This window comes from Bidens hawaiensis, unplaced genomic scaffold (assembly GCF_021521415.1).
Source record: "Bidens hawaiensis isolate Kalapana, Puna unplaced genomic scaffold, B.hawaiensis_p1.1 tig00030200_1, whole genome shotgun sequence".
NCBI classification, from domain to species: Eukaryota; Viridiplantae; Streptophyta; class Magnoliopsida; order Asterales; family Asteraceae; genus Bidens; species Bidens hawaiensis.
In genome coordinates this window covers 2,425-74,513 of record NW_027505172.1, presented here as the reverse complement: position 1 = coordinate 74,513, position 72,089 = coordinate 2,425, and the positions used below count along the sequence as shown (strand labels likewise).

The 72,089-nt window shown below is 37.7% G+C and overlaps 1 pseudogene across 1 annotated transcript; it reads right to left on the bottom strand.

Annotated features, from left to right (window-relative positions):
* Nucleotides 1-35,896: 35,896 nt before the first annotated feature.
* Nucleotides 35,897-44,089, bottom strand: LOC143611219 (DNA polymerase delta catalytic subunit-like; annotated as a pseudogene). The gene is made up of 30 exons (XR_013149734.1): nucleotides 44,015-44,089; nucleotides 43,918-43,972; nucleotides 42,842-42,952; nucleotides 42,564-42,670; nucleotides 42,265-42,430; nucleotides 41,910-42,105; nucleotides 41,662-41,797; nucleotides 41,424-41,561; nucleotides 41,244-41,321; nucleotides 41,029-41,120; nucleotides 40,820-40,886; nucleotides 40,668-40,739; nucleotides 40,499-40,585; nucleotides 40,289-40,408; nucleotides 40,107-40,208; nucleotides 39,926-39,992; nucleotides 39,673-39,768; nucleotides 39,527-39,592; nucleotides 39,268-39,324; nucleotides 39,065-39,152; nucleotides 38,867-38,943; nucleotides 38,679-38,792; nucleotides 38,462-38,576; nucleotides 38,202-38,374; nucleotides 37,741-37,811; nucleotides 37,162-37,236; nucleotides 37,005-37,094; nucleotides 36,710-36,931; nucleotides 36,547-36,634; nucleotides 35,897-36,077 (listed from the first exon to the last, which is right to left on the bottom strand). The product of XR_013149734.1 is annotated as a DNA polymerase delta catalytic subunit-like (transcript).
* Nucleotides 44,090-72,089: the final 28,000 nt, after the last annotated feature.

The window sequence follows — 72,089 nt, the reverse complement described above, 5'->3', positions numbered from 1 at the left end:
GATGATTATTCGAGATACTCGTGGGTCTTATTTATGAGTTGGAAAGATCAAACGCCTGTTTTGGTACAAAATATTATCACTAAAATCGAATCACTTTACAAACAAAAGGTGAGGAGAATTCAAAGTGATAATGGAACCGAATTCAAAAACACTATATTGGATTTTTTTTGTGTTCAAAAGGGAATTCACCGTGAATATAGTGCACCGTATGTACCTCAACAAAACGGGGTTTCAGAACGTAAGAATAGAACCTTGATTGAAGCTGCGAGAACTATGCTCGCTGATTCTAAGCTTCCTGTCCAATTCTGGAATGAGGCGGTGAACACAGCTTGTTACACGCTTAATCGGCTTTTGACTGTTAAATGACTTAAAAACACGAGTTATGAGCTCTTGAATAATCGAAAGCCTAACTTAAAGTACCTGGAACCCTTTGGGTGTCCTTGTACAATTTTGAAGAAGGATGCGGGTAAATTTGAAGAAAAAGCTATCGAAGGTTATTTTTTGGGGTATGCATCTCCAAAGAAAAGGGTATATAACTTTACATCTGGTTGTGTTGAGGAATGGTTCCATGTGGACTGTCAACGGTACACTACTCCTTCTCAAGGGAAAGGTCCCGACTGGATGTTTGACTACGATAGTTTATTCAATACATTTACTCCATCAATCGATCATCAAGATGAAGATTTAGTCAGGGCTTATTTTGAAGAACATTTGGAAATTCCTAGATTTATTAGTTCCAATGATGTTGAAGCTCCATTTTTTGCTCCAACTGAAGAACATGATCATGAATCTCCTGCTCATTATGATACTGCTTCGTCTTTATCTGATGATAATGCAATTGTGAACGATGATAATGGTTCATCTCCTGAATTGGGTGAAAATTATACTAACTTATTTGAAAACGTTGTTGTTTCTGAAAATCTTACTCTCATGATTCATAATTATCATCCACAAGAGAATATCATTGGAGATCTTGATGTAGGGGTTCAGACACGACATCAAATTGCCTCTACAAGTGACAATAATGCTCTTTGTGTTCATGCTGACTTACACGCATCTGAAATTGCAACTGTTGCTAAGTTTACTTGCTTTCTATCCCAAGTTGAGCCTACAACTCCTCGTGTGGCTCTGCAAGATCCTTCTTGGATAGAAGCCATGCAAGAAGAATTACAGCAGTTTGCACGCTTAGGTGTTTCAGATTTAATCGACAAACCTGCTAGAGTCAAGAAAGCAATTCCGACAAAGTGGGTATATAAGTGTAAGAAAGATGACCGTGGGGTAATTTTGAGAAACAAAGCACGTTTGGTGGTGCAAGGCTTTCATCAGCAAGAGGGCATTGATTACACTGAGGTTTATGCTCCAGTTGCAAGATTAGAATCAATTCGAATCTTCCTGGCATATGCTGCTTATAAGAATATCAAAGTGTATCAAATGGATGTTAAAAGTGCTTTTCTCAACGGTGAACTACATGAGGAAGTGTTTGTTCTACAGCCTCCAGGTTTTGAAGATCATGATTATCCTGACCGTGTTTATCGTTTAAACAAGGCATTATATGGTCTCCATCAAGCCCCGAGAGCTTGGTATGGCACGCTCGCCGACCATCTGACGGATAATGGCTTCAAACGTGGAACTGTTGACTGCACTTTATTTCATAAAACTGTTGGTGATGATCTTCTCCTAGTTCAGATATATGTCGATGACATTATTTTTGGGTCTACAAACGATTCATTGTGTAAGGAGTTTGAGAAGTCTATGCAAACCAAGTTCAAAATAAGCTCGATGGGAGAGATGAATTTCTTTTTAGGGTTGCAGGTTCATCAGTCTGAGAAAGGAATATTCATTCATCAGACAAAGTATGTGAAGGATGTCTTGTGCCGATTCAAGATTACTGCCGGAAAAATCCCTTCTACTCCTCTCCCCGTGGGTCACAAGTTATCACCGGATGAATTGGAGGATACCGTTGATCCTACCCTCTATCGTGCCATGATTGGTTCTTTAATGTATTTAACCGCTTCTCGTTCTGATATTATGTTTGATGTTTGTCTTTGTGCTAGGTATCAAGCAAGTCCACGAGTGACTCACCTAACTGCGGTCAAGAGAATTCTTCAGTATCTGAGGGGAAATCCAGACATTGGGTTGTGGTACCCTAAGGATGATACTTTCGATCTTACCGCTTATTCAGACTCGGACTATGGAGGTTGCGAGATCAATTTCAAGTCAACCACGGCAGGATGTCAATTTTTAGGAAACCGGCTTGTTTCCTGGCAGTGTAAGAAGCAGACAACGGTCTCCACTTCAACCGCCGAAGCTGAATATGTTGCAGCCTCGAGTTGCTGTTCCCAGGTTCTGTGGATTCAACAACATCTTCGGGACTACGGTTTGAAATTTCTTACTACTCCCATTCTGATTGATAATTCTGCTGCCATCAGTATCACAAAGAATCCCATACAACATTCAAAAACAAAACATATCGAAATTCGGTATCATTTTATACGGGATTGCTTTGAGAAGAAATTAATTGACCTTGAGAAAGTACACACTGATTTTCAGAAAGCCGATCTATTTACCAAAGCTTTTGATAAAACACGTTTTAAATTTATGCTTGGTTTAAATGGATTGAAGACCCTAGCTGATATCCTTACACAAGGATAATTATCTTTATTTATTTTTAGTTTGTTCTATTTTCAATTTTCTTTTGTTTTTAGCTTTTAGGGGGTAAATTCTAGAAAATACAAAAAATATTGTGCTTTGAGTTTGTAAAGAGAAAAATCAAAAATATTGTTATTTCCTGTTTTCATTTTCTTTAATATTTGAAAAACCAAAAACATTTTAAAATTAGAAATTTTCAAAAAGATTGTGATTTCTGTTTTGTACAGATAAATTCTGAAAAAGACAAAAAGAATGTAAATTTTCTTGTTTTCTTAAAAATCTGAAAAGACAAAAAGATTGTGTTTTTAGTTTGTAAAGAGAAAAACCAAAAAGATTTTTGCTTATGATCGCTGAATATTATGTCATTTGCTTCTATTTCAAACAACATATACTTGTATATGTTTGGTCCTGATAATTTCTTGAAATCTTCGGGTTAGCCGTTTATCTGACAAATGGAAAGTATTTGGGGCGTTCGTTAAGCTTTATATTTACTTTTAGCTGAGAATTTAGTCAGTTATTTAAGGTTGTGAAGCGTGCTTACATGTTTTGGTCCCGTTCTCTACTTGTAGATGAATAGGATAGCCATTAATTTATGAACTTAAACTAACTGGGGCAATTTAAATCATTTTGTTTTATGCTCCTCAAAATTTTGAGTTTTTGAAGCAAAAAGAGAAAATGATAGTACATTGATTATTTGACCCAAAGTCCAGAAAGAAATAAGCTTAAAAGACTGTGTGCTTAATCATTGGTGCATTGATAGGTCTTAAACAAGTTGTTAGAGTAAAGTAAGTGATATAAACTTAAAAAAAAAGCCAAATTAAAAGAGGTGTTAGTCTCTAGAAAAGTTTCGGTGAAGATGGCAGAAATGTAATAACCAGTCATACTCAAGCCTTATAATTGTTGATCACCCAAAAATATAATAAAGCAAATAACAAGCGTTAGGATTCTGGACACTGTGAGTCTTTATGCGGCTTAATCATCTGGGTATTCATTAGTATGAATATTTCACTCGCTTTCTAGAGCAAACCCAAAGTTATTAAACTTGATCACCGCTGTAATTTGTACAATCTAAATTACTGACTTGATCAAAATCCGCTGTTAGTCATACAATTGTTCCTCCCTTGCGTGCGTCTTAATACCAATAAGAAACGGACCCCAGGGGATACAATGTATGTAAGCCGACAGATTGACTCGTGCATACTCACTCACAGTAAAGGAAACTTGATGCATTGCTCAAATATTCAAAAATTTTAAAATTTTGATCAACATTATAATGGTTTAAGTCAAGTTGGGGTAATTTGGCAAAAATCAAATTAAGCTTGAACCGAGATTAGGGGCTGATAGTTTCTGATATTTTGTGCGCTAATTGAACCATAAATCAATCATATCACAAAAATGCTCGAAGGTTTGTTATAAGATTTAAGTGGACAACAATATCAATGACCGACTTAACGCCAGTCATAATATCGCTGAAATATAAAACTGTGATGAAAGGGCATTTTAGTCAATAGGATTCTCTGCTCAAACTCAATAAAAACACAAAAATATGTACTGCTTTTGATAAATCATGGAAAAAACAAAAAGATTGTCTATTTTTTATGTTCGGATATTCTTTTGTAAATACATTCTTTAATTTCTTACAAAATACCAAATTTTTTTCTTTTCTTTTCTTCTTTTTCTTTTTACATATTATTTAATAAATTTAAGTTATGTATTTAGTTATCGGGATAAAACGGTTCTCAGTAATTCGTTTAAATTAAAATTTTATTTAATTTATCATTTAATTCATTTAATTTAATTTAAAAAAATTAAATAAAGATTTCAATTCGTTAAAAATCTAATTCATTATTTATGGATAACGAACTAGGTGATTCTTTAGCGAACTAGCTTCTAGTTCGCTCACCTAATTCGCTTCCGCACTCTGTAACGAATCATCCCTTCGTTATACATATTTAACAAATCATGCCACGAATCATGTCTTGATTCGCTATATTAAGGTAACGAATCATGTATTGATTCGCTAATTTAAGGTAACGAACTGAGTTAGCAAATGAGCTAATTCGTTTATTTAAATCCATATGAATCGCTTGATTCGTACAACTTGTACCTCGGGTAGCGTGTGCTATATAAGACAGAAAAGTTGAACAATCCTTCATTGTTCTTCTTTTCCTTCACACTAAAGATACCCTATTCAAATTTTTCTGAAAATCCCGACTTCCAGAATTTGATATTTCAAAGTTATCTTGGTGTTTCTCAGGTACAGATGGTCATGGCGATATGATTTTCGTCAAAAATGGCTATGATTTGATAGATAAATTATGGAATTTTAGTGGTTTAAGGGTTTCCGAGTTTATAAACCCTATTTATGTATAATTTGTGTTGATGAACTTGATTAATTAGGTGTCACTGATATCGGAATGTATTTCCGATACCCTTGGTGGACTTTAATTGACATTTGATTATTGTTTGCCGGGTTGATTATGTTTTCATGGTGTCTGTGTTGCCTTTGCTTCGGTTAACCTTAGTCGAGCTGGGTTTTGAGCCTCAATCTCATCACCATAAGCTTACGTGTGTGTTTCCGAGCTCAATATGCTCTTTATCTTGATGATGCTACGATAGTTATGGCATAAGTGTTTCTGGGTTTACACTGTTGACTTTTGATGTTCATCTTGATTTTGACTTTGACCATGCGAGTCAAAGAACAAGTCTAATTTTATTTGACCATTCGTTAGCCTTAGCGATTTAGGACTGTTTAGTGTCAAATTCGTTAAGGTCATACACGAACTAGCTAAGAGAATAATGTATTACATGAAACAGATGCGGATTCGTTTAAAGTATAACGAACTGGATCTTTAGTTCGTCATGATTGAATAGTAATTCGCTATGACTAGTTCGTTAGCTATTTTACTTGATAGCGATTCGCCTGATTCGTTACTCAATTGTAAAGAATTAGTGGGATATTTAACGAATTACATTTGATATTAATTATTAAATTTTAAAATTCACTTAATTTAATTAAAGTATTTAAACCGTCTAAACGCGTAAATAAATTAAATACACCTATCTGTTGACAATGAATATACACCATCTATAAATAATTTGATATATTTTACGTCTTCTCATATTCGTTTTTACTTATACAGTAAACATGGCTGATCAAGAACAACATAATCAACCACCACCAGAACAACCTCCACAAGATCAACCACCACAACAAGAACAACACAACGATGTTATTCTCCTCCCATTTGACAAGAAACACAATATCTGCGCTTACGAGAATCAAGATGTTACATATGTCGATGTGTTTGGGGATATGTTGGCTTTCTTATGACGTTCAATGATACACTATGCTATAACCGCGAGACCTAAAGTGTATCTGAGTATTATCAAACAATTTTGGAATACAGCTGATTATGTTGATGAAGATAAACACATTCGAGCCACAATCAATCAAACCCCGATTACGATTGATGTTGAAGTTGTTCTCCGCGTACTTCATTTTGATGATAACGACAACAACCCGAGTGAATTTGACAGGCCGCTGGTCAGAGGTTTATTCACACGCTTACATTATGGGGGTGATGTTCATAAATCTATGTTGAATAAGAACGGGTTATGTCCACCATACAAGTATCTTCTACATGTTCTACTTCATTGTATGAGTGGCCGTCGTGGTGGGTTTGACGAGTGTAGACTTAGCTTGCAGTCGGCATTTTTTGCTTTGATTCTGAACAAGCCGTTTAATTATTCAGAATTAGTCATTGACCATTTGAAAGTACAGGTGCAGCAAACACTTCAGTCGAAGAAGTTCTTGATGTATCCTCGCTTTCTACAGCTGATTATTCAAGACTTAATTCCAAATTTGGCTATTTATCAGACGTTGGTAACGATGTACTTCATATGGAACACATGACAGCTGAAACTGTGCATCGTATGTTAACCTATAGAAAGGAGAAGCCACAAGCTAAACGGATGATTGGGCACATAATCAATCCGAATTATGTATGTCCTTCTAATGAGCGCTGGATCTATGACGATTCGGATTCCCAGCGTGAAGGGGGAGAAGGTGGGAACAATGATGGTGGAGATGATGGTGGAAATGATGATGGGAATGATGGTAATGGTGGAGCTGGTAATACTGCATTTCAAGAACAACAGGAGGCAGTTAATGTTGCTTTCGCTGCCACCATTACAGCTCAACAAGAGAGAAAACGGAAAGGGAAAGCGGTGGCAACTGATGAACCATCAAAGAAGAGACGTGTTCCAGAGGGAGCTGGAGTAATTATTGGTGTTCCACCACCACGTCAATCAACGCCTCAACGCTCGGCAGTGCCGCCTACTACTAGCACTCTGATGCTTACATTGTCGACGACGTTGGTATCCCATGAAAGGCTTGGTTTAATCCCTCAAACGGCGTTATTTAAAATACCAAGCCCTCCTGCTACAGTGTCTACTATCCCCCAACACCATACTTGAGGCCTCCTCTTCCTCCTCCTCCACCAAGTGACGTTTCGTTTATCAGAATCACTCAACCTCAAGGTCCAATCCAACCAGTTCATCCATCTCTGTATAACATGCCATCAAACCGTTAGACTGAGATGCTGCTGAATCTTCTACATCTTTATGAAAATCAAATGGCAGCTGACCGTCCGAATCAAGAACGACTCATGGAGAATCAGAGACGGATGATGAGTTATATTTCCTTTTGTCAGAAGGAGACTAAGTCGTTGCGTACGATTGTTGAGTCTCAGGGGGTGAAATTAAAGGAACAAGAGGATTTAATCCTTCAACTGACATGCAAAGAGGATGCCCTAAAGAAAATCAAAGATGATGATAAAGACCCTGACGAGTCTGATGCAGAAGGTGAGCCTAAACAATCGCATGGTTCATCTTCTGGTGCTGGTACTAGTAGTGGTGAAGACTCGGGCAAACTATTTATCGTATATCAAGATCCAACTGCCGCCAAACCAATTGAGATGATTGCGGCTGATACGGTGATATTTATGGATGGATCGGGGACGATCGGGAGTGTAGTGAATAGAGATGAGATAGAGATTGGGGAGTTCGTGGAGAGAGCTCTGACACGGGAGCAGATTTCTATACTGCTTGGGTTGAATGACAATCAGTTAAACGCCTTAGAGACTGAGCCCGATGTTGAAGTAATGAATGAGGAAGGTTTGGAAGATGATCCATCGATTCAGATGAATACGGATTTTATTTATGAGGATGAGGACGTAGAGATGGAAGATGTGACTGCTGAGGAGTACCCGAACTTGTATCAACACACAAATGTTGATCAAGGTGCTCCGGTATTTCATGAAGAGGTAATCAAAGAAGCAGAGGACTTTCTTGCAGAGAAGTCCAAAGTAAAGGGTTTTTATACTGGGAAACCGTTTGATCCGTCTGTTGAAGAGATTATAAGCTGGTTCAGGTTTAAATATGCGGGTAAGATTATTAAGGCACATCAGATTGTTGATCAAGAACGCAAAGATACAGCTGAAGCTTGGATCAAAGCAAATCAAGTGACTACCTTCAAGACCGTTTCTAAGGTACATGGTGATATTGTCTCATGGCTTTATGATTCTGACCTTAAGGTATGTATAATCAAGTGGGAGAAGGGGATCCAGTATTACGAGATGATAAGGGACGTTCTAACATTACCGTGGTGGGATGTCCGAACCCTTGAGAGACGTCCATTTATCAATCATGGGGGTCACCAGACAGTTGAGTTGTTTCACCAACACTTACTGTTCGAGGTCAATCATGGCTTCAAGTTCTTCAAGCCCCAGGTCCCAAGACGAAAGCGTATCGACGAGATTGATCCGAGGACGGGCTAGAGGAAACTGATCTTAAAGGTGAAGCCTCCAAAGATAATGAAGCAGGTTCCTGTGAAGACGATGCCTCAAGATATGCATCTCTCCTTCAACCGCTGGTACTATGATAATCGTACCGGCGAGGCCGTCATTGTTCTGGGTAGAGGACTGAAGACAGAGCTCATCAAGATAATCGACCCTATGTGGTTGATTAATTTATCAGAGACTGACAATGACGTGCTCTACAGGAAGCAGATTTTGTTCGAGCGCCAAGAAGACTATGATCTGGCTATGCAATTCCAACGAGTTGTTCGTGTGTGTCATGAGCATGGAATTCGTAGTTGCAGAGACTGGCAGTCCAAGCGCTTCAAATAATTTAAAGATAAAGAGCTCAAGACGAGGGGGTGTCTGTTAGTGCACGGTTGTACGTCTTGAGTCTTTGTAATTATCGTTAACGTTTTGTTTATTATTTAATGTAATAATTAAGTTTATTATTATCTAGTTCGTTAAGTTAAGTCTAGTTCGCTAGGGATGTTAGCGAACTAAGACATTAAATGTATTCCCTCCTGATTCGTTAGGGGATGTTAACGAATCAGGGGGTGTTTCGTTAACTTAATGTATGTTATGAAGGAGAGTCTGGTTCGCTAGGGGATGTTAGCGAACCAAATCTTCTTCTATATATAGTGAACATTGTTCACCATTTTATTTAATTATTGAGAGTTAATTATCGAATCTCTGTAAAATTGTTCTGGATAGTTGCAGAGACTCGATGGAAGCTGTTCTAACGAATGGAGTTGATTGTCTTACATTGGTAGAGAAATCCTTCTATCGAAACTTCAGAAAAGATGAAGGATAAACCTGTATACATAGAAGAATTGATGTGAATCGATTCCATATTGAAGAAAGAATCAAATATTCATTGATCAAAGCATTCACGCATAATCTGATAGATCTTTTGAAGTACTGATTAATCGGACGAGAATAAAGATAGAGTCCCGTTCTACATGTCAATACCGGCAACAATGAAATTTATAGTAAGAGGAAAAGATCTTCAACCTAACCTTATACGAATTACGATTATACATATACTGATAATATATAAACACATAACACCTAATCTATAGTAATTATGAGCTAGATCTATATATAAACGTATTAATTGATTAGAATCAGATCTGAGATCTGTTATTGTTATTGATACGAATTCGGGTTCCAACAGCAGTCTCGACGCTTAGAGTTTTATTTAATTTAGTTAATGGTTCATTTAATAGACTACATAAACTATAATCTATAAAACTTAAATTCGCACCCGAATCAAATAAAACTCTAGCATAGGTGTCGTTGACTAGAAACGTACCAGTGATGGTTTCCGGCAAGTCTGTGGCCTTCTTTGTGTCGAGCACGAAGACTCGAGCGTTTCCATTTTTGTTTTGGCCACTTCCACCAGCACCACCAGCAGCAGGCTTGTTCTTTGGGCACTCGAAACTCAAATGGCCCATCTCCTTGCAATTAAAGCAAGTCATCTTCTTTTTCCAACAATTAGCGGCATCATGTCCCGTACGATTACAGGACTCACAGACTTTAGGAGACGGGGAAAAATTGCATCGGCCCTTAAGGTATCTCCTACATGTCTTGCATGGCGTTGAGTTGTTTCGGTTTACACCCTTGCCTCTAAAGTTGGAACTTCCTCCAGTCTTTCCTTGAGCAGTCGTCGGTACCACCTTCTTGTCCTCTTCTTTATTGCGGACTAAGTCGCCCATCAAATCACCGGCTAACTCTATTGCAGAGTCAGCGGTTTGAGGCATGTGAGACCTTACCATGTCGCGGATTTCCCGTGGCAGTCCCCAAATATATCGTATTACTTTGCTGGACTCAGGGTTAACCAGCTGGGGAACAAGGCACAGTACTCAAGGAATTTGGTATTGTACTCTCGAAGGTTTGTCCCTACCACCTTATGATTAAGGAACTTGGTTTGGATCTGATCAGTCTCATGCATGGGACAAAACTTCGCCATCACCATGGCTTTAAACTCATCCCAACTCAGACTATACATCTTGTCTCTTCCCTTGCTCATCAACAGAGCATTCCACCATTCGTGTGCTTCCCCTTTGAACATAGGAGCGGAGTATTGAATTTTCTCCTCCTCATAACACTTGCTTGTGATGACAATAGTCTCTATCTCCTCGAGCCATCTCACGGTTGTGATGGCCCCTTTGTCACCATGGAACTCTTTTGGTCCATAGTATTTAAAATCTTTAAACGTACACCCACTAACTTTCAATTTCTTAAACTCTCGTCTAACTCCATCATCGGCGTTAGACTCATGTACACTCTCCTCGTCATGAGAGGGTTTTGGATGGGATTTTACAGATTTTCGAGAGGGATGAACAGAAGGATTAACAGATCGGGAATGTTTGGTTTGTCTAGATTGAGATTTAAACGCAGATTCTTCCCTAACAACATCTTTAATCATCTTTTGAATTTTGTTCATGTATTTTTCAGGAATTTCTTCGTCTCACTCGTTCATATTCTCGGGGTCTTTCCCCTTATCTTTTATCTCTCTCTCTTTTCGAGCGTTCTCATTATTGTTACTTTGTTCAGACATTTTCTTTCTTTTCAATTTAAGTCTGAAATTTTAACAACATTTCTTATATTAAACACACGTTTTATTTCATATATACATATCACAAAAGGATATGTATATTTTATATTACACATACTTATATATATCGTTCCAACGATATATATAATTTGTCCTATCATTACTTAAGAACGTTTCAAACGTTCTTTATTTATACACATATTGCATACAGGACTATTTTACACACATAGTCTTCACATGGCTACCATCTTCAGTCCTTCATGTACTTCTTCACAATTTTCGTTAGTTTGTTGCATTTGTGAAGAAGCTTCTTTCCCATGCTCTTTTTCTTCTTCCCTTCCTCGTCTACCTTCTTCCTCCAGTCATCAGTTTCATGTAGAGCGCGATCCAAATGCTCTTCATAAGACTGTGGAATTACGTCAGGGTATCCATACTGTGGTGGCGGGTCACGGTAACCCAGCGTCACCATCTCGAAACGATTTCTTGGTTCAGGATACGGGACGTAATCCGAATTGGATGAAAGGTAGAGATAGGTCTTGGCGACTTGGTTCTGCTCACGGATCTCATCGACTTGCTCGTCGGAATTCTTCCTTGAAATGGTGGGAAGCTTGACGAAGCTTGGTTCCTTAGTTTCTCAATGTGTTTAACATACGGGTTAACAGAACCATAGCTTAGTTGGTGGGAAGTGAGTGATCCTTCCATTGAGCTTGACATCTCGTTGGGATTTTCAGGATGCTCTTCTTCCGTTTCTTCCTCAATCTCTTCTTCAGGGTCCTCCTCTTCTTCGGGGTCTTCTGTGACACTCGTCAATTTCAGGTTAACTCCGTTAATCCAAACTCCGTCAATTCAAACTTAATATCACTAGAACTATAACGCACATCTCATTACATTTAAACTAGGGTTTTAAATGACGCTTGACAATCACTACACATGTAGTCTTTTGGGATTGCACCGAAACGCACACGAGTCGACTCAAACCATTGGTGAACAAACGACAAACATCAAAACAATAAATATTTGATAATAATGTGTTAAGTTATATGCTACTTGATATTTATACATAGAACACAAAATTCAAGAGTCAAGAGTTATTATTTACACTAGAAATTTAATAACTTGAAGTAGAGGGACCATTGTGTAACATTATTAATATTAAATAATAACAAAACCCTAAACCCCTACCCCCTCCCCATAACCGATCGCCACCCCCCCCCCCCTCCCTCTCCTATGGCAGCCGTGAGCACACATACACATACATACAACCTTGTTTCAAGTTTTGTTGAAGAATTAAGGTGCTAGGAAGGTAATTAACAACTACTCTATGCATTCTAGGTGTTTAATTTTAATATTGAATGGTTTAATCAAAACCTTAATTCTCGAAAATTGATGATTAAGATGAGTTAGGGTTTGATTATATGTTTGATGATGATTTGCTAGTGAATTGATAACTAGTTGTGTTACAATTGCTTGTTAATTTATTTTTCTTTGATTTTAAACTTTCAAGTAAAACCCTAACTATGTGTGTAACGTGAAATTTATATGCATGGTTGGTAAATCTTGTGTCTAGAGTGTTATATGCATGGGTTATGGTTCATAGATTGTTGTTATGTTGAGTTTTGATGTAAACTGGTACTGGACAGATTGTTGTATTGATGTTTAGACAACTATAACTGGATGTTAATTTGGTAATTGGTCGAAATTATTAACACTACAGTGTACTAGGTTGGGTCTAGTTTCTAAAGAGTCCAAATTTGTAATTTTTGGATGTGTAAAAGTTAACTTTTATTATTTTACAAAACTATAGTGCAAGTCTGAATTGTGGGGTCTGCTGTTAGGCTGTTTTGAAATTAACATATCTCATAAACTACAAGACCAAATGGGTTGTTTCCACTTCTGGAAGTTAACATTTTGAGTTAATAATCTAACCCAATTGGTCTTGCATTGATTGGAATTACCATTTAATGGAATAACAAATAACATTCTGTTGCGCATGATTTTAACTTCTGTGAGTTTACTGTAATGTTTTGATCATTGTGAGAAAACTATGTGGAATAAAAATACAATAAAAATAGTTCTGGAAACCTAACTCATGTGTGCTTTTGTGACGATTTTTGGTGAATTAATTGATATGTTATGATCTATTGAATAGAGTAATCTTTCAAGTAGAAATCTGTCTTGATAAAACTAGCTGCTGAACTATGTGAAAATACATGAAACGTGTTTGTTGATCGATATTTGCTATGTTTTTGACTAAATTACCCTTGTGGGGAATAATTACTGGTAATTTACAATGTGAGTACTTGATACTTATGTAGTTGTTTACACATGTAACGTGTCACCAATGTGTTTGGCGAGTCACACATAATTTACAAACGAAACAAGAAACGTATCTCATGCATAGGTATTATGTGCCGAGTCTAGAGACTCAATAATAGTTCCAATACTTAGAAAATCCCATTCTTGTTTTAGAGCGCTAGTGAGGATTTTCTGTGACGCGCATCTCTCGGTTCACTTGTTTTTGAATTCTTCGCAAACAGTGAGTTTCACGTCCCCTTTTTACTCTTTTTAAAAGCTTTTATTTGGGGGAGATAACATACTCCAATGCTGTAGATTTTGTTTAGTTTTTATATATCACTTGTAAGGCTAAGTGGCAAACAAACCAACCAAAGTCCTTCATAACATCGAACCGGTTAATATTTGGATAATAGCGAGTCACTGTTGAGTAGTACTACTGGGTTTGACAAACCCCACCCAACTCTAAACTCGACTGTAGGTCGAGTGGGTGTAATCTTGGCTAACACATTACCATGGTCGTGGTTGACATGGTGGCAAGGAAATTGATAAACATTCAGCTTCGGTATCGAACACTTAGTAATACTTGTTGATAGGTTAGCTACCTATTGATATATAAATTGACTTAACACTATCTGGTAACGCAAACGCAAAACGCAAACGCAAACGCAAACACGTAAACGCAAACATTTTCTTTATTTATATATGTGAAATCACCAACCCTGTGTTGACACTTTTAGTATGTTATTCTCAGGTAGCCGAGGCGGGCACGCGGTTTAGGACATGCATTCGCTAAACACCATTGTTTTAAAAACTGCTTTTAATTTTTGTCTTGACAACTTGTGTTTTTAAGTCGTCCTGTGTGGCGCAACTGTTTTGGTTTACGATTTATGCTTCCGCATTTTTACTTAAGATTTGATGTCTTGGTTGTTTGAAAACTTTATTTTTGGTGTTGGATTATAACTAATGATTCCGATCCTGTTAGTTCACACTCTCTGACGGTAAAACTCCGTTAATGGATTTTGAGGGTGTGACAGATTGGTATCAGAGCCATTGGTTATAGCGAACTAGAATTGCATGCATACTAAACTATAACCGCAACGACCCATTAGTTATAATTTTTTCGCACTTCATATATATATATATTATATTTAGTCTTTCGTTATCTTTATCTTTTTACCTCATTCACTCATACGCGCGCATACACGACTTATCCTGTAGGGATGTCGACGCCATCATCATCATCACCCGACCATGTGACTCATGCCCCTGGAAAGGAACCGCAACTACCTAACTCATCACCGCCTCGAGTAGTCCCGGAATTAGCCGCCCCTGCACCGAAGAGGTATCGCCTATCTGGAGACATGTACGAAGACACCTTTAATTGGGATTGGTACCCGAGTCTGATCAGGCGTATGGTCTACCGTGAGAAAGTTCCCCCATTACCTCACCCGGGCCGTCCTGGATACCCCAACACCCTACCTCCCAAAACCGAACCAGTAGAGCGTGTTCTCGCAGCTGTCGTTTCCTGTTTAGAGCGTGAAGTGGGCTTTATGCGCTCGATGAAAGCGAACGTTTCCGGATTGATAAGAGATGGAACCGAGACTAGGGAGGAAATTTCCCGCCTGACTGAAGCTATGAGAGAAGTTCAGGATGCTAACGATCAACAAATGAAGATAATGAGAAAAATGCAAGCAGAGATGATAGATTTGCACGAGCAACTTCTTGTGGCGAGATCCCAGACAGTGAAAGCTCTAGCTCGTTGTGATATCTTAGAGACGCAAATTGCCCAGAATGCAGCAGAACCTGAGGAAGAACCTGAGGAAGAACCCGAGGAAGATCCCGAGGAGGAACCCGAAGAGAAACCGGAGGAAGAGCCGGCTGAGGAGGAGGCACACTCAGAGGTGTCCTCAGACGATGACATCTAAGAATGATAACACCTAGATGGAGGGGTTGCCTCCATCCAAACTTATATTTTTCTATGATTTTAAGGATTGGTTGTAAATACTTTGTAGCGGATACAATGGTTTTAATCATGAATTATTATTTGGATTATTATATGGTTGTGATGTGATGTTTTGTTTCTTTTATTTATCTTTCTTACCTACCTTTTATTACATGTATGGTGTGTTGCATATGAAACCGAGAATTCATGTCTAACATTTTATGCTGTGATTCTAGGAGATGGATGGAAGAAACGCTGGTCACGGTCGCGGTAACATTAACCTAACCGCAGCAGAACTCCAAACCCTATTGAATGACCATGCGGCGGCAGCTCTAGCTGCACATGTTCATAATCAAGCCGGAGGTCCAGCCGGAGCCTGTACTTTCAAGAACTACCTGGATTACAAGCCCAATTCGTTTAAGGGCACTGAGGGAGCCATAGGTTTCCTGCGTTGGGCTGAGAAGGCAGAGTCAGCTTTCGAGATGTGTAACTGTCCACCCGCCAGCAGGGTTAAGTTCGCTGCTGGAACACTGGAGGATTCTGCCCTCACTTGGTGGAACTCCAATGTGCAAATTCTTGGGTTGGGTTTGGCAAACGCTATGAACCATTGTGCTTCCACCGCTGTAGAATTTGTTTAGTTTTTATATATCACTTGTAAGGCTAAGTGGCAAACAAACCAACCAAAGTCCTTCATAACATCGAACCGGTTAATATTTGGATAATAGCGAGTCACTGTTGATGTGACACCCGGTAATTTCCCAATCCCATAAACCAAGTAATCAACCTAATTATTAGGTGACTGTGAATATTATGCGCGCCATGTTATGATCAGCGCGGGGCATATGTTATATGCGCCATGCGCGGATGCGATGCGCGCCATGTTATGATCAGCGCGGGGCATATGTTATATGCGCCATACGCGGATGCGATGCGCGCCATGTTATGATCAGCGCGGGGCATATGTTATATGCGCCATGCGCGGATGCGATGCATGTTATGATCAGCGCGGGGCATATGTTATATGCGCCATGCGCGGATGCGATGCATGTTATGATCAGCGAGGGCATATGTTATATGCGCCACGCGCACAGGTTTTTGTTGTGTTTTCATGACAACTTAATTTTATGTCGTTTCTGTCTAATGGGTTGCATACCTCTTCAATGATTAATAAGTAAAACTATGTTCAAACAATATCCTAATTTCCTAATTAAGACCCAAATCATTTATGCGCGCGCGGAAAAGGGAACTAACCTCCCCGCATGGCGGGAACATTGAGAGCTAGTTTGTTTGAAACTCCAAGATGGAATTGACTTCAACATAACTGATCACTATGTTGAAATACCAAGACCTCATGGAGAATCTACAAATGAAACTCAACGTCCCTGACTACGAGAAGGTTACGCATCTACCCGCATCAAATAAAAAGGAGTTATGTGCGACACCTGCGGGAAGAATCCTCGCGGGACACCTTAAGACTAAACCCTTTACGCATGAACGTCTGCACAGAAACCAACCACCTTTTCGCTTAAATCCTAAAGTTCACCCTGTTAATAAACTCTGAGAACGCTGGTTCCAGCAGAGCCAGATGGACTCGCCGGATTTCTTATAAGGGCGCCTGCGCAGTGATACGCGCAGGATTCGTTACAAGGACGCTTGCGCGAAGACCAACTGGAGCCGCCGGACCCACAACGTTCAAAGAAATGGCCTTCACGCAGAAGGCTATACGCGCAAGGCTACACGCACAAAACACTTAGTCTATTCTTCAGAAGAAAGGGGATTACCCCCGCCCAGAAAGAACCAGTTGCGTGTTTCAGAGATTTTTACCTTTTGACTGCACACTGACAACAGTACCAGGAAAAGTATACTGTAACACGAAATGTCAGCTGTCAGCCGCACCTACTCTCACCAACCACAGTCCTACATGTACTGTCAAATCCATCAGAATCTTTATAACCACTCCCTAGGACCATCACCCCCATCCCTAAAATAAATAATAATAAACCCCATACCTTGTCATCATTACACCCAATATGATAAGATTTCAATCCCCTAAATCAAGGGATTGTGTTCCCTTGAATTTGCCTATAAATAAGTATCAATTCTTGAATAAAAATATCACACAAACACACTTCAAACTCCTCTCTTAAACCTGTAATTCTGCACTAACCATCTCCCAAGCATCCGTTTCCAGTTCCATCGCTAGGTAAGCCGAAACTTTAGTCTTGAGATTTACTTTTCTGACCAGCCCTTATATTCTTCGATTACTTGGTCTTAATACACATATTTCTTGTTATTTAAACATATTCTAGACTTCCAATTTCGAGGCTAACATCAGGAAACCCGAATCTCGTTTAATCTCTCTAAACCATCACTTAACAAGAATCACAGGTGAGTCTCACAGCCCCTATTTTCACTGTTTTTAAACTGTTTTCGAGGCGAGGGACACGTGTTTAAATTATGTTTTATCATGGTATATTTACAAGCAATGCAAACGATTATCTGTTCATGGTGTTTATCTTGGTTTTCAATGTGAGTGCGCAAGATTTAGAAAGTGATCACTTCGTCGATGGAACTCTAAGGGTAGGGACTACTGTGTTTGATCAACCCGCTCGTAGGGGTCGCACCTCTTTGCATAGACGAGTGCCTAGTATGGTCATGGGGTAGTACTACTGGTTGTAAAACCCGCTCGTAGGGGTCGCACCTCTTTGCATGGACGAGCGCCTAGTTTTCCGAGCACAACGTCCGCGCGTAACCCGCGGGATGGTATTGTTTTAGCTCGTAGTGGCAGCGCCACTTTGCATGGACGAGCACGGTTTTCAGAAATGTCCGCGCGTAACCCGCGGGACGGCTTTATTAAGCATATGTTTTAATGATGTTATCAGAAATATGTTTCAATATGGTTTACCAAGGATATGATGCAATACGATTTATCAAGTCACCAAAACTTGTGAACTCACTCAGTTTATACTGATTCAAATGTTTTTACGTGTCTTTCAGGTGATAATTAGTAGCGCAAGGAGTCACACATAGAGCACTTCATGCAGAACATCTATAAAAATGGTTTTTGGAAGATTTTAGTTCTATCCCTTCCACACGCGTGGTTGTTCCCGCCGTGTAAGGGGATATGGCGCGGAAATCTTCAACGTTTTTCATATGTGGATGTTTTTATATGTAATTCTAAACAATGTAATGTATTTTGTACTAGACATTTCATGCGCAATGGAAAATTTATTTGAATGTTTGCAATGACCCGTGCTTGATTATCAATTCCCACTCGCGCGCACCCGGCTGTTTCCGCCGTTTAGGGCCGGGTGTGACAGTTGAGTAGTACTACTGGGTTTGACAAACCCCACCCAACTCTAAACTCGATTGTAGGTCGAGTGGGTGTAATCTTGGCTAACACATTACCATGGTCGTGGTTGACGCTGGTCACGGTCGCGGTAACATTAACCTAACCGCAGCAGAACTCCAAACCCTATTGAATGACCATGCGGCGGCAGCTCTAGCTGCACATGTTCAGAATCAAGCCGGAGGTCCAGCCGGAGCCTGTACTTTCAAGAACTACCTGGATTACAAGCCCAATTCGTTTAAGGGCACTGAGGGAGCCATAGGTTTCCTGCGTTGGGCTGTGAAGGCAGAGTCAGCTTTCGAGATGTGTAACTGTCCACCCGCCAGCAGGGTTAAGTTCGCTGCTGGAACACTGGAGGATTCTGCCCTCACTTGGTGGAACTCCAATGTGCAAATTCTTGGGTTGGGTTTGGCAAACGCTATGAACTGGGAAGAGTTCAAGAATATGATTCGAGAAGAGTACTGTCCTAGAGAGGAAATAGCGAAGTTGGAATCGGAATTTTGGGCGCTGAATATGGTGGGTTTCGAGATTGAAGCCTACACCACCCGTTCCCATGAGCTAGCAGTAATGTGTCCGCGGATGGTTGACCCGCCGAGCAAGAGAATCGAGATGTATATCGATGGGTTGGTACCACAAATTCAGGGTATGGTGACGTCTTCCAAACCGGCTACAATTCAACAAGTGATCCGATTGGCCCACAAACTAACAGACCAGGCAGTGACACAAGGTACGTTAACACCTAGAGGTTCCACCTCTAAAACCCGAGACAACTCAATCACTGACAACAACAACAACAACCCGAGTAATGAAAAGAGGAAATTTGACAACACCAGGTCCTCATCATCGAACCCCCCACAGCAACAACACTACCGTAAGCCCGAACTCGCTCGGGGCTTCAATAATCAGGGTTCCAACAATAACAACAACAATGGCGGGCAGGGTTCGAATGGCTATGCTGGAAAGTACCCGAAATGCAACAAGTGCAACTATCACCATGCTGGCTCATGCGACCGTATCAAGTGTCTGAGATGCGGTAAAATGGGTCATCAGGCCAAGGACTGTAGGGGAGACCTAGCGGCAAAGGGTGCTCCTAAACAGCCTACGGCGACTATAGGGTGCTTTGAGTGTGGTCAAGAGGGTCACTTCAGGAAGGATTGTTCCAAACTAAAGCAGAATGAGAACAATGGAGGCAGCAACAGTGGCGGTAGCAGTGGTAAAGGTAGAGCTTTCGTCATTGGGTCGGGCCAGGCCCGCAACGATCCGAATGTGGTTACCGGTAAGTTTCCCGTGAACGACTATTTTGCTTCTGTTTTGTTTGACACTGGAGCTGATAGGAGTTTTATATCGAAAGCCTTTAGTAAAATCTTAGACTTAACTCCAACCTCGTTAGATGCTAAGTTTCATGTTGAATTAGCCGAAGGTAAGTCTATAGAAACAACTCATGTACTAGCGGGATGTAAGTTGAAACTGTCGGGTCATACTTTCGATATCGACCTCATACCCTTTAAACTTGGTAGTTTCGATGTCGTTGTCGGCATGGACTGGCTATCCGAGAACCGAGCTGAGATTATATGTCACGACAAGATAGTCCACATTACTACCTCTTCCGGTGAAATCATCTCGATACAGGGCGAGAAGAGCGGCATGACTACAAGCGTCATCACCCTTATGAAGGCGCAGAAATATTTACGAAAGGGTCATCCAGCAATTTTAGCCATATTGTCGAGAAATCCGCGGAGGAGAAGCGAATCGAAGACATACCGATTGTGCGAGATTTTCCGGAAGTCTTCCCGGAGGATTTACCTAGACTCCCACCTATTCGACAAGTCGAGTTTCAAATTGAACTGACCCCCGGTGCAGCACCCATAGCACGAGTCCCGTATCGGCTCGCACTGGCGGAGCTTCAAGCGTTGTCCACTCAATTACAAGATTTGTTGGATAAAGGTTTTATCCGACCTAGCTCATCACCATGGGGAGCCCCTGTCTTATTTGTCCGAAAGAAGGACGGGACTTTCCGCATGTGCATCGACTACCGAGAGCTGAACAAGGTGACGATCAAGAACCATTATCCCTTACCCCGAATTGATGACCTCTTCGACCAGCTGCAAGGATCGAGTTACTACTCGAAGATCGATCTGAGATCTGGTTACCATCAATTAAGAGTGCGTGAAGAAGACATTTCAAAGACGGCTTTCAGAACTCGGTACGGTCACTACGAGTTTTCAGTTATGCCTTTTGGCTTAACCAACGCACCAGCCGTATTCATGGATCTCATGAACAAAGTATGCAAGGCGTACCTCGACAAGTTTGTGATTGTTTTCATTGATGATATCCTTGTCTACTCCAAGAACAAGGCTGACCATGAAGAACACCTGAGGTTGATCCTAGAATTGCTAAAGAAGGAACAACTTTACGCTAAACTCTCGAAATGCGAATTTTGGCTTCGCGAGGTTCACTTCTTAGGACATGTGATCAATGAGAATGGCATCCATGTCGATCCCGGCAAGGTAGAGGCCATCAAAAACTTGGAAGCACCTAAGACTCCGACTGAGGTGCGACAATTCCTAGGACTGGCTGGCTACTACCGACGTTTCATTGAGGGATTTTCCAAGATTGCTCAACCACTCACCGCATTGACACACAAGGGTACTAAGTACAATTGGGGTGACGCGCAAGAATCCGCCTTCCAACTGTTAAAAACCAAACTCTATAGCGCCCCTATCCTAGCCCTTCCCGAGGGAACAGAAAATTTTGAGGTGCATTGTGACGCATCGATACAGGGTCTCGGTTGCATGTTGATGCAACTCGAGAAGGTTATAGCGTATGCCTCTCGACAACTACGGATTCACGAGAAGAACTACACGACCCATGACCTGGAACTCGGAGCTGTGGTGTTTGCTCTTAAGATATGGAGGCATTACTTGTACGGTACCAAGTTTACCATTTACACTGACCACAAGAGTCTCCAACATATCTACGATCAGAAGGAGCTGAACATGCGACAGCGTCGTTGGGTTGAACTGCTTAAGGATTATGATTGTGCCATCAAGTACCACCCTGGCAAGGCCAATGTAGTGACCGATGCCCTCAGTAGAAAAGAAAACGACAAACCTAGACGAGTGCGAGCATTACAACTCACGATTCACGCCAACTTACCTGATCAGATTCGTGATGCTCAACTCGAAGCCTTGAAAGACGATAAACTCCCATCAGAACTCATGCAAGGCATGAACAAGCAACTTGAAACCAAATCGGACGGGGTCCGATATTTCGAAAACGGATTTGGGTCCCTCGATACGGAGAGTTGAGAACCCTAGTAATGGACGAAGCACACAAGTCCCGATATTCCATCCACCCTGGCTCAGATAAAATGTACCACGACCTAAAGGCACTTTACTGGTGGCTAAACATGAAAGCCGACATTGCCATCTACGTGAGCAAATGCTTGACTTGTGCAAGAGTCAAAAAAGAATATCAGAAACCATCTGGTCTGCTACAGCAACCGGAACTTCCAACGTGGAAATGGGAACACATTTCCATGGATTTCATCACGGGATTACCCAAAACACCGACGGGATGCGATACCATCTGGGTGATCGTTGACCGGTTGACTAAGTCTGCACACTTCTTAGCAATCAAGGAATCGGACAAAATGGAAAGACTGACTCGCATCTATGTGAAAGAAGTAGTGTCTAGACACGGAGTGCCTGTCTCAATCATATCTGATCGAGATTCCCGTTTCACTTCGCACTTCTGGAAGTCACTACAGAGTGCACTAGGCACCCGCCTTGATATGAGCACAGCATACCATCCTCAGACGGATGGGCAAAGTGAGCGCACCATTCAGACCTTGGAAGACATGTTGCGTGCATGCGTGTTGGATTTCGGAAAAAGTTGGGAACCTCACTTGCCTTTGGTAGAGTTTTCCTATAATAACAGCTACCACGCAAGCATTAAAGCAGCGCCATTTGAAGCGTTGTACGGACGAAAGTGTCGATCACCTCTCTGCTGGGCAGAGGTGGGTGATAGCCAAATCACTGGTCCAGAATTAGTACTTGAAACCTCTGAAAAGATTGTTCAAATCCGAAACCGCATGGCAGCAGCACGAGATCGCCAAAAGAGTTACGCCGACAAGCGCCGAAAGCCTCTTGAATTTCAAGTGAACGACCAAGTATTTACTCAAAGTCTCACCTTGGAAAGCGAAACAAACTCAATCCACGATACGTTGGCCCTTACCGGATAACTGAGCGCATTGGTCCGGTAGCGTACCGACTGGATTTACCAACGGAACTCAGTAGCGTACACGATGTATTCCATGTATCCAATTTGAAGAAATGCCTTTCCGATGAAACCCAAGCAGTTCCTTTGGATGAGTTGCAAGTTGATGAACAGATACGCTTCATCGAAGAAGCAGTCGAAGTTTTGGATTGTGAAACCAAAACACTCAAGCACAGCAAAATTCCAATCGTTAAGGTTCGTTGGAACTCGAGACGTGGACCAGAGTTCACGTGGGAACACGAGGACCAAATGATGAAAAAGTATCCTCACCTTTATGAACGGTTGACCAAACACCAAAAACCGCGAAAGCCGTCAAACCGTCAGAGATCACCAGAGGTATTAATTAAATTTCGAGACGAAATTTCTTTCTACTAGGGGATGATATGACAAAACTGAAAATTTTTCTTGCTTTTTCAGACACCCATCGCGACTTGACTCAAATTTTCGGGACGAAAATTCTTTCAACATGGGAATGATGTGACACTCGTCAATTTCAGGTTAACTTCGTTAATCCAAACTCCGTCAATTCAAACTTAAGATCACTAGAACTATAACGGACATCTCATTACATTTAAACTAGGGTTTTAAATGACGCTTGACAATCACTACACATGTAGTCTTTTGGGATTGCACCGAAACGCACACGAGTCGACTCAAACCATTGGTGAACAAACGACAAACATCAAAACAATAAATATTTGATAATAATGTGTTAAGTTATATGCTACTTGATATTTATACATAGAACACAAAATTCAAGAGTCAAGAGTTATTATTTACACTAGAAATTTAATAAATAGAAGTAGAGGGACCATTGTGTAACATTATTAATATTAAATAATAACAAAACCCTAAACCCCTACCCCCTCCCCATAACCGATCCCCCCCCCCCCTCTCTCCTTTGGCAGCCGTGAGCACACACACACATACATACAACCTTGTTTCAAGTTTTGTTGAAGAATTAAGGTGCTAGGAAGGTAATTAACAACTACTCTATGCATTCTAGGTGTTTAATTTTAATATTGAATGGGTTAATCAAAACCCTAATTCTCGAAAATTGATGATTAAGATGAGTTAGGGTTTGATTGTATGTTTGATGATGATTTGCTAGTGAATTGATAACTAGTTGTGTTACAATTGCTTGTTAATTTCTTGTTCTTTGATTTTAAACTTTCAAGTAAAACCCTAACTATGTGTGTAACGTGAAATTTATATGCATGGTTGGTAAATCTTGTGTCTAGAGTGTTATACGCATGGGTTATGGTTCATAGATTGTTGTTATGTTGAGTTTTGATGTAAACTGGTACTGGACAGATTGTTGTATTGATGTTTAGACGACTGTAACTGGATGTTAATGTGGTAATTGGTCGGAATTATTAACACTAAAGTGTACTAGGTCGGGTCTAGTTTCTAAAGAGTCCAAATTTGTAATCTTTGGACCTGTAAAAGTTAACTTTTATTATTTTACAAAACTGTAGTGCAAGTCTGAATTGTGGGGTCTGCTGTTAGACTGTTTTGAAATTAACATATCTCATAAACTACAAAACCAAATGGGTTGGTTCTACTTCTGGAAGTTAAAATTTTGAGTTAGGAACCTAACCCAATTGGTCTTGCATTAATTGGAATTACCATTTAACGGGAATAACAAATAACATTCTGTTGCGCATGATTTTGACTGCTGTGAGTTTACTGTAATGTTTTGATCATTGTGAGAAAACTATGTGGAATAAAAATACAATAAAAATAGTTCTGGAAACCTAACTCATATGTGCTTTTGTGACGATTTTTTGTGAATTAATTGATATGTTATGATCTATTGAATAGAGTAATCTTCCAAGTAGAAATCTGTCATGATAAAACTAGCTGCTGAACTATGTGAAAATACATGAAACCTGTTTGTTGATTGATATTTGCTATGTTTTTGACTAAATTGCCCTTGTGGGGAATAATTACTAGTAATTTACGATGTGAGTACTTGATACTTACGTAGTTGTTTACACATGTAACGTGTCACCAATGTGTTTGTCGAGTCACACATAATTCACAAACGAAACACGAAACGTATCTCATGCATAGGTATTATGTGCCGAGTCTAGAGACTCAATAATAGTTCCAATACTTAAATCTCATTCTTGTTTTAGAGCGATAGTGAGGATTTTCTGTGACGCGCATCTCTCGGTTGACTTGTTTTTGAATTCTTCGCAAACAGTGAGTTTCACGTCCCCTTTTTACTCTTTTTAAACGCTTTTATTTGGGGGAGATAACATACTCCAAAGCTGTAGATTTTGTTTAGTTTTTATATATCACTTGTAAGGCTAAGTGGCAAACAAACCAACCAAAGTCCTTCATAACATCGAACCGGTTAATATTTGGATAATAGCGAGTCACTGTTGAGTAGTACTACTGGGTTTGACAAACCCCACCCAACTCTAAACTCGACTGTAGGTCGAGTAGGTGTAATCTTGTCTAACACATTACCATGGTCGTGGTTGAAATGGTGGCAAGGAAATTGATAAACAGTCAGCTTTGGTATCGAACACTTAGTAATACTTGTTGATAGGTTAGCTACCTATTGATATATAAATTGACTTAACACTATCTGGTAACGCAAACGCAAACACGTAAACGCAAACATTTTCTTTATTTATATATGTGAACTCACCAACCCTGTGTTGATACTTTTAGTATGTTATTCTCAGGTAGCCGAGGCGGGCGCGCGGTTTAGGACATGCATTCGCTAAACAACATTGTTTTAAAAAATGCTTTTAATTTTTGTCTTGACAACTTGTGTTTTTAAGTCGTCCTGTGTGGCGCAACTGTTTTGGTTTACAATTTACGCTTCCGCATTTTTACTTAAGATTTGATGTCTTGGTTGTTTGAAAACTTTATTTTTGGTGTTGGATTATAACTAATGATTCGGATCCTGTTAGTTCACACTCTCTGACGGTAAAACTCCATTAATGAATTTTGAGGGTGTGACATCTTCCTCCTCATCAGGGTCCTCCTCTTCCTCAGGTTCATCTTCTTCCGGCTCATCTTCCTCCTTGGGTTGTGTAGTCTCAATGTTCATTGAGGGCATCTGGAAAGTCTCAGAAGGCATCATAATTCTCATCTTGGGTCTACGAGACGGACCTTCATTATTGGTTGGTTGAAGGTTGACTTTATTGAGAATGGAGCTTTCGGCATGCCACTCTTGTTGTTCAGAGAGATATTTCATCCACTCGGAGGATGGTTGAGAGTTCGGTACGTATCCGGCTGGATAGCATTGTGGTATCTCCTAGGGTTTGTAAGTTGGGATCTCTGTTGGATGGTACGTCGGTATTTTGAAGGGATTATACATCGGTATTGTCGGTGTATGGTAGCTTGAGTGTCTTGGTGGCTCAATTCCTTGCTTTGGTGGACTATCGGGAACATCTATCGGACAGTGTCTACTTCCGGGATAGTATAGAGGTTTGGACAAGTCTTGTTCCACGTCTTGGTTAAAGTACGCCTAATAGTAACCATCGCTCATATTGTCTTCGGGGTATGGGGCTATTCCGGCCTCCTTTGCCTTATGTACAAAGTTCTCGATGTGAGTTTTAAATGACATCTACATTTTATGGGTGGTTTATATTGTGGAGTGGGAAAGAAAGTTTACCAGCCTATCTTATCCCTAAAACACATAAACAATTATTTCTTATACTTGGATAGAAGCTTGGGTATTGTTTTATGATACCCAATTCGCTAAGATCGATGGCTCTGATACCAACCTGTCACACCCCCATCTTAGGCCTAGGAGCGCGACCCAACAGTTGGTATCGTAATTGTAAATAAATCAGAGTTGCGTTAGTTTGCGGAAGACTTACAAATCTTTAAGGATCGAAAATGTAACTTATATATATATATAAAAGACAGGATTATAAAATACCCGTTTAAATTAACAAAAAGGTTAATTGTTTATGTTTTACAAAACCATCACCATATATTAAAGTTCTAACAAAAGATCCGAGCCATCGGATTCATATATAGCACTTCGACTCATCCAAGCGCTAATCCTGTTCACCTGCAAAATATAAGAAAATACGTCAGCAACGAATGCTGGTGACCAAGCTGACGCAAAATAACTTCTTTTACTTTATTACCCCTCGAGACTACGCATGTCTCGGCCCAACGTGGCTTAGGAATAACAAAGTTAAATAACACATTATAAACTAGAGCTTCTACACTAGGTCACCTCACAAACACCGCAGCATTCGACTTAGTTAAGTACCCGTATATATACACAACGGTCGTACTCCCTGCAGGAGAGCGTCCGACGACCAGGGGTGGTGCGATCATGCCCATACATCGCATAGTACCACCTATGTAAGGATCCAGACATATGTATACCACAGCCTGAGGGCTAGGTTCATACCCATAGTTATAATGGTTTTAGGAACACATAGTTCCTTGTAAACAATTTCATATAACAAGTTGACTCATTTTGAAAACAAGTTTAAAAGTTTGGGGGCGTATTCACCTTGTCTCTTTAGGATCGGCTTCACTCACCGTCCAAGGGTCTTTTCCTTTCTTTATCTCGCACCTATTGTACGAGTATAAATATTTGTTAGTCGGATACACGATCCGGCTTAAGACCTTTAGTCTTATATCTCAATCCTCGATTGAATCTTTAGTTCAATTCTTATTTACTTGAAAACCTCTAGTTTAAAAGTAAATTATAAACCTTTACTTTGTATAGAAACCTGACGTTTCTTCTTCTTCAAGAAATGTAATCACTTTCTTTTATTATTTAAGAATACTCTTTATTCATTAAATAATATATTCATAACAAAAAATATATACATATATACTTACACACATATATATATGTAATCATAATATTCACTAATCATTCTTTCATTCATTTCTTTGTTATGTTTTCTTTCTTTTATCGAGGTATCGAGTATAACCTCGACTTAAGGCTTAAGCCTTGAATATAATATTAAATTATATTGAATTCATCATTACGCCTAACCTTAGTGGCGTATAGAAATCCTAGGGACTTGAGAAGCACTCCGACGCCGCTTTACTTTTTTCAACACGCAAATCGAGGAATCGCTAAATCTTCAACACTTGTTAGCACGAACTTCGAGAACAAACACCATCTTGGTTGTATGTGGGTGGAGGGTGGCACGGACCTTCAAGGAAACGTTTGACACGGAATTCGAGGAATCGGGGCACGCTTATCAATGAAATCGTTTATATGTTTTGTCGGGATTTTAGAGAGAGACTAGAGAGAAGTGAGAGCTGTGTTGGATGAGTGAAAATGAGCAGCCCTTGGCTGCTATTTATAGATGATATTTTGGACCCCATCGCGGTACGCGATGGGTCCCTGAGCAGGCCTATCGCGTACCGTGATATAGGCCTGATGACGCAGAGGGTAGGTTTTCCACGTGTCAACACGTGGCAGGAACCGTTCCACGTGGCGGCAGCGTTGCCACGTGGTGACACGTGGCGGCACATGGTGCCACCATGTGCCACGTGGCACACGTGTCACAATTTTTCAGACACCCCATCGCGGTGGGAGTCTCTTCTGACTCATCGCGTAGCGCGATGGGTCAGGAAAATCAAATTTTCATTTCTAACCCTCAAGTTTGGATTTTGGCAATTTTAGTCCCTAGACTTTGGAAAGTTGATACTTTGAACTCGAAATTTTCACATTGTTACATTAACTTATGTTAAGGAGTATACTCTATGGCCTAATGGTAAACTAGGAAACAAACTACTCAAGTTCAAGACACATATAAAGCAACATTTAACATTTATTATTTTCATTTTTGTTACTCCTTCTTTTCTATGAATAGATTTTCTTTTTGGTTTCTTCTTTTTAGTTTTTTTAAAATATATTATTTGTGTTTTTTCTATTTAAAATTTTTACTATAAATAAGAGTTTTGGTGTCAAAGTACCTCAGTGGGTCGCTTTAGGCATTTTTTTTGTTATGAATTTGTTCATGTTCGTAAAGAATGTGACGGAAACAGATAAAATTCGTGTTTTGCTCCAGTACTGTAACGATCATAACCAAAATCGATCGAATGCATACTTTTTTTAGTTTCAGTATTGTAACGAACATGGCGGAAATTGACCGAATTTGCGTAGACTCGTTGCATCAACGCTCGGGTTCGACAACGGTCGGATTTTACCAACACTCGAGTTTTACCAACCAACTCTACCTCATTGGTCCACCTAATTTTGTTGAATTATTTGGTTTTAGTTCTAGTATAATAACGCATGTAATCGAAACCGACCGAATTCGCGTCAACTTACCGCCTCAATGCTTATGTCACACCCCGACCAAAGGCGGCGAAACATGCCGGGGTGCAACAGATTGCCCAAGAATATAAGACACTATTAAAGTGACAATATTTAAACAACTCATTAATTTCATTCAATCACCAAAAGTAATGCATCTTGTTCATACAAAATAACACCTAATATAAGATTTTAATTGTGCATTCTTCTAATAACCTAAACGGTCTCAAATAAGATAGCATCTTCAAACTCCAATCAACCAATAATCAAACATGTAACAATGCATAAAATAATATTTGTCAACACGTATGTTGGTGAGCGATTTCATAGTTTTGAGTATATATAATATGAGGCAAAATCCACAAACGAATATGAGACTATAAATAAAAGCATCAATTGTGGTATATAAATCATAAGTAAATGAGGATCCTTTCTAATCGGTAACAACCGACATACTCAGATAATGAGGCCCTATTCTACTAGCTCAAGGCTTAAGTAGTTAGGAGTGCGTATGATCATATTATTGAGGCTCAACAACAATATAAAATAAATACTCGTGCACGTAAAGCATATGAAACATATAACACGCAATAGAGCAAGTATTCTAAGTATCATACAACATAGAGTTTGTGGTTTGAGGATAGAGTATTATAAATCATTATTGTTTTGAATAGGTATGCATGTTACCCCCAAAGTATAAAAATGACAACGGGGGATGAAATGTACTCACATGAAATAAGTAACTTGAATGATTAGTTTGCGATAAAACAGAAAGGTAAGTTCAACGAGCAAGACCTAGATTAAAAAGGGTCTTGAGTTAGTAGATGGACTTAAAAGCTTAAAAGTAAAATAAAATGACTAGTAAGATAATTAATTAAGGTTTGAAGGCTAATACGTAAATACATAAGTAATTAAAGTAATGGTTTTTGAAAAGTAAATTTACTCGAAGTCGAGTCTCGGTATTCTATTCACTTTTTTTACTTAACCTTTGTTAAGTAAATATTTGGGTAAGGTTTCAATATTGCAATACCCTTTGTTAAATAGATACCAAAACGAGATTTTACGAGTGCTCGGATTTGTCTGTTCGAGTCTTGATAATTGGTCAAGCTCGAAGCCGAGATTCTAAAGTAATAAATGTTATGAGATAACTCAATGAAATCAAAGAAACTTAACCAAGTGTGTAGTTCTATTAAGAAGAACCTCGACGTCCGTTAAGCGAGTGTTTGGTTTTGTCGGTCCAAACTTGTTATAAGATCAAGTTGGATCCAACATACCGAGTCTTTTGAGAAAATAATTAAAATTAGTTTATAATATAGTTTTAGAGAAAAATACGAGATATGGTGGCCCAAAACACAACTAGTGTGTCTTAAGCGAGTGAACTTGGTTTAGTTCGGTCTTGGTTCGGTCCTTGACTCGGAATAAGACCGAGGATGGTTACCACATACCCAATACCATAGAACTTATTAAAAGGAACTTAGAAATTATAATGCAAAAATCTTACATGCAACATATTAATAAATCATTTTAAATATAAAACATTTAAACGAGAGTTCGGTCTTGGTTCGGTCCTTGACTCGGAATAAGACCGAGGATGGTTGCCACATACACAATACCATGGAAATTATTAAAGTAAACTTAGAATTGATAACACGCAAGTCTTACATACAATGTGTTAACAATAAAGTATTTAAACAAAAGTTCGGTTTTGGTTCGGCTCTTGACTCGGGATGAAACTGAGGATGGTTGTCACATACCAATTACCATAGAACTCATTAAAATGATCTGAAAACTAAAATAAATAGAACTAAACATTAACATTAATAATAAGCTTAAACAAAATTTAAAGTGTTAACAAGGACTATAATAGCCCTCCATGAAGCTTTGCCTAACAATACACCTAAATCGACCATGGCCGGAGAAGGGAAACCCAAGGAAACAAGGGGAGTATGTTTTAAACAAGCTATAATAGCAAGCTTTAATTAGCAAGAATTAGTTCAAAACAAATATTAGTATTAGTTTGACCTTGAGAAGTCAAACTATCAAGAATTTGGAGAAAAAATACTTATATCTAGATTGGGGAGAGTTTGAGGTCGCGCAAACCCAAATGGGATGCATTGGTCTTGTTTATATAGAGAAAGAGTGAAGGGTTGGCCATAATGTTGCTTTCAAGAGTTACATGCTTTTGTTATTTGACAATGTTAGTCCCTTAAGTTTGTTTTAACTCGTGTTTAGCCAAAAAGGGTGTTTTAACGTACCGAAAGAGATGATTGCTTGATCCGACAATTGTGTAACATAAACGAACATAAAACCCAATATTTTATTAATACCGAAAGATCCGAAAGACCAAAACGGGTCGGGTTTCCGATACAAAAACAGATACAAGTTAAACCGAAAATGGCGAATGTCACAGCTTAGGACCGACAATGTTTGGATTTACCACCACCTGGGTTTTACAAACCTATCCCGGCACAACGCGCCAGATAAAACTCTAGTTTTTAATAAAATATCAATAGAAATACCAAAAAAAAGAAAGAAAAGAAAAACATAACAAAACAAAACAAAACAAAAGTGATTACATTTTAAACTCTGGCTTTTAATGAAATATCAATATAAATACAAATAAGAAGGGAAAGTGACTACCTTCACATTAGTCAAAGAAATATAGGTGGGAAATAAAAATCTATAATAATTAAGAATGTGTAAAGAATTTTTAAGTTTACACGTGTGTGATATATATATTATCAAATCGAAGGATCTAATACAGATTTGTATCATTTAAAAATTTATAGATAGAGAATGGAATACGATCACATACTTTTTTAGGGGATGGTGACCAATGGCACTAAAAATAATTTCGTAAGAGATATAAAGAAAAAAGAAAAAAAGAAGTATAACTTTCTCTTTCTAAAAGAGGAAAGAAAAACTTTCAAATAGGAAAAAGATAAAGAATAGTTTTTTATATTCATAATTATATTTGCTTTTTACCAAAATTACACGGCCACAATCTAAGGGAAAAAATTATATGCATTTATAAGTCCTAAAATCTGCATGATAATAAAACACATTTGTCAATAGAAAATGGCAATTTCACTTTGTCAAATAGATAAAAAAAAGAATTATTATTTTCCCTAAAAATGGGTATGAGTTAAAAACAAGTTTAAAGAGTTTTAAACCATGTAAAAGTTAAGTTTAAAATTATAGCCACATTAATGCTTGAATTTCATAGGATTTTTCGAGTATGCCTTTCACAGTCATTATATAATAAAAATAAGAGAAATCTGTTATTTGACTCCCTGGAAAATAACGTCGCGAGATGGGTTAACCACTGAAAAAGATTTTGCGAACTTTGACTCCCTGTGTTACTCCGGCGGGTTCTTCTGACTCCTGCCGTCAGTTGACTGTTTGTATTTTAGTAATAATACCAGTATATTAAGGGTATTTTAATAATCTTCTTTTCATATATAGTAGTAGCAGTAGTAGCAGTAGTAGCAGTAGTACTAGTAGTACTAGTAGTAGTAGTACTAGTAGTAGTAGTAGTACTAGCAGCAACATCGTAACCTTCATCATCATCAACTCTCATCTTCATCATCATCAACCTCAAATCCTCAAACCCACCACCAAGTAATCCCTCTTAATCTCATCATCTTCATCATCAGCTTCATAACAATTAATCAAATCGACCCTAGATTTCATCACTCAAACTCTCAAATCTCTCAAATCCCACCACCAATCGCTTCAATAATTCAACCACCACACCCATAAATCATTCCGATCAAAACCCTAACCTCCGGCACCACGCCGCCGCCACGGAAGCCACCGCTGCCATGGATTCCGGCCGCGGACAATGCCGGAAAACCAGGAAGTGGAAGAAGAAGATGCAGGTGGAGAAGAAGATGAAGATGAGTTGTCTGGATTCAATTCGGTTTTTACAGCTTCTAATTGTTTGCTAATTGCTACTAATTGTTGCTAATTGTTATGAATTAGAATTGAATTTGTGATCGTTGGGGTTAGGGTTTGATGGTGACAAAGCCGTGGCTACAACCGGCACCAACGTATCATCCGTTAGAGACGTATTGGGACACGGTGCATTCGTATGATGTTATAACCAGGAAGTGGACTAGGTGAATTTGAGTTATGATTTGTTGTTTATTAATGTTTGTTGATTTGATGATGAAGATAGGGAGATGATGATGATGATGAGGAAGTCCTTAACCAAGTGAGAATATATATTTCATGTTGTATAGATATAACAAACATTAGTTTAGTTTAAATGGTTTGTTTTGTTTGTTGTTAACCGAGACGTCGCCGGTTCGAACCCCACACTCTACACGATTTGGATTATTAGTTTTAGAATTAATTAAAGGCTCAGGGGTAAAATAGTCATTTCAACCTTTTTGGTCAGTCAACGACGGGTCAACTGACGGCAGGAGTCAGAAGAACCCGCCGGAGTAACACAGGGAGTCAAAGTTCGCAAAATCTTTTTCAGTGGTTAACCCATCTCGCGACGTTATTTTCCAGGGAGTCAAATAGCAGATTTCACTAAAAATAATATTGAATCTTAATAAAGTATTAGAATGTTTGATTAATTTCCTTATCATGATGTAAACACCTTTCATTGTTGTAGAATCTATATGTTTAGAGTTGTTCAAATCTTTGATTACATAGTATAGTAACATAAGTAATTTCATTTAAGTGAAAGCAATTTATTGTGCACCTTTTGTTTTTAAATACACTCTTAACGTTTCTTGTTTTTATTAATTAAGTTTATAATTTCCTCATGCTATTTGGAATAACTAAGCGCAATCAAAACTCCTTTGAAATCTTTGTTATAATGAAACATAAAAGCCAAAATAAAAGGATTGATGGATATTTTTTTAATCCATCTTTCATATACAGGTGTATATATATAGGGGAGGGTTATCCTAAAAATAAATAATTTTTAAGAAAGACTAGGAATAAATCATAGTCATTGGATCATGTTAATCTATGGTTGAGATTTAAAATTATCAATAACCGACATAGTTTTCTAGAATTCCACTTTCATCATTATAACCGACATAGTTTTCTAGAATTGTTTCACCATCATTTGTAATGCCAAATGTCAAAAATTTATTGGTTCTTATCATTCTTAGGAAACTATTTATTCTTATTTAAACCCTTTTCTATATATATATATATGTGCTGTAAAAGTAGTGTTTACATTGAAACAAAAGACAAATGTGGACAACAAGCTACGCCGCTACCCGTTTTTTAAATTGTAAAACCAAATCTAGTAAATAAATTATAGTAAAGGGACTAGAAATGTAATATTTACTAAAGGTTCAATGGCAAAAACAAAAAGGAAAAAAGAAAAAGAAAAGGATTGAAGTTGACAAAGATTTGACTCATCAATATTCAACACCAAGTTAAGTTATTGTCCACTTTCTATGAATCTTTGTTTTTTATAATAATCAAAAGGTGATATAATGAAATAAAGAAAATTATGTCTACAGTAAATATCATGTATATGAGATGTTTTAGAATGTGGATTTAACTATTAATAATGTAATATTATACCCCACATCAAAGAATGTTTGATTCTACACACATTATAGATCTATCAATCAATCTGTTCAATTTGTTCGGACGTAATTTATGTTGGGCCGACTCATCAAGCCTATGATGGGCTGATGTCTTGTTTATCAAGTTGAGAACGTAACTTGGTTTACATGGAATAAATTACTTGGTGAACAAGTCAAGCCAATGACTTGGACAACAAGGAATTTATTTATTAATTATATATATATTAATTATCAAGTTGCTTGACACACTCAATTCGTTATTGTTCCACCGCTATTATTGTTTAAATATGTTTTTACTAATTAGTATTTGAGTATGATAATGACTTTGTATTCTAGTCTAATTAGGTTTTCATGTTTAAACTAGTATATATACCCGAGCTTGTGGTTTATATCATCAAGAGAAGTGAGTTTAGGTATTGTAATTTTTCGAGCTAATGAGAATTATAAAGTTTGGGCTTATGATCTAAAACTATTGTTTGTGTTTATCGATCATGCTCACCAAACTTCACAATCCATTTAACAATTATATTTCATATTTAACAACTGACTTGTCACTAACAAGTAAGCTATAGGAACAAACGTTAGTCATACAGCCATACGGGTAAAGTTTATAGCTTGTTTTATTTTGAACCTAGAAAACATAACGAAGCTAGTGCTCATGTGGGAAAACTGCATGAATACATGCTTTGGAAGTCGGCAAAATAGCCCATAACTTCAGCAAAAGGGGTGCCTCCTCACAAAAGGGGTCACTGTGACCAGCCCCGGGTGATTGTTTACCAAAAACACAGGTCTCCGCAAAGTCGTAAAACTATGTATGGGGGCTGACGCCTGCCCAATGCTGAAAGGTTAAAGAAGTTTGTGATCTGATAACAGGGGACCGAAGCCCCGGTGAACGGCGACTATAACGGCTCTAACTTTTGTGTAAATTTTCAATTTAAAATATAAAAACATTTTATCATTTAAAGATAAAAGCAGGGCTTCTACTGTAATCGTTTAGTTTAACTGATGAGGCTTACGGATGTTTTTACAACGATATACATACCTACGCAATCATAATTAAACCATCATGAAATCTCTGCAACCGTGTTAAACCCTCAAGGAATACAAAATACAACATAAATGGGCACCCAAATTTCAAATATCTAGTTAATTGATTGGAATCTGATCATAACATTTAATAAAACTATATGCAGAATTCAAAACTATCAAAAAGTCCCAAACTCAGAACACTAAAAGTTCCATCGATCTAATTGGACTTTGGCTTCGGCCATGTCTTTCTGTGCTTTCTTCCTGCGGTAGAATATTGGGCAATCCCGGCTGCAACACCATTGTCAACCATCAATTTTAAGTTTCATTAGGGTGAGCTTCATTACAGAACAGTTGATTATTTTTAGAACACAAAAAAAGCTGTTTACTTCTTAAATACAAACGTATATGTTAGATCCATAAAAAACCATCAAACTAATTTGCTCATGTTTTTCTAACCATTGTGTAGGTTCTATTTATACGACATTTGTTCATATATCTTTATTCTTTTTTGAAGTTAAGGAGAGATGAAAAAGCATTGCATTAACCATTTTCTTATATTTATAAAAGTTTTAGCTTAGAAATATAGATAATTTTATTTTGTCGTGTATTCTTATATAGGGAAGTGATCATAAAATTAAATGATTTAGATTGTTATTTATTGTCCTCAAAATAACTTAGTGCTCCGTGATAAACTCACCAAATGCACACACGTATGTATATATACGAACAGTAGCTATATGGGAAATGTAATAGGTACCTTGTGCATAAAACATCCTGATGAAGAGATCCTTGACACTCTTGGCACTGTGTCCATAACCTTCCGAAAAGCTTCTCTAGCTCCGATACTATAATAGAAACAAAGGGACTGTTACGTCAGAAGACAGTTACATTTTTAATTGTTTTTGTTTTTGTTTTCATACCGTTGTCAACCGTTTTGCAATAAAGTTCAGCTTCCCTTCCTTTGCAGTGTGAACAAAGTGTTTGATCTTTATTACTGATTAAGGCTTTGCAGCCAACACAAAGTGTTTGATCTTTATTCCACTATTCGAAGGGGTAGAAATGGAGATAGCTCGAGTGTGGCTTCCGTGAATAAGTTCGCTACTAGCATTCTTTAAAATAGGGTCAAATATCCTCAATAGTGGCTGCATTGCAAATCAACTCTCAGATAAAAGTATAACTATAAAAAGGTATGACGAGATGATTAACCAAACCGACCTTGCTTATCTGATTTTCAAGATAGTAGTGAGGATCGATGGGTATATTGTTTTCCAACACGTATATCGGGTCCTCCGACTTTTCGTATGCCTGGTTTTCATCAGTTTATTAGTTTAATTATCATGATGTACAAAGATAAGATTGTGACCCGCTTTACCTTTGCACCTTTCGCAGCTTTAATAATGACATATGGTACTCGGTCACCAACATTTGGAGCAGTTGCTGCATCTCGCTGTAGTATATAAAACACAACAATGTGATGCTATAGCTTGCAAGAATCCATAAATTATACTTAAAACATGTGAAACAACCAAGCAATAAATTAGTCACATGCGGATTACTTTGGAGAAGTGAAACAACTCTCCAAATTGATAAGTAAGCATAACGGAATGACAACCCTAGAGCCCTGTTATACTAAAAGACATCCTGATACTGTGACAGATATATGACTAGCTTAACAGGTGTCTGTTGGCCCAGATCCAGTCAATAAAACAACAAATAAATAAAGAACACATAGGATTTTGGAGTCAACCGACTACCAAGTTAGATCGATCCAAATAATGATTACACGATAGCTTAGTAAACAAGCGACTTGAGTAACAAGTAACTTGGTTAACAAGTTGTACTGCTAAAAAACAACTATTGATAGTTATCTGCTAATCATAATCCAAGTTGTAAAATAAACATACTGAATGGACAACACTTGAGAAAAGAGCTGAATAAAAACAGTACAAACCTTTCTCATTCGCTCTGCAAGTTCAACTGTGCTGCCTTTACATCATAATCCTCTCCAGATTTTGTCAGTCCCTGTTAATTAACCTAGTTAGTAGATGCACAGTAAATTTTGATGCTAATAATCAGATGGTAAAGCTTAAATAACTTCCAGATATGACAAATTCAACCTATTTGCCTAAAAATAGCCTGGCTGGATTGTTATTTATCTACTTAGCTGAATCAGAAACAGGGTCAACCAATTCGATGCTCCCCCAATGTGTTTTCAAAGGCTTAAAATCCCTCATTAATCACTTTATATCAAACCATTCATTATTTTATAATCTAACTTAATACTTTAATTATGCATGAAATTCCAAAAACTAGAAAGCTGTTTGACGAGTCAGCCCAACCACGCACAACTGGACCCACTTTTTTATATCATTTGTTGTTACCCAGCCCACCCATGCTGCCAGATTTACTTACCTTGGTAATAACCAAAAGAGACAAATCCATGCGATTCATAAGCAGATCCGAAATGGTGTTCTTGACATATTGAACGGCTCCAGGTATGTCTCTGTCTATTAATATTTTGTTAAGGCACTCGGTTACCAGGTTTTTTACTAACAGACAGTTGTCCCTTCTAACTGTTTCAATACCTGAAAAAAAAGCTCAAATAGATAAGAAAAAACATATTTTTGAAGAGAATAATGTAATTATTTAGTTTCTGAAGAAATTTAGCTAACCTTTTGTATCCATTTTGTCAAATTTGTTAGGATTTGTCCAATAGAGGCCAGCATACCTCTTTTTGCTGATCAGCAGATAGGGGAAATAAACCTTTTCAAATTCTAGTTTAATAGGCTGTGCAAAACAAACAATCATGCAAGGAAAATTCAGAACATAAATATATTAACATCAGATTAGATTAAACCATTAAAATTTGCACATGTTGTTAAGCCTTACCTTGATGAAAGTCCCACTAATGTAATCAGCAGCTTCTCTACCAAACTTCATGGCTTCATCCACAGTGGACACACCAAATTGCACCATAACAGAATGTGTATCTCCATATATTACCTGCATTTCAATCAATCAGTTAATCTGTACAAACCAAAAGCACTTCAAATCTTACATACAAGTATCAAATATACCTCAGCATTATGCTCATAACCATTAAGTGTTGTGAATTTTTCTTCAAGTTTCTTTGTATGTTCAATCATCTGACGGCCTTCGAAAATCAATTAAGTTATAAAATCAGGTATTCAGCCAAGAGAAGTAATTACTATAGAATATTCATTGGAGGTACATGCACATGAAAACACATATTTTAATGGTTGATGACATATTACCGTAGCTTGTAACACTTGAGGATATCTCTAAACAAGGTAACTGGCCAATAGTAGCTCCGGTAAACCCATACACTGAATTTGCACTAATCTGAAAGATCACACGTTGAACCAATGTTAATATTAGGGAAAGTAATTAGCTAGTAAAAAAGCACATATGAAGAGAAAACTGCAGTAGGTAAATGCAAAACTGTTGGCTGCCTTACCTTCAAAGCCAGCTGGCGACCGTCCAACACAGCCTTCACCAGGGGATCCTTTGCCTCCTGAAACCCAACCAACCCATTATTGTATAAGCAGAACACTTATAATACTAGATATGTGCTACACAGTGAAATATTTATAACTGATACGTGAACAAAATAAAGTTAAAACATAAACAGGAACATGTTAGCAAAATGTTAACTGCTACTAAATTAAGATAATATATAAATATAATAACTGAAAGAAAAAATAGGAGAGTCATACTTTCAAATCTGCTTTAGCCCTTCTACGAGCAGCTAACAGTTCTTCAAGAATTTCTGGAAGTATACCCTGAAAGTGCATTTGTAATCAATGGCCACAACGATTTAATTTACAGTAAATCATACAAAATGTCCCAGCTCAATGAATACCTTCTGCAGATTTGACTTGACAAATATTTCACCCGATGGAGTTTTATTGACACATTCTGGTGGGAGATTGAGCTTCCGGACATCTTCAGGAGTCACCTTAACAAAGATAAGCAAAGCAAAACTAACACGTCAAAACATCTACAGCAGAATAATATTTTAATATTATTTTACAAATCAAGGCCAAATAAATTACTCCTGGAAACATAACATGAACGCTGTATATATTAAAAATAAAAACAGAAGAATATCTTACTAGAGTGCAGTAGCATAAGTTATGTTGCAATTGGCTTTTCATAGAATCCCGCCCTGGGTTCCAAAACCTATACAGCAAGATAACCTCTATGTAAAAAAACTACAAACTCTTTATAGTCCTGAAAATCCAACTAGCATATACAATGTGGAATATAACATATGATTAAGAGCGATTTACTCACAGTTGCACCTTCATACGTTCCTTGCTCAGACCCGCCGGCTTGTTTCACATTAGGAAGCACTAGATTCTTCTCTTTCGCTTTCCTTAAAAGTTGAGAGAGTACCTGTAGACAACCACTTTAATTTAAAGCTAATAATTCAAAAACACAATCAACACATGAACCCTATTTTCATAATATATGACCTTGATGCTTTGTCCTCGAGAGAGAAGAAATGATATGGGAACACCTGTCACTCGAGCCATCTCCACATAGTTGTAAATGTACATCAGCTTATCCAGCAGCCTCTGGGGGAGATAAGCATCCTATAAAACATTCAACAACCTTCAGTTTGTATTTAAAAAATATAGTGGCATTATATTAAAAAGCTAAGAAAGTTAATGAAAGAATGACACCTTAAGACAATATACAGCTAGTCTCCGCCTTGTCTCTGGATTACCATTCTGAAGGTCGGATATAATTGAATGATGAACATCCTCTTTCTGCAAATCAAACAAAATAAGTATAAGAAACTTGCTATTCACTATAAAATTTCATTAACCAAAAATAACATACACAGAATACCTGCTCATGAAGAAAGTGTGCTGAAACAGAATTCAGTGAGTATGAACTTAGCTTATAATCCCTTTGCATAGCCTGAAAATTATAACAAAGAAAAATAAGCCTTCTAGTTATCCATATGCATCCACTTGTTTTCATTTTATATATTAAATTACCTGAAACAAATCAAACTGAACTCTCCCTTCCAATGTAACTTCTTTACTTTCCCTTGTACCATACTGCCTGTGACACAAAGACCAGTATTGAAAAAGTTCAGCATTTTGAAGAACCTTGTTACATCCAATAGTGCAATAGCTTGACATTTGTCAATATATACATGTGCGGGTGCATATTTAGATATATGCATACATATATGAACCATTACCTTGAAGAAAATGTTGTATCCCTCACACGGGTCCTGCTATTTCTAATGCAACCAAGTATTGGAAACTCAACTATTTTCAATGTCTCTGCCCTCTACAAAAAAAATAGTATTGAGTCACCCGATACTATTTCTAATGCGACCTTGTTACATCCAATGGTGTGAGCTGTGAAGTAATTAAAGTTGTATTCCAAAAAAAAGAGAGCCGGGGCACTGACCTCAATCAAATATGGCAAGTCAAATTTGCAAATGTTATAACCAATCACAATATCTGGATCAACTTCCTGAATAAAATCCTGAAAAGATTAAAATATCTTCAGCTCCCATGAATATAAACATATCCAAAGTCGCAACAAAATGTTAACGCTTGTGCAACTCAAGTTTTATCAAAATATTACCCTCCAAGCCAACAAAACTTCTCTCTCTGTGTCAAATGACATCACATCAACACCAACTATTGGTGAACATGACTTTAAGGTCACGACATTTTTCACAAATGGCTGTTCCTCTCCCTGCAGTGTGACCAGATTTGCAATCTACAAGAACATAATCAGGAACTGCAACATAACTACTTGCTTTATATGCTTAATGAGTTCAGATAAATAAATAAGATTACTGAAAGATATGTAATCAAACCTGAATAACAGGATCATATTTAGCATCAGGAAAATGACCCTTACGACCAGCGCACTCAATGTCGAAACTCAATATGCGAAATGGAGCCATCTTTGAAAATTCTCCTTCTGGAGCATGGCTTATCAGTTCTGTATAGCTATAATCTTGGTCAAGAAATTTAATAAACTAATTGGATAAAATTGAGAATATACACATCAGAAGCTTAACTTAAAAGAACATTATCACTATCAATGCTTAATTGAGGATACAGACAATCAAACTCAAACTGAGAGTATGAAAGACTCCTTGCTGATTTGCTGTATTTATGAGCTGGAACTTCGATCCAATTTCCACCAAGGATTTTGCAATCAATCATGAAGCGAAGAACAAATAGTATATTACTCTCATATGTCATGAAACTTTTCATACCAAGACCATCAATTTGTATCCCTTTGTCAAGAATTCCTGCCAGTATTAAATGAAGTGTTGAGAAGCAACAAGAGATAGTATGTATATGGAATGTGTGTGTGTGCGTGTCTGTATGATTGTGTGTATATGGAATCTATAATTTTGCAAATAAAGCAACAATAGAAAGAGTAAAATCTAGAAGCTAGCACACTTTACCTCGACAACTAGCAACCATTGTTGGCAATGCAACTACAATTTTTAAGAAAGGCTGGGAACTATGTTGCTGATAGTACATAATGTTCTTTTTCTGGACTAGTTCAACACGAACGATAAACCTAGGAACTGAAAACTTATTGCTCTTGTTGGCTTCCCTCATTCTCCCCTGCACAAAATTGAAGGGAAAAATTTTTTAACCGTCTACTATCTTGCAGGAATCAGTTTATCAATGCACATGTACAGTACCCTTAGTGCAAATTCTTACAAATAACAAAAATTCAATCAGCATTAAAACATACCTCAAGAATTTGATTAAAGTGGGATATATCATCAGGGCCCATGCCAGGAGGACAGCTGATATAGAAGTACGGTTCAAATCCATGAACATTACAGCATACACTATTCCCTGTTTGCAGACCAAAAACCATCATATCACAGGATAAGGTTATATCCTATATATATAAACAATATAATAATGAAAAAGGATGCTTCTATCATACAAGTGAAGAGGATTCTAGATACCACAGAAACTATCATGATGGCAGACAAGGGTGAAAGATTAGGTATAAGAAATTACCTTCCTTTGTTACACCAAATATTCTGATGATAGCAGCAGAACCAGAAGAATTAGGAATCAATCCTTTGTGGCTCTCTCCAATCACGTAATCAATCTCCAATTGTTGAAAAACTAACAAAAGATAACAATGAACAGAAGTAATAAACAAATTTCAGTTTGAGATTTTTAATAATCATGAAAACACAGTCAACTAGAATAAAATATATAATCACAAAAAAATAGTTTTAACATTTCGAACTACTAGAATATAATTTACGATTGCGATGTTATTCCTAACCTTTTCAACAAAGATAAAAATAAACACATAAAGAACAAGCAGCAAGCCAATGTTTTCTGTATTCTAATGCCAATTATTACTGATATTCCTGCAGCGAACTTGGCCTAAGGATCACCCAACAAAAAATATTTCACTTTGTTACATGATATTTTGAAATTTCAATCCTAAAATGGGGTTATGCGCATAGAAGTTCCCCAAAAATATACATTTAAAAGCTAATGAAATAAATTTTCCAAGATGCTTATCAGACTATGGTATTAGTAATATTACTTGAAACAATTTGGGGTGCAAACAAGCCAAGCCACTTGAGAGCTACTCGAAATCGGATCACTAAAAGGCTCGAAACATGACGAATTTCCTGAGCCTCAGATAAAGCTCGTTTAGTTATCGAGCCTGAGCTTGTGTATTTTTATGTTTTGCCTCTTGTAGACTTCTATGTATTAACACACTCTATAGCCAAGCTCGAGCCAAGATTTAGCTCTTTTAAGTTTTTTCTCAAAATATAGAAAAAAATTTTAAAAAAACTTACACAAATTCATAATAAACGAGCTAATCCGAGACAAGATAGAAAAAGTGACTCACAAGCAGAGTGAGAGCCCTCGTAATTTTACGTTTTGCCTCTTTTGGACTTCTATGTACTAATTTCACAAAATATATACACAGACTCATTATTAATAAATAATAAACGAGTGAAACTGCGCCGGAGCTTGTAAAATGATGCTTGTATCAGCCAAATTGCACATTTCCTTAAATAAATGTGTTAAAACCCTAAATTAAGCAACAAGGGATATTCAATTACCAATACTCTGTGAGTGAGAACGCTTCCCGTTCCTCCATGTCACGGAGAAATTAGGCTTTCATCTTCCTCCGTCGAAACGTGCTGTTTCAACGGTTGCCGTGGCTTCCTGCTGCTGCTGTTGAGAAAGAGTGGCGGGGAATGAGAACGAGACTGAAATTGCCGCCAATTTCATGAATATTTATAGATTGCAAGTCACGTGCGTTTCACGTGTTTGGAAAACTGCTAAAATCGTACCGAAAGTGTGCTTAGAAGGTAAATCTGCTCAAAATACTAGTACTAAACTGAATCGGTATCGGTACCAGAAAAACGTGAAATGTGGGGATTGAATTGGTAACGAAATGGTCGGGTATGGTGCTATACCAAACCGATACCGATAGTAATGATTATATATGTGTGTATAGTTACCTTCTATAACATATATGTATAGTCATATTATTATTTTTTTATTATTATTCTTTTTTTTTTGCTATCATCTCACTATATAATTGTTTTGTGTTCATTTTATAACAGGTACTGTACTAACCAACTAAAAGTTCGACAATTAGGTTTCACATTAGTAATAATATTTAGATGTGCACTGATCGTTTGAGATGTAATTATGAAAAAACATGAAGAACTTGATTTTCAAATTCAATCAATAAAGGATAAGATTGAATCCAGAACAAAGGTTGTGAAAACTATAAACATCTAATTGGCCCACACGAGAAGGCCAAGAAGAAGAAGAAGAAGGAGGAGGGAGTGTAAATTTTGTAGAAAACAAGGAGTCGTGATTTTAGGAATTATCGTGTAAAGTTAAGTAAACATATGGAATAAAAATTAGAAAACAACATACAAGAACATAGATGAAACAAATGATGAAGAAATAGTTGATAGAAAGAAATTAAGAAGAAACACATGAGGACTATGAAGAATAAGTTAATTTCGTCATTTGGTGTATCGATTTTTAGTTTATATTGTTTAAATAAATATGTTTCACATTAATGTCCACTTAGACATTACAAAGTTATTAGTTGATATTAGTATATATTTTGAATAGAAATATTATTTTCAAATTTTGAATGTTATTTTTAGATTATACATATATGTATATTCTATTGAATTTCCATATATGTATGTTTAAATTTCCATATGTGTATGTTTAAGAGATCATTCATTTCCGTGTATTAACTAATTTTCTAATAATTAAGGCTATAGACATAAATCCGTTTCAACAGTGTATATAAATTACAGTAGAAACTCGATAAATTAATACTCGATTATTTAATAAACTCTCTAAGATAATATTTTTTGCCGGTCCCGACTCGGGGATAGGGTGCTAAATTAATAATTCGCTAAAATCATAAGACAATAAATTAATAATTCCTTATATATAGCATATTACATGAATGTATTTATATAGAAAATATTTTTAATGTCCATAAAGTGATATATTGAACACAAGAAGCATAATAAGGTGGGAGATTGAAGGTTTTTTTCAAATTGGGCCGTTCATTTGATATACATGCATTGTATACAATAATTAAGTGGAAGCTTGAAATATATTTGTAAACTAAGTATTCTACTATAAATTAATAAAATATTAATTAATATATAAATTAATAAATTTTGGTGGTCCAAAGTGTATTATTTTATAGAGTTTCTACTGTATATTTTGAGATATCTAATTTATTTAGAAGTATTGTTTCTTATAAATGAATTATTTTAATTTTTTAACAATTGTTTACACTTTTAATTTTAGGATTTTGTATATGTTTTTGTTGTTTATTAATAGGTCATACAATCCCACTAAGGATTATACATATATGTATATTTTGTGAAATATACATGTATATATAGTGAGCTGAGTATAAATTGAGATGACTATACATATGGTAATAATTTAATACTAACATTACGCTTACATCTACAAAAACTACAATTATCGTAATAGTTGATAATTATACACATATGTACAAACAAATTTTAACCTTATAAATCCTACTCATTATACATAGAAGTGCAAATATAAAAGCTACAACTATCAAACACTAACTTAATATACACATATGCACAAATAAATTAATCCTTATAACTCCTATTCATTATACATATGAGTACAACATACAAAATCTACAAGTACCAAACACTAATTTATTATACATATATGTTCAAACATAACTATTGCTCACGATACACATATGCATAACATACACAAGCTACAATTACTATAATTGACCATTAAACACATATATACAAACGGTTTTTAACTTTGTAACTCATACTCATTGTACATATGAGTATAATGTCACACCCCAACCAACGACAAAAATGCCGGGGCGCGAACTGATTGCCACAGCTCTCAAGGTTACTATCATGCACAATATAAGTTTCAATATCTATTTAATAATTTCAAATAATTCAAATACAAAATACAACTTATTAAACAAACAACAATTACAAATTAAATTCTTGATCGTACCATTTCTAACTTAAATTCTTCACTAAGTCTTCACCAACCTGCATTAAATTTCTACGATAACCTGCATATGCGTTTAAAATAGAATTTTGTCAACAACACATGTTGAGTGAGCAACACACCAGTTTAGTTGTACATATTATATATAACAAAATACGTAGCTGCAACAAGTCATATGAGAATAACAAATTAACCAAATGAGCAAGTATAACTGAGATGTCGAGAAGCACAAAGGCTAACGACTGGCGTATGATCATACTAGGCTTAGATTATGTTGGACCTCTCCGAATGCGGAAGCATACAAAGCAAATAAGCACATAAACAAATAAGGTATAAGTTGTTAACACATATGACAAAGTTGCAGTTTTGTGTATAAGTTTATATGAGAAATATATTTACGCATATGTCCCCAAAACGTGGAAAACAAGTAAAATAAAGGAATGTGGTACTCACCTCAAAGACGAACAAAAGTGAAAAGAGAAAATATTAGAAATGATGATTCACGGAAGTCACGCGTTGACGATAAGGGCTATAAAGGAAGACAGAATATAGATACACTAAGTTAATGAACTAGATCGGATAAGCGAGTTCGATAATTACTATAAAGCTATTAAGTCAAGTTATATTCTTTTTAATCATAGTTAATATAATATTTTATTTTTTATAAAGATATTTTATGAAAAATTATTAGTTGTTAAATTACAAATAAAGTATATGATAACACTTTATTATATAACAATATTGTATAAGTAAAATACATCTTAGAAATATTTATTAATTTTATAAATTCATTTAAAAGTATATAATATTTAATATAATAAAATATTAGGTATATGAATAAAATATATTATCAAAAATTATTAGTTTGTTAAAGTATATAAGTATATAAAGTTTGCCTTTTGTGTGTGTGTATATATATATATTAAATCAATAATATTTGATTTACGTGATAGTAATTATACATATCTATGCATATACATATACACATGAATGATTCTTTAATGCGGGGAAAACATAAAAATCATAATCGGGTTTATAAGAGATTTGTTTAGTTACTAGTTATTATTATTATAATTATTGTTTTATAAAAATGGTTTTAAGAATAAAAGATACCAAAAAAATTAACATAAACGGGTGGCAGGGACTCAAACCCTCGACCTACCACTCCGTAAGCCATGTATTAACCAGCTGTGCTAACCAGCAGACGCATTAGATCTCAGAACCAAATAGTTATAAGCAAAAGCAGAAATAACCAAGATAAACCTATGAACCCTAAATCGTTAATCGATCAAACCATTGATTATTTGATTAATTAACCATAGGGTTAATGCAATAGGATGAACAGCGAACTTAAACCTGTATTTAATTACCTGAAACATCTATGGATTGATGGTGAAAGACGAGCACATAGACGCGGCCAAAGAACAACTCAGAACGGGCAGTAGCAGCAACTATAATATAATTAACTAAGGGGGTTAGATTAGCGATCATATGAGGGTTGTTTCTGGTGGTTTAATTGAGTTATTAACATCGATAGCTTGTATAACAAGGTTATGTTGTTGTCGGCTTAGTTAATTAGGAAAAACTAATCATAGATTGATTGAATTACTTAATTAAGTTATCAGTTGGGCCGAAGATGATCTGCCCAAAACTTCCAATGATTTAATTTCCATAATCGTTACGAGAATTGAGGTCCAAGATATTATAATTGTAATCAGGTCTAATAATAGGGGAACGGGTCGTCGGGTCTGGTCCTGGGTAATAAGGTTGGTGTATTTTAATATAATAATAATACCAAAAATTGCAATATGGTCCCTACAGTTAGAAGGTGAAAACAGATTGGGGTTAAAGTTTTAGTTTGGGCTAATTTTGTCAAAAACATGAAAGTTATAATTACAAATAATATAACAATAATTTAATTAACTTGATAAAAGTGATAAAATTTCCCTAGCATCGAAATGGATCGGGTTTTAATATACATATTAAATCTTGGGAAGTCCGAGTTGTTACATATAACATACAAAAGCTACAAGTACTAAACACAAATTTATTATACATATATGTACAAACATAACTGCCATTCAGTTCATATGTAGCTTAGTGTATTGTAATGAATTGATATTCAAGCTTTGTTTATTTTGTAATTGTTATATTCAATTCAGACATTACTATTGTTTTTGTTGGATTAATGTTTGTTTTGAATAGAACTTACAGTTTTTTGATTTGAAGGTTATAGCAATATATATTTATTATACATATATGTATATTGTATAGATTATACACATATGTATATTATATTGATTTGACATATTTGTATATTTAAAAGATTATATATTTGCCAAATAAAAATTTGGAAAAGAAATAGGTCGGTTTCCAGAGTTATATTGTCAGACCCCCATCTTAGGCCTGGATGTACGACCAACAGTTGGTACCCTTTTTGTAATTAAATCATAGTTGCGGGTTTAATGTGAAAATTATATTTGCGTGGATTAATATTTACATATCATTAAAAACACGGGATTTAAAAGTTCCCGGTTAATGTTTACAAAAGGTTACTTGTTTATAAACCACCATTTATATATTTAAAGTTTAAACAAAAATGATTTGAGCCATCAGATCGCCTATCGAAGCCTTCGATTCTTCAAGAACTTAATCTTCATTACCTGTAGAACAGTTTTAAAATACGTTAGCAACACATGCTGGTGAATAACCTGAGACATAAAATATTTTATTTACTTAATTACCCCTCGAGACATAACTTAGGTCCGGCCCATCGTGGCTTAGAAATAATCAAGTTTATAAACAAAACACAATTATAAACTTAAGCTCTACTCGAAACCGCTCAGCAAACACCACAGCGTTCGAGATTTACTTAGCTACCATCAATATACACATGATTACCCTTTCTCGAACGTAACTTAGGTCCGGCCCATCATGGCGGAGGCTTATAACTAGGTGTGGCGCGGTGTGCCCACCGTCTTCCACATATTTTAGGATCCAAAAAACGTACACGACAACCTGAAGACCAACGATTACTTTTTTTATAATGTTTTAGAGATACGTAATCTCATGTAATTCATTTATTTGACTCGATAATACAAGTTATAAAAGTTGGGCGTATTCACCTTTTTAAAAGACCAGCTCCACTTCACTGATCGGTTAACCTTTCTTTAGCTATCTCGGACTTATGGTACGAGTATAACCTTTTGTTATTACCGGATCTTTAATCTGGCTTAAGACCTTTAGTCTTATTTGTATAATCTTTACCTCGATTATATTTTCTTTATGAACCTTTAGTTCAAAATACTTTTCTTTCTTTTACAAGTTTAAACCTTTAGTTTTACTTGTTTACTTTCTTAATTAACACTACGTTTCTTCTTCTTGAAGAAACGTATACTTTATTTCTTTTATTATTATTTAAAATCTATTTAAATAATAAATTATACTTTATTCAAAACAAAGAATTATATCTATAACTTTTCTTTTTATTTCTTTGTTTTATATTTTCTTTACTTTATACCTTTGTTTTATTTTCGAGGTATTGAGTATACCCTTGACTAGGGTCTAAGCCTTTAACTAATATTTTATTCGGGCATTATCCCTACCTTGGTTGGCTTATTATTTCCTAGGCACTCGAGCAGCACTTCGACGCCTTTACGTTTTCTTGAGAATCTTGATCAATAACTATTTGGCTGGCAAATCGAGGCACGTGATGTACATAACATTATACATCTTTTTAGCATCAAATAATCTCTAAAAACTGCAACTTCTATCAAATAACAGGTTAGAAGGCTACTTATCACATTAAAATGCAATTTCAGGTAAACCCAAGCCTTAAACGAAGAAACAAGGGACGAAGAAAAACGAAAGAAAACTCAAGAAAGCCTTCAGACACGCCCCCGTGCCCCCTAGACACGCCACCATTCTTTTGAACACAAGAAAAGACAACAATCTTCAAGAAAAGACAAAAACTGGACACAGAAGCACGGGGCCGTGCTTTAGCAACCATGGGGTCATGGTCACATTTGAGAAGAAGACAAAAGAATTATCACATGTCACAACAAAGCACGGGGCCATGCCTCACAGAGCACGCTCCCGTGGTGAGTCATCATGTACGATCTGACATAGCATTTATTGCAACTGGACACGGGGGCGTGCCTCTAGAAGCACGGGGCCTGCCTGCTTCCCCAGACTGCCTATAAATAGAGGAGAATGTTGCATTAATCAAGTGTTCTTGAAGAAAATATCTATACGGGTTTCTCTTATAAAAACACCCACATTACACCCATATTGAAGATCTTGTGGAGAGTTTGAAGGCTTGGAGGTTACCATTGTTGTCCATTGTTGGTAAATGATGTCAGTAGTTCAGTATCTAGTGTCTGTAATCGTGTTATTTGGATTTGTATTAAGGTTTAAGCGAACTTGTCTCACAAGTTCGCCTGATATAGGCGAACTTGTGGAACAAGCGAAGTTGGTGACAACTTCGCCTAAACATGTTAGGCGAAGTTGTCGTATGATATATAGGTTTAGGTTACGGCTTGTTTGAAAAGAGTTGTTCAGTTCGTGTAATCGGTGATTGATATATCACGTGTTATTAGTTGCAATACAACGTGTTCTTTGTTTATTGTAACGTGTGTTTGCTTGTGTTTAACGTGTTTCGTCTTCAACGCTCGTATCGTCTTACGTAGGGATTCCGCAGCTACGTAGAACGAGATATTCCGTGTAGATCCGGCTGGGAACCTACAATTGGTATCAGGGCGTTTGCTCGTGATTGTGTGGTTCGGGATTATCACACGGGTGTAGAAATCGTTCCGTTCGACTATTCGCGGGACGAATTTACGTTAATATACCGAGTTTTTGTGTCCTCACCTCCCACCATCAAAAACAACCCATTACACCTTCGCATACCTCGCAAAACATCAAAATCAAACCTGCAAAAACATTGTGTTCATCAGGTGAAGTTGCCGTCACTGTTTGTAGGGTTTAGGCGAAGATATAAGGTTAAGCGAAGTTATTAACAACTTCGCCAAGTTATCCACAACTTCGCCTAATCTGGGGAAGTTGAGAAGAAAGCGAAGTTGAAAGATCAAGCGAAGTTAGGACTTAAGCGAAGTTAAGTTTAACTTCGCCTACTGGTACTGTTCAAAAAAAAATTAAAAAATTTTTTCGGGTTTCTTTGTGTTTTCGTTTCGTACTTCTATAAAAGATGACTTCCATAAATATTACGGAACTGGTAAAAATGGAGGTGGAAGCAGGTTCAGCTACTAAGGCACCGAAAATGCTTAAGGGAACCGATTTCGTGGCTTGGAAAGATCGGTTTGAGCAGTATGTTAAATATCAAGATGCTAAGATATGGGTGTGCATTCAAGATGGATACATTCCACCAACGGCTTTGTATGAGGGTCGTGAACAAATTAAGAAATACAATAAGATGGAAGAGGAAGAAAAGAAGATGTATGAGGCTGAAAGCAAAGCTCATGCTGCGATAACAATGGCTCTTCCACACGAAATTCTTCACACCTTCAGGAAATATAAAACCGCCAGAGAGCTATGGGAAGCGCTTGAAAACCGATATGAAGGTAATGTGGGGATACGTGCATCCAAGATTAAGCTACTCAAAACCCAATTCTCGGTGTTCAAGTATTTGAAGAATGAATCACTTGATGATATCATCACAAGATATTATCACCTGATGACCGAACTCAGCAATTATTCCATTGTTTACAAAGAAGAGGAGATCGTAGAAAAAACTTCTTGATGCTCTCCCACCGAAATGGGAAATGTACACTGTCTTGATGAGAAAAGATAAAGAGTTTGCCAACATTGACTTGGAAATAGTAGTCAATAAACTACGAACTTTTGAACTTAACATGGTTCGAAAAGAGACACCAACTGATCAGGTTCAGGATCCGGGAATGTATGGTGCGAAAGTTAATTCAAGTTCAAGTTTGAAGTCAGAATCATCTGCTTACTACTCAAAGGGAGACACGAGCTCTAACTCATCTCATGATGGTCATGTAACTCTCAACATGGATGGTGATGTGTGTTTCGTAGCTGGTGGAACAAACACTTCTAAACCTCAAACAACAAAGGGTAGTTTTTCTTCAAGTGTTCCGAACAACAACTACTCTCAGATGCCCATGAGTGTTAAATCTGCTGAACAGCAGTTGCTCTCTATGCATCTTTCATTGCTTCTTACGAAAATTACATTAAAGGTAAAATCGTTGATCCTGCAACTTTAGACGAAGACTATGATCGGATCGATGCTGATGATCTGGAGGAGATGGATCTGCAGTGGCAGATGACAATGATAGTAAGAAGAGTTAAAAGGTTTATGAAGAAGACTGGTAGAAAATTCGTTGGTGAAAGACCAGGTTTTGATAAGCCAAAGGTTCGGTGTTATAACTGTCAACAGAATGGCCACTTTGCTAAAGAATGCACAAGTGAACGAGTAGAACGTAGTCACAACAGGCCAACACAACCGAATGGGGGAAGTAATGAAAATAAGGCGATGATATCCAGACAGAACGGGGAATACAATTGGAATCTGCAAGTTGAGGAAGTGTTCGAACAGGCCAACTTGGTTAACATCGAAACTGAAGAAAAAAACAGAGAGACAAGAGAAGATCAAGCTTATATGGCAGAGGTGACAGATCAGCTCTCTGAGGTAAGTTCTAAACTCCCTTGTACGAAATGTGAAAATCTGTCTGAACAATTGAAAACAATAACTGATCAGTTTGTTAGTTTGGATGCTCAATTTAGAACATTAAAAGAAGATCATTATTACACTAAAACTAGAGAAAAAAATTACACGGTAAAAATAAAAGCTAGTGAGAAAGATATCAGAAGTCTTAAAGCTAGTCTAGCTGAAAAAATACAAGTAATTGATCTTAGCTATGAAGTGTTAGAAGAGAAAACCAAACTAATTGCTGAAAGGGATAAACAGATAGCTGATTACCAGGTGAAAGTGGTGGAACTAAACAGAAAGCTTGAGCAATTTAGAAATTCCTCCGCAATACTTGATCACCTCGTAAGTGATCAACGTTCCCCAGTTAAAAGGGGAGGAATTGGATATTCTGAAGTTCCACCACCTTATAATCATAACTATACTTATGATCCTAGTAATCAGAAATCTGTTGATGTTGAAATTGGTCAGACAGTTCCTGTTAAAGTTACGATTAAAGATCTAGAAGTTAGTAAAAGCGAAACGAGTAAGCCTGTTTCGAATGTTAAGATTTCTGTTCCTAGTTCTGTCTCATCAAATTCGGACAAGACATCCGAGTCTAGTGAGACAAAAGAAGAGGCAGTGTTACTAAAACGTGGAGAGGAACATAAACCAACTGAAAAGAATTCTCCACTAAACCCGTATGTCCCACCATATGTTAGACAAACGGGCAGTAATGCAACCTCAACATCTAAAACAACTGTTGAGACGAAAGTTGAACACAGGAGCTGTTTCAGATGCAATCAAATAGGACACCTGATTGCTGATTGCCCTTTGAATCAGAGATTCAAAGGTATGAGGCCTTCGAAAACTGAGAATAGAACTAACAGTAATTACTATAATGGTAAGAATGAAAACTCATCAAAGTTCAGATATTGGACTAATCCAGGTTTTCAAAGAAGTCGATCTCAGTTTTTCCCTATTAACAACCAAATCATTAGTTATAATTCATTTAATTCACGAAGGTTTAGATGGCCTCATAGTCAATCTACTAGAAGGTATCCTTTTAGGACTTACAGAAATCATTCTAATACTAACTTAGGACAGCCAAAGCACGGGATGCCTTTTAACAGATTTAATCGACCCAAGACCAATAGGTCTTGGGTCCCCAGATTTTAATCCTTTGCTTTAATCGTGCAGGAACAGTTGAACAGGGCTGCAAACAATCTATGGGTTGTGGATAGCGGCTGTTCCCGGCACATGACGGGTAACAAGAATTTGTTACACGAATGGAAACCTGTTCAGGGAGGTAGAGTAAGTTTTGATGGAGAGAGTGGTGGAAGAATTACTGGAATTGGAATGGTGACTAATGGTAAAATGAAGTTAGAAAAGGTGAATTTCGTTGAAGAGCTGAAGCATAATCTGCTGAGTGTGTCTCAGATCTGTGACAAAGATTACACTGCGCACTTTACCAAAAAGGAAGCGATTCAATTGTTTTTGGCATTTGCTGCACACAAGGAGATGAAGGTGTTCCAGTTAGACGTGAAAAGTGCGTTTCTTAACGGTAAAGTCGATGAGGTTGTGTACGTTGAGCAACCTCCGGGTTTTCCTGACCCAGACTTTCCTGATCACGTGTACAAGCTAAGTAAAGCGCTATATGGGCTACATCAGGCCCCTCGTGCCTGGTTGATCAGAAGAAAGATGGGATGTTCATTCATCAGACTAAATATGTCCAAGACGTTCTCAAACGCTTCAAGATGGAGGACAGCACTCCATTTGATACTCCAGTTTACGTCAACCATAAATTGGGTGCTGATACAGACAGTGATGCAGACGTGGACCCCACCCAATATCGGGCAATAATCGGTTCTTTAATGTATTTAACTGCATCTAGACCTGATATTATGTTTGTAGTTTGTCTTTGTGCTCGTTTTCAGGCAAACCCAAAGGAATCTCACATGAAGGGTGTGAAGAGGATATTGCGGTATCTCAAAGGCAAGCCTAAGCTAGGGTTGTGGTACACGAAAGAAGGAGACTTGGAGTTAGTCGCTTACACAGATTCTGACTATGGAGGATGCAATCAGAATCGGAAGTCAACAACAGGTGGATGTCAGTTTCTTGGAGGCAGATTAGTGTCATGGCAGTGCAAGAAGCAGACCTCAGTCGCCATTTCTACCTGTGAAGCAGAATACATGGCAGCATCGAACTGCTGCTCCCAGGTTCTTTGGATACAACAGCAATTGCGCGATTACGGTCTGAATTTCACTCATACTTCTATTTGCATAGATAACACTGCTGCTATCTCAGTAACTAACAATCCCGTAAAGCATAGCAAAACTAAACACATTGACATCCGTCATCATTTTATACGGGATTGTGCTGAGAAGAAATTGATAGTGCTTGAAAAGGTTGATTCGTTAGATAATTTCGCTGATTTGTTTATTAAAGCGTTTGACAAAACTCGTTTTCAAAACCTTGTTGAGCTAAATGGGATGATCAATCCCGAGTAACCGTGTTTTTCATTTTTTTACTTTGTTTAAAAAAAAAAATAATAATAATAAAAAAAAACGTCACTATCGCTTAGAATTATGTCGGTTGCTTCAGTTTGAAGGACATATCTTCGGATATGTTTGGTCATCATTTCTACCTGTAGAGTAAGAGGATAGCCATTAACCAGATGACTGAAAGTGACCGGGGCGGTTTATGATGTGTTTTATTCTTTCACTGAAAATTAGTCGTTCATACTTAGTTAGAAGGACGCATACTCGTATGTGGTCGGTCCAGCTGATCCATTGGATCTTCAGGATAGCCGTTTACCTGAAGACTTCGACTTGATCGGGGCGATAGAAGTTAAAAATATTATTAAAAAGGGAGATGAAATAATTTTTCAAGTCTACTGCTTCGTAAGAAGTATCTATACAATGTTTAAAAGAAAATTGATCCAACCTTGGAAAGTGATGGACAAACTGATTCTGTGTGCTTAACTAGTGAAGTTATTAGGCCTAAAAGACTTTAGAACAGTCATTGTATGTCTGGTAGCTTTTTATGGTGCGTAAAAGTAGAAGTGATACCAACAGATGGTATGTCTCCATATATATCTTTCCGAATGATAGGCAGAAAAGTGATTACCCAGTCATACACGAGCCCGTGAGTGTTCTGATTCCCGAGAAGATGGTGTGTCAAGAAACTGCAGTGATCCAGACTCGGGACTTGCAGTAGTTTACTTGAAGCTGTGTAAATCTTATTATTAAAAAAAAAAAATTATTATTATGTGTTACTGAGACACTCTAGAGCTTATAATGTTAATACTTCTCAATCAAGATGCAAGAATGAGAACGGGAAGAAGACTCTACAGATCGACGTGTACTTACAATTTAATCAGACACTACGGGTCGAGGTCAACTCGGGGTGACTTGGGGAAAGCCAAATAAGCTTTGAGAATAGATAGGAGGCATCACAATCTCTGATGTGTTGCGCATTTAAGTTTTGAGCTTAATTGAACCTAACCCGTATCACAGAAGCGATGAAAACCATTTTAAGTTATTTACCTGCTTACAACCTGTTTCTTTATGTCATAATACATCTGAACATGGATCTATGTGACAGTCACTTAATTAGTATGATTCATGTACGGATCTTTTCTAAAACATGTTGGTCCCCGACTAGACTGAAATTTGATCCCGTGTACTTTATTTCTAAAATTTATTCTACTTATGTCATTTTATGATTTTATACCTGGTTACTTGGTTCTTGATCGGATCAGTTAACTCTTTAAAGGAAGTTTTAAAAGTTAATGGCATTATGTTCAATTTATAAGGGTCTGTTTGGTAAAGTTTCATATTGAGCGAAGTTGAGGAAAGAGGCGAAGTTGTTTAAACAGGCGAAGTTATGAGGTAAGCGAAGTTAACCCTAACTTCGCCTGTATAATGTCAGACATATATAAAGAGCATTTTGGTCAAACACCTGTTCATATTCAAGCGAACTTATTCACCCATCATCTTCGGCGAACTTATCTACTCAATCTAACCTTAATTCTAATCCGTTTCAACCCGTATTAAAGGTGTGTAGTGTCGGGATAATGAATAATCTATGTTAATAACATTAATCAGAGGTCGTTTTGATCCGTTTGTGACCCCGTTCATTCGAAACCTCAACACCCGCTTTTCAAACTTGTTATAACGTGGTCGTAATCAACTTGATCGTCTAGATCGTCTTAAAATCATGTTTTATAGAGTCTTCAATCTCCAAATTCACCATCTACACGTCGTTTGGCCGTCTAATCTGTTGCCGCTTCAGATTCAGGCGAAGTTGCAGTTTAGGCGAAGTTATCCTTAACTTCGCCTAACGCTTAACTTCGCCTGTTGATTTAATTGTTTAACAGAATAAGAGGCGAAGTTGTGGTTAGGCGAAGTTATCATCAACTTCGCCTAGCCCTTAACTTATTTTTAATTAACTGTTATCAGGCGAAGTTAAAGTTATGGCGAAGTTGTTCCCAACTTCGCCCCACCCCTAACTTCGCCTATACAGAATAAATCATAACTTCGCTCATGGTAACAGGCGAACTTGTGATTTGACTTGACGATTCTCTAACTTAGACTGTTTTTGTTGCAGAAATGGCAGCTGTAGCTGGAGCAGGTGGTGCAGGTGGTGACGAAGGAGGAGATAACAATCGGCAGTTTTTTCCGGGGCATAACATGTACATAACTTTGGACCCGGATGCGAGCGGTGTTGATGATTTCCGCGAGATCATCACGTTTCTTATCCGCTCGCGTATCTTCCACGCTATTACTACAACACTGCCTATCTCTTTGCCAAACATAGAAGATTTCTGGCAGACAGTGGAATATGATTGTCGAGTCGAGCCCCCGGTTATGCGTGCAACGGTTAACAATCAGATAGTGCAGTTCTCGTCTGAACAGATCAGGGTGGCTTTGCAGTTTGGGGATGAAACGAGAGACGATCCTACAGATTTCGTGGCTCCATTCAGAGATGGTGCTTTTCTGAGAATGGGCTATTCTGGTCCATTGGGGGATACTCAAAGACGAAAGGGATTCTTGTTAGACCAATGGCGCTTTCTTATGCACGTGATGATCGTGTGTATGTCGGGGAGAAAGGCCGGTACGGATGGAATGGGTGCAACCATGCAGTCGGCATTGACAACACTGACTTACAATAAGCATTATAGCTTTAGTCAGATGGTGTTCTACGAGATAGACCGTCAAAGACGAGCGGTGGCGCGTGAGAGATTTCTGATGTATCCAAGATTCCTTCAAATGATCTTAAATCATGTTGCTCCCACGTTACCTCAGCGCCGCCCGATTAGATATGTGGAGAGTGTAAGCAAGAGAATCTTCGCTCAGTGTAGATCATCAAGTGCAAGAAGCAAGCCTGAGCTCCGTCCTCGACATACTCCATTATTTGGGTACTTGATCAACCCAGAGTATGTTCCAGCTCGTGGGGACGAGTTTCGGGATCCGGCACCACAACAGGCTGGAGCACCTCAACCACCACCTGAGGTACAACAAGCTTTACCTGCTGCTCCTGTTGTGGCACCGGAGGAAAATGTAGACCTTGAAGCTGCTTTTGGCGGTCAAGGTTTCTTCGATATGGAACGTGTTGATCCAGAAGAAGAGGTGCAAGTCTCGGTTACCCGGGTTTCTAGTGCGGATGTGTCGATGGCAGCTACGACGGAGGCTGATTCTGATTTCTCAGATGATGATATGGCTGAAGCTAGAAAGATTCTGATTACTCAAGAAAGAATTCACGGGAAGAGGAAGAGAGACACCGATGACAGTGATTCGGACTTTTAGGAAGATTTACATCAGTTGGTCCGTAGATCGAGAAGGGAAAGGGCAGGTGCAGGTTCGGGAGCTGGTGAGAGCTCAAGGGTGGTTCGTTTCACTCCACCCGCACTGTCTGGTATGACTATAGTCCCTACACCATTGCCAGTTACAGGGCCAAGCGCCACGGATGTTCCCGTGGTGACTACCTCATCTTCGTTTGGTATACCACCCACTACATTCCCGCTCTCGGCTCCGGAGATTGTGTCCTTGCCACCTCCAACTCTTACTCCATCGGAGGTCGTAGCAAGGTTTATTGAGTCGAAAGTTGTTGCCACTGCAGGGTTGTCGGTTACGATACCACCTGCGGTTACGTTTCCACCTGTTTCTGAGGTGCCGGTTACATTGGGAATCCCTCCTCCGTACGCTCAAGACATATCATATATGAGGTTTGATTTCGATGCAACCTTATCCGATTCGGAAAGAATAGCAGCGCTTGAAAGGGTCGTGGCAGAACAATCAAGAGTAAATCTTATCCAGACTCATGCTATTCAGCGCCTCGTTGCGGAGAATCAAATTCAGTCGTCCCTCCTGATCGAGCATGGTAAAATAATTGATGCCTTGAAACAGTTCTTGGCATCTCAGGGGGAGATGAGCTGTAAGGGTGACGAGCTGAGGACAAAAAAACGTAACGATCGAGACGATGATCCCAATGCATCGAAAGGTGCAGGTGGAGAGTTGCCAAGAACTGAACAAGCTCTTGGGACTTCCACATATCAGGGGGAGTCAACGAGTGCAGCTGGCGGTTCAGGGGGTGATGATGTGGTGGTTGTGGATGCTGAGGAGGTGTTAGATGATGATGATGATGTGTTACCATTGGAAGAGATTGAGAAGATAGGGGCTGAGATCGTGATTGACGATGAAGTTGAAGAAGGAGAGATTGTGGAGGACAACGTTGAACATGAAATTCCAGAAGTTGAAAAGTCAAATTTGGGTCAAGATACGGGATGTGATGAGACAGAATGGGAGGAGCAGCCAAGATGGAAAGAAGGCTACGCTCAATGGTTCGTAAAGACTAAGAAACCGGCGGTCCCTACTATGTTCAAGAAAAGTTACAACATCAGGGGTTATGCTGAATCGAAAAAAAAGGATTATATGCTGGTTATATGATGAGCAGTTGAGGCTTTTTGTGATTAAAAGGTATGATGGGGTTCAATATTTCAAGAGGTTGTTGAGATCGTTGAATACGTTGCCTGAATGTGAAGTGAAGGACTTAGCCAGGTTGAGGTTGATCAACAGGAGTGATGATAACATGGCTAGGATCATTGGGAAGATAGTCTGGAAGGAAAGCATAAAGGAGAAAAAGTTCGAGCTGTTGAAACCACAGAGAGGAAAGCTCCTTGAAGACAAAGACAGAGGAATGAGAGCAGATGGCAAGCCTTGGATGATAATGAAGTATAAGCCGATCCGGTGTCTAAAAGAAGTGCCGATGAAACAAATGCCCAAGGATGTGCTCAAAGATCTGAAATGGTGGTACGTTGATAGTGAAACAGCTGAAGCAGTAATGGAGGATGAAGATGAACAAGAGCTGATGAGAGTATATGATCCTATGCATTTAGTGAATTTGTCTCAAGCTGATCTGCAGGTGTTGAACGAGAAAAAGATATTTTACATTCCTGCTTGGAAAGAAGAAGAAAAGAAATATCAAAGAGTAGTTTCAGTTTGTGTACGAGAAGGCGTTCATGCTTGAAGATGGATGATACAAGATTTTTGGCATTACGAGACACGTGTTTGAAGATAGAGATATGAAGCTACTGCCAAGGGGGAGTCTGTTGGTACATGATGTCAGTAGTTCAGTATCTAGTGTCTGTAATCGTGTTATTTGGATTTGTATTAAGGTTTAAGCGAACTTGTCTCACAAGTTCGCCTGATATAGGCGAACTTGTGGAACAAGCGAAGTTAGTGACAACTTCGCCTAAACATGTTAGGCGAAGTTGTCGTATGATATATAGGTTTAGGTTATGGCTTGTTTGAAAAGAGTTGTTCAGTTCGTGTAATCGGTGATTGATATATCACGTGTTATTAGTTGCAATACAACGTGTTCTTTGTTTATTGTAACGTGTGTTTGCTTGTGTTTAACGTATATCGATTCTACGCTCGTATCGTCTTACGTAGGGATTTCGCACCTGCGTAGAACGAGATATTCCGTGTAGATCCGGCTGGGACCTACATCCATTATCATCATCCATCATCATCATTAAGAAGGGAGATTCATCCATATTTGGTTAAATTGTTCTAGTTTAATCATGTGTTTGTTATCATCATCTCTTATAATGTTCATAACAATGCTCATTTTGAGCTAAACTCCATTTACCATCTAAAACCTATGAAGAAGCTTTGTTTTACTTGATGATTATGTGAAACATGTGGTTTAGTTGTGTAAAGTACATGGTTATTTTGCAATTATCCATTGATGAAGAAATGTTTTATCACTTTAACTCAATACATCAAGGTTGATGACTAAAAATCATTCATGTTCACTTCATGTTCTTGGAGACTATAAATGGTAAAAAGAATACCTTCATAACTTATTTAAGATAAAATATGGATCCTTATGTTGTACTTAGAAATGATGAGATATAAGTTATGATCTATTTCTCTAGTTTTGATAATTCTAAAATAAAATTGTTAACACGATTGCTTAGGTTATCATGCTAGTTAAAGAAATCATATATTAATGGAATGTGTAATTATAACCTAATCTAATCAACCAAGGGGAGGTTGTGTGAGTTAACTACAACCACTCGGAGTTGTTAGGATTTGTGTTTGAGAAATCGAAGTCAATCCTAATCGTTCTACTTTACCAAGCTACTTGTCTACTTAAATTGACATTCTCGTGGTAGCATGATATTAAGCCTATGATGGATTTGAAAATACGCATGCTACTTTCTTTTATAGAATATGTTCACTTATAAATGAGGGACTATTTTATCATATATTATTAGGACTAGTTTATCACATGATTATTTAATTGTCATCAAGGAACAATGTAGTAGATTTTTGATCTTAGATGGCAACCTTCATATAATTGAACTACTCATTTAGAAATTCTCTTCTTGTCACATTTATATTATATAAGTATTTCTATTTTATAAAAATTTTGAAAATCAACCCCAAAATGATTAAACACTCTCCGATTAAAGTGAAACGAAGATTCATTATTAGAAACATTTGTGTCCACAAATCGATACTTGGTTCTTACCAATACTATTCTAAATATACGATAGGTACACTTGCCTATTTTGTGTGTGTTTAGTCTTAGTAGAAATCACTTTTATATATTTTAAGGCACGATCTTGTGCAAAAGCTAAAACTCCAATCTTTTATAATTATAACCACGCACAAGCACACATCAAGTTTTTGGCGTTGTTGCCGGGGGACACGGTACGTTTCTAAGAACGATCCAAGTTTTAATTTAATCATTGTTTATAATTGTATAAATTTTTAACTTTTATTTTATTTTTACTAACTATTAAACTATATATTTTTAAGAGCTAGCCAAACCTTTACTTTAGCTTAATTAACTTATACCCTAGTTTTGTTTTAATATAGCTTAGCCTAACCTTTGGCTTAAATTTAACTAACCTTTACTTTTAAATAGTTTAGATTTGATTGAGGGGGTGTTTGGGATTGCTTAATTTTACCAACTTATAACTTATAAACTTTATGTAAAGTAATAAGGTGTTTGGGATTGCTTATCTTATGAGAGGAAAAGTTTCATAAGTTACACTTTTGTAACTTATTAACTTAATGAAGAGTTATAAGGAGGTAAAATAAGGAATCCCAAACACCCCCTTAGTCTAATGCATGTCCTCTACATTCGAACCCTGAGCTTGTTTCTCCAATTTCTGAACCAAAATGACTTTTTCGTCGACTAGCACGTAAACGGACAGCAACAACTGCCGAAACAATCAAAGACGAGTTAGTAGACACCACGACATTAGGAGGAAATCAAACCGAAGAAATGATCGAGGCCCAAAACAATGAGCCAAACATGAGCCAATATGCTAAGCCAACTCTCAAAGGCTATGGCAATGGAGTGGCTCCACCCGATATCACTGAACATTTCAAAATCAAATCAAGAACCATTAATATGGTGGAAAATTCAGTTTAATTTCATGGTCTCCTCGACGAAGACCCTCTTTTTCATATATCTCGATTCCTACGAATCTGCGGAACTTTTAAAATCCAAAACTGTTCAGAAGATCATATTAAACTCAAACTCTTTCCTTTCTCTCTAAGGGGTCAATCCTTAGAATGGATAGAATCTCTTCCTTCTGGTTCCATCACCAACTGGGACCCGGATGGTTGAACAAATTCTCCTCAAATACTTTTTGCCTGATAAAACTGCCAAATACCGAGCCAGCATTATCGGCTTCCGGACTGATGATGATGAGTCGTTACACGCAGCATGGGAAAGATACAAATTTTCTGAGAAGATGCCCACATCATGGACTGAGTGTATGGTTACAGGTACAAACTTTCTTTGACACATAATCCAGTCAAAACAAACAGGCCATCGACCAAGTCGCCGGTGGAGACCTGAGATCCAAATCACCTAACGAAGCATCTGAAATCATGGAGAAAGCACCAAAGAAGAGTTTTGCTTATAATCTATTGAGATCTAAACCAATACATAAAGGAATGCACCACGTCGACTCCAACACTCTTGTCACCGCACAACTTGAAGCCCTTTCTAAAAAACTCGAACAACTTCAAGCCGAACTATAAAAAACCAAGATCTTCTGTGACACATGTGGAGGAACTCATAAGACGAGTGACCGCAAACAAGTTGTTATGGTTATGGAAGAAGTTGACTTCATCGTCTGTCAAAACAACGCTTTCAACAACAACTATAATTCAGGTTGGAGAAACCACCCGAATTTCAGTTGGAAGGACGGAGGTAACACTCAAACCATATTCGGATTCGAAAAAAGGCCGATGAATCAATCATTCCAACCTAAACCTCAATTCCAAAATCAAAGTTCCAGTAGCCATCATAATCCAAGCCACTCAAAAATTGAAGAAATGTAGATCCAAATCATGACAAAAACAAATGAAGCAGAAAAGAAGGCCGACTCAAGAGTCGTTAATATCAGCGGAGTATTATTAAAACATGAAGCTGACCTAAAAAGTCAACAAGAATCATTACAAAATCTAGAAACTCAGATCGGACAAATTGCTTGACAATTGTCTGAAAGACCACCGGGCTACTATTCCAAGCAACACGATCGCAAATCCAAATGCAACAGCTAACGCTGTTACATTAAGAAGTGACACGACCACTGTTGCCTCACCAACTTCAAAAGCAGTTATGGAGAAGGAAGCTCCTGACAAAATGCATGAGATACTTGTTCCAACAGGCACTGTACAACCTAAGGAACCAGTTCGAACTTACGTTCCACCTATTCCATAACCTGGACGGCTGAAACACAAGAGATTGGAAGCTCAGCACGAGAAGTTTTTAGAACTCTTCAAACAACTCCACATCTACATCCCTTTCGTAGAAGCCATTGCTCAGATGCCGAAAGATGCAAACTTTCTCAAAGAAGTGCTGACAAACAAAAGGAAGCTGGAGGAGCTTTCACATGTCACCCTTAGTGAAGAATGTTCAGCTGTCCTCCAAAATAAGCTACCACCAAAGATGACCGATCCAGGGCACTTTACTATCTCTTATCTCATAGGAAATTTGTCTGATAGCAATGCCCTGTGATGTACATAAAATTATACATCTTTTTACCATCAAATAATCTCTAAAAACTGCAACTTCTATTAAATAACATAGTTCAGAAGGCTACTTATCGTAATAAAATGCAAATTCAAGTGAACCCAAGCCTCAAATGAAGAAACAAGCGAAAAGACAAAGAAAAATGGAAGAAAACACAAGAAAAACAAGAAAAACGCCCCCATGCTTCAAGAAACACGCCCCCATGCTTCTGAACACAAGAAAAGACAAAAATTGAATAAAAAAGAACGGGGCCGTGCCCTCTTGACCACGGGGCCGTGGTCACCTTCAGATAAGACAAAAAGTATTTTAACACATGTCAATAAGAAGCACGGGGACTTGCCTCAGAAAGCACACCCCCGTGGTGAGTCATCATGTACGATTTGACAATATGTAACTGGTTCACGTGGACACAGGGCCGTGCCTCATAAAGCACATGGCCGTGCTCCTCCCTCTAGACAGCCTATAAATAGTAGAGCATGTTGCACTCATTTGGTGTGCTTGAATAAGGTTTCTAAACGGGTTTCTCTTATAAAAATACCCACATTACACTCATATTGAAGATCTTGTGAGGAGCTTGAAGGCTTGGAGGTTATCATCATCCATCATCAACATCGTCATATTCCAATCATCAAGAGGGGAGACTCATCCACATTTGGTTAGATTGTTCTAAGTTTAATCATGTGTTTTTTTTATCATCTCTTCTTATGTTCATAACAATGTTCATTATGAGCTAAACTCCTATTACCATCTATAATCTATGAAGAAGCTTTGTTTTACTTGATGATTATGCGGAACATGTGGTTTAGTTTGGTATAGTACATGGTTATTTTTCAATTATCCATTGATGAAGAAATGTTCTATCACTTTAATCCAATACATCAAGGTTGATGATTTATAATCATTCATGGTAATTCACGTTCTTGGAAACTAGAAATGGTAAAAAGAATACTTTGATACTTTATTTAAGATAAAACATGGATCCTTATGTTGTACTTAGAAATGATGAGATATAAGTTATGATCTATTTCTCTAGTTTTGATAATTCTAAAATAACATTGTTAACACGATTTCTTAGGTTATCATGCTAGTTAAATAAATCATATGTTAATGGAATGTGTAATTATAACATAATCTAATCAACCAAGAGGAGGTTGTGTGAGTTAACTACAACCACTCGAAGTTGTTAGGATTGGTATTTGAGAAATCGAAGTCAATCCTAATCGTTATACTTTACCAAACTACTTGTCTACCTAAATTGACATTCTCATGGTAGCATGATACTAAGCATATGATGGATTTGAAAATACGCATGCTACTTCTTTTATGTTATAGAATATATTCACTTATAAATCGGGACTATTTTATCATATATTATTAGGACTAGTTTATCACATGATTATTTAATAGTCATCAAGGAACAACGTAGTGGATTCTTGATCTTAGATGGTAACCTTCATATAATTGAACTACTCACTTAGAACTTCTCTTCTCGTCACCTATATATATTATATATTTCTATTTTATAAAAAGTTTAAAAACCAACCTCAAAATGATTAAACCTTTCGATTAAAGTAAGACAAAGATTTATTATTGGAAACATTTGTGTCCACGGATCGATACTTGGTTCTTATCAATACTATTCTACATATACGATAGGTACACTTGCTTATTTTGTGTGTGTTTAGTCTCAGTAGAAATCACTTTTATAAATTAAAAACACGATCTTGTGCGAAAGCTAAAACTTCTATCTTTCATATTATAAACCGCAACACACACAACACATCATCCTGGCTGACTAAGGAGCTAGTATTAATTTAATGCCTTATGCGGTTTTGCAAAACTAGGGATAGGAGAACCAAAGCCCACCCGCATGAGCATTTAGTTAGCTGACCGATCCGTTAAATACCCTCGGGGCATTGTTGAAAACATGCTTGTAAAAATTGACAAGTTTGTTTTCCCAGTGGATTTGTAATTCTAAACATGGAGGAAGACAAAAGTGTACCTCTGATTTTAGGAAGACCCTTCTTAGCCACTGCAAAGGCTATTAATGATGTTTGCATCGGCAAGCTCACTCTCAGGGTCAATGACGAGGCTATCACAATTGACATAGGGAAATCTATGCAACATCCGCAACATCACGATGACACATTATACTGTGTTGACATCATCGATTCTATCGTGAGTTGCTATGTGCGGAAATCTTTCATTAACACCCCACTAGAAACACAAATCTTAACTGACACTATCACTGAACCCATTTATAAAACGATAATCTCAATACTATCAATAATTATCAGGAAACATCAGAAGTAGTATGTGAGGTCACCGAATGTATTGAAAAATCGAAACATCAATCGAAGAACCACTAGCTTTAGAATTAAAAGAACTCCCTAACCATCTCGAATATGCCTTTCTAGAAAAAGACTCTCATCTCCCAGTAATTATTTCATCTCACCTTTCTAAAGAAGAGAAAGACGAACTTCTTAGGGTTCTCAAAAACCATAAGAAGGCCATCGCATGGAAGATCATGGATATCAAGGGCATCAGTCCTTCCTTTTGTACTCACAAAATTCTCATGGAGGAAGAATACAAACCCGTGGTCCAACATCAAAGCCGTCTCAATCCCAACATGCAAGATGTGGTGAAGAAGGAAGTAATCAAACTCCTTGATGCCGGATTAATCTACCCAATCTCAGACTCATCTTGGGTTAGTCCCGTTCAAGCAGTACCCTAGAAGGTAGGAATGAAAATTATAATGAACGAAAAGGACGAGATAATACCAATGAGGACCATTATAGGCTGGCGAGTTTGCATTGATTACTGGAAGCTTAATGATGCCACAAGAAAAGATCATTTTCCACTTCCTTTTATCGACCAAATGCTTGAACGTCTATCTAGAAAAATGTTCTACTGTTTTCTTGATGGATTTTCCGGATACTTTCAAATTCCATTTGCTCCTGAAGATCAGGAGAAAACCACCTTTACATGTCCGTATGACACCTTTGCTTACCGAAGAATGCCATTTGGACTATGTAATGCTCCGGCCACCTTCCAACGTTGGATGGTGGCCATTTTTCATGAAATGATCGAACACTGTATGGAGGTCTTCATGGATGACTTCTCAGTCTTTGGAGATTCCTTCGATCATTTTCTGAAAAACCTAGACAAAATATTGGCTAGGTGTGAAGAAGTGAATTTAGTACTAAACTGGGAAAAATGCTACTTTATGGTCAAAGAAGGAATTGTTCTTGGTCACAAAATATGCCAGGAAGGACTAGAAGTTGATAAGGCAAAAATCGAAACCTATCCAAACTTCCGCCACCGACTTCAGTCAAAGTCATTAGAAGTTTTCTAGGTCACGCAAGATTCTATCGTCGCTTCATAAAAGACTTCTCCAAAATTGCAAGACCTATGACCAAACTTCTGGAGAAAGATACACCATTCGTCTTCTCTGAAGAATGTATTGAATCATTCAATATATTAAAAGGCAAACTTGCCAATGCACCAATCATGACTACACCTGATTGGACCCTTTCATTCGAGATCATGTGCGATGCAAATGACTTTGCAGTTGGAGCCGTACTCGGACAACGCAAAGAAAAGCATTTTCACCCAATTTACTATGCTAGTAAAACTCTTAATGATGCATAAGAAAATTACACCACAACAGAAAAAGAGTTACTAGCAGTAGTTTTTGCCTTTGAAAAATTAAGATCCTACCTAGTTCTCTCCAAAACCATAGTTTACACCGACCATGCCGTCATACGATACCTCTTCAACAAGCAAGATGCCAAACCCAGACTTATCCACTGGATTCTATTACTACAAGAGTTCGACATAGAAGTCAAGGACAAGAAAGGAGCAGAGAATGTAGCCACAAACCATCTCTCACGCTTAGAATGCCCAGCTTCAAAAGAACATCACGAGGAAATTATCGATGATAATTTTCCACATGAAATTCTCATGCATATCCAAGCAGTCATGCAGGAGGAGGATGAAAATCCTTGGTTTGCCGATTTCACAAACTATTTATCCTGTAGAATCCTAAGGAAAGGACTAACTCATCAACAGCGGAAGAAATTCTCCTCCGACCTTAAGTTCTACTTCTGGGATGATCCGTACTTGTTCAGGATAGGTGCCGATCAGGTTGTTCGTAGGTGTGTATCAGGAAAAGAAGGCTTATATATTTTCAAACACTGCCATGAAAGACCTACTGGAGGACATCACGGTACCCCGCCACCATGGTCAGGAAAGTGTTTAACGCAAGATTTTTCTGGCCCACGACATATAAGGACACACATGCTTTGATCCAAGCATGCGATGCTTTTCAAAGAGCCGAAAACATCTCGGCCAAGAATGAGATGGCTCAAAAAGGCATTAAAATTTGTGAGGTCTTTGATGTGTGGGGGATAGATTTCATGGGCCCATTTTCTAACTCATTCGGGAATAAGTACATCCTTGTAGCAGTCGACTACGTGTCTAAATGGGTAGAAGCACAAGCTCTTTCTACTAATGATGCTCTAGTAATTTTTTTCTAAAAAAGTTGTTTTCACATTTTGGCACTCCAAAAGCCCTAGTTAGCGACAGTGGTACTCATTTCTGTAACACTCTAATGGACAAAGTCTTAGCACGATATGGAATATACCACCGACTAGCAACACCATATCACCCTCAGACTAGTGGGCAAGTAGAAGTCTTGAATCGGGGCATTAAGAGAATCCTTGAGAGAACTATAGGAATGAATCGCAAAAATTGGGCAGAAAAATTGGATGACGCTTTATGGGCCCTTAGGACAGCCTATAAAACCCCCATAGAAACAACACCATTCAAACTCGTTTATGGGAAAACATGTCATCTACCCATAGAAATGAAACAAAAAGCTTACTGGGCTCTTAGAGCAGTGAATCTCGATCTAACATCCGCCGGTAAAAATCGGGAAGATAAAATTCACGAGCTAGAAGAACTAAGAGCACTGGCCTATGAAAACTCCTGGTCTTACAAAGAAAAAACTAAACATTTACACGACACCCATTTGAAGGTAAACAAAAAGTTTCAGGTTGGCAATCCCGTGCTGTTATATAACACACGCTTTCGTCATTTCCCAGGAAATCTGAAATCTCGTTGGACAGGTCCATATATAGTCGAATCAGTTTTTGACTATAGGACTGTCGAGATCTCAAATTCTGACGACCACAAGTTTAAAGTTAGTGAACATCGATTAAAACTGTACATTGATGGACCATTCGAAGATGTCTCGGAGGTAGTAATCCTCCACCAAAACCGATGAACATACCGGAAGAAGGGTCTGGCCAAGACCCTAGTTAAACCAGGCCTTGTAAATATGTTTTACTTGAAAAAAATAAAAAAAATAATATATTAGTGTCTTAAAACACCGGGGGGGGGGGGGGGGGTGCTTCCAGAAGTACGGTCCCGTGCCACAAAGTGCGGGCCGGAATCTTTGCTGCAAAAATCTCCGTCAGAATGGTTTGTAACAGAATTGTCAGGCCAAAAGCACCGGGCCGTGCTTCTACAAGCATGGGGATGTGTTTGACAATTGCTTGGCTATAAATTGAACCTCCTGCCAATGCATTTCTTGCACCAAACTAAACACAACACTCTCCCATGAGATCACAAAATGCCTACTGAGATGAACAAAGAAATTCCCGTTCCTCGTCAACCGAGGAACGAAACCCACCCGACACGTTTCCAAAACCGAGCTGCTAATGAAACTTCAAGAACTCATCAAGGAACTCAGTGAGATGAATCTCCTTGCGGAGATGCATCTCATCCAACTCACCGAATCAGTGGAGAACATGAAAATGGAGCTTCAAGACATCAACGAAAAACTCCAATTTCAAGTCCTTCGCTTCACGTACTTTCCTCCGCCCGGAGCATTCGACAGAGGAGAACCTTTTGGTGGGATGCAGAGACATTAGTTTTTATGTTTCATGTGTAAACAAGTGCAATAGGGACAATGTTTTAGGACCCTCGGGCTTAACCCAAGTAAAATATGTGTTTTTTAGGAAACCGGGCTTATCCCGTATGTGTTTTTAGGACTTTTAATTTAATGAAAAGTAATTTTAGGATATCAAACTATTCAATTAACATGTTAAACATCATTCCAAGAATTCCGGCTCTCGCGTTTTGTTGAAATATAAAAGAAAAATTTCAGTGACAAAAAGCATGGGGCCGTGGTCACCCTTGAATCCTCAGCATGATACGCGCTGACTCAGTACAATTTTCTGAATCATAAACATTTATTCCCCTAGCAGCACAGGCCGTGCTTCAAAAAGCACAGGGTCGTGCTCGACGTTACAATCTCTACTTAATGCATGCAAAACTCACTATTCCATTCATACCAAACAAAGTTTACTGAAAAGGAAAAAAAATATGGAATGGAGACCATTGAGAAGGTGCAAGAATGGTGATTCTTCCTCACACCTTGAGAAAGAAATCATTAGCCTCCAAAGCATTGTGAGAGACCAAGTCGAAAGTAACATCCAAGCCGAAGCTCGCCTAATCGAGCTGACCAACGAAGTCAAACTGCTCAGGTTCGAGAATTTCCACATCGTCGAAAGTCATAACAAAGATATGGACTTCAAGCTTAATTATCTTAACCGAGAGATCGCAAAGCTCAACAAAAAGCTTTCTGATGTGCGAAAAATATATAAATAGTAAACACGAATCGCAACTAAGCTATAAAAAACCAAACTACCTATCGTAGTTCACACAAACGGCAAGTGTACCGGTCGCGTATAGCAAAGAGAAGGAAAGTCCGGATATCGAACTCGAAGACACGTGAGAACGGCTCAGGTTATAAACCTTAATCCAAGTCCTACTTAATAATATTTAATTGATTTTATTTTATTTTAATTGATTTAAAACTAACTTAACTTAACTTAAGTTAACTTAACTTAACTTAACTTAACTTAACTTAACTTAATTCTAACTGGAAAACATAACAACACTAATGGGGTTTTAACGAATATGGAGAAACGACTAGCTAGGTAAGATTCCTATTGACTGTTAAACGGAATTTACTAATCACACGACACCAGGATCTTAAAATAATCAACTAAGGCTCATTAAAGTTCGCTAGATCACCTCTCGGTCTCACCAACTAATGTTGAGTCAAAGATTTGACCTAAGAGAAGTATATGGAAGATTGGAATCTTCTCAATCTCCTCAGAATTCGCTAAGTATGGAACCGGGCACACCTTAGACTTCCGAGCAAGGTTTTACTTATCCGAGCATGATGTTTTGTCCATCGGGCAAGGTTATCTTCTAGAATTCTTCTTAAGTGTATATCCGAGCAGGGTTCGCCAATTAGTGAATAACCGAGCAAGGTTCACTAGTTAGTACATACCCGGGCAGGGATCATTTATCTATCAAGATTGTTCTTCGTAGCCGAGTAAGGTTTACTTCATAGTAGGCTTTTGGCTAACCAAGCTCATGAAGCCAAGTGATTGGTAGACCGGGCAAGGT